The sequence below is a fragment of the Nicotiana tomentosiformis genome, chromosome 12, assembly GCF_000390325.3.
Source record: "Nicotiana tomentosiformis chromosome 12, ASM39032v3, whole genome shotgun sequence".
In the NCBI taxonomy this organism is placed as follows: domain Eukaryota; kingdom Viridiplantae; phylum Streptophyta; class Magnoliopsida; order Solanales; family Solanaceae; genus Nicotiana; species Nicotiana tomentosiformis.
Window position 1 is genome coordinate 81,269,791 of NC_090823.1, and position 72,089 is coordinate 81,341,879.

Genomic DNA, 72,089 nt, shown 5'->3' on the forward strand with positions numbered 1-72,089 from the left:
ATTGTAGATGAAATTTCTCTCTCAAAATCGCCCACTCTCGGACCTAGGTTTCAAAAATATCAAAAAATGAAGCAAAACCCGAATTACACAGCTGAAAACAAGCTGCAGATGTTTCATTTGCTCCCAAAACTCGGTGTCACTAAGTACATGAGCATCTAAATGAATATAAAGTCTGACTAAAGAAAACACTGTCTGAAAATATATAACAGTACAATAACTGAAAGAAAGAGAGTCAAGTTCAGCGAACGCTAGGCAGCTACCTTGATAGTCTCCGATTGATGACACTCTAAAATCTAACAGTCGCCGTGTCCGAAAGCACCTCGATCTGCACATGAGTTGCAAAGTATAGTATGAGTACAACTAACTCAATAAGTAACAAGACTAACCTCTGGACTGAAAGTAGTGACGAGCTCCGTAGGTACAGTCCAGTACATAAATAATGGTACAGAAAGGTAGGCATGATTTCAAGTTTAACAGTTAAACTCGTACAAGAAAAATATACCCATACTGCATGATATGAGGAAAATGACATCTCAGTGGAAAACCTCGTGTACTCACAATCACTAATCACTCGGTCTCTCGGTATTGTTTATGGCCAATCCAGCCTAGGGATATTCCATCCCGTATATATATATATATATATATATATATATATATATATATATATATATATATATATATATATATATATACATATATGGGATGGATGCAACGAGTGACAGTCAGTCACTTAGTACCGTATAAGGCCAATCCAGCCCTGGGATAATTTATCCCCAAATGTAAATGGTTCGGACAAGATCCATGTCCAGGGAAATTCATTACAAATATAAATAAGTAAGGTAAGTCCGTGCCCTAAGAAGTCCATCCTATATATAAATTATCTACGCTCACTGTGGGGGGTGCAGACTCCGGAGGGGCTCATTCAACCCAGACGTGATATAAAACCGATATGGCCTGCTACAACCCCGATACATATAATGATAAAGCTTATAAGGCCTGCTGCAGGCGGGAAACCCCGATCCCATAAATATCCTCACAATAGATGAACATGACTGAGTATGAAGTATATATTTTTAAAATAATTAAATTCAACAGCAACACGACCCTATGGGTCCCAAAATATCGGCACGTAGCCTAATCATGATCTTTAATACAAGTCTCAGCTCAATTTCCTAACACGTGGAGAATATACGAATAATAACATGATGCTTTAGTTTTACAACTTCACAGGATTTATTCAAGTCACAATTTCTTTGGTGCACGTCCACACGCTCGTCACCTATCATGTGCGTCACCTCCAAACAATTTATATAACACCAAATTCGGGGATTCATACCCTCAGAACCAAGTTTAGAAGTGTTAGTTACCTCGAACAAGACGAATCCAATGTCGAGCAAGCTAAACAATGCTCCAGAAATTCCATTCTGCGCGTATCAACTTCTTAAGGGCTCGAATCTAGTCACAATTAATTTGATTCAGTCCACACAAATTATAGGATTTAATTCCATATCAAAATACTAATTTTCTAATAAAATCCGAAATTTTACTCAAAAATTACCTGTGGGGACCACATCTTAGAACCCGACAAAAGTTACAAAATATGAACGCTTCTTCAACCACGAGTCCAACCATATAAATTTTATCAAATTCTGATATCATCTCGACCCTCAAATCTTCAAATTAAACCAAGAGGATTTTCTAAATTTTACAACTTAATTCACCCATTAAATATTAAAAAAACTATGGATTCGGGTAATTTGACTAATATTGAGTTAAGAACAATTACCCTATTTTTTCCTTGAAAATCTCCCAAAAATCGCCTCTTTCTGAGCTCCAATTCGTCAAAAAGAGAATTCGTCCCATTTTCAGAACTTAAAGTTTCTGTCCAGGCGTTTCTTCTCCGCGAACGCGGAAGCTTCCTCGCGTTCGCGTAGCACAAAATTGTGTTGCCCGTATTTCCTCCTTCACAAACGCAAGCCTAATCTTGCGAACGCGAAGACCAATTTCCCCTAGGCCGGCTTTCACTTTCGCGAACGTGAGGCCTCGATCGCGAATGTGTAGCCTTGCCTCTCGACCCTTCGCGAACACGTGCCCTCGGTCACGAAAACGAATCACAAAATAGGCCAGTCCAAATTTCTTCTTCACTAACGTGAGACTCCCCTCGCGAATGCGATGAAGGAAACTAGATACAAGCATCAGAAAATTCCAGCAGCTGTTTAAGTCCAAATTTCGATCCGTTAACCATCCAAAACCTACTCGAGGCCCCCGGGACCTCAACCAAATACACCAACAAGTCCTAAAATATCATACGAACTTAGTCGAAACCTCAAATCACATCAAACAACGCTAAAATCACAAATCACACCCCAATTCATGCTTAACGAAAACTAAGGAATTCCAACTTCTACATTCGATGCTGAAACCTATTAATTCAATTCCGATAGACCTCAAATTTTGCACACAAGTCATAAATGACATAACGGAGCTATAAAAATATTCAGAACTGGATTCTGACTCCGATATCAAAAAGTCAACTTGCCGATCAAACTTCCAAACTTAAATTTTTATTTTAGCCATTTCAAGCCTAATTTAGCTACGGGCTTCCAAATAATTTTTCGGACACGCTCCTAAGTCCAAAATCACCATATGGAGCTATTGGAATCATCAAAATTTTATTCCGGGGTGGTTTACACATAAGTCGATATCCGGTCAACTATTTCAACTTAAGCTTTCATTTTGGAGACTAAGTGTCTCAATTCATTTCAAAACCTCATCGGACCCGAACCAATTACCTCGGCAAGTCAGATTACAGTTGTAAAACACAAATTGAGCAGTAAAAGGGAGAACGAGGTTGTAATACTCAAAACGACCAGCCAGGTCGTTACACACACTTTTTTGGAATGCGGCCGCAAGGCCACACTTCTGCGGTCCGCACAATTAGGACTGCGGCCGCAAGGCACTCTTCTGCGGCCGTACAAATTTTGTGTGGTCCGCAATTCACAGAAGCTCCTAGACTTGGTCTTTTTGCATACTCTCTAATCTTCGACTCTTAGCCTAGCTTTACGGCCGCATAATTCATGTACGGTCCGCACTTTGCGCAAATATCTGCTAGATTTTTGCTCTTTGTTTGCGGCCGCAGATGGAATTCTACTATCCATAATTTCTTCTTCGGCCGCAGAATTCCTTCTGCGGATCGCACATTTATGCTTCTGCGCCATTTATTGCCTTATGCTTCGGACTACTCCTTTTCAAGTCGGACTTCATCTCGCGCGACCAACTTCCAGGAATCCTACAATTTTGCATAATCTCATTAGTTTCAGGAATACAATTCAATGCTTTTAGACTAAAACTAAAGTTAAAAGGTGCTAATAAGCAGTCAAAATCCCCACTTATCAATACGCCCAAGTCCAAAATCACCATCCGGACCTAACAGAATCTTTAAAACTCCGATTCGAGGTCAAATACGCAAAAGTCCAACTCAGTCAACTACTCCAACTTAACCCTTAAATCATGAAACTCATTCTTCCAAACAAATTCCGAAACACCTGAAAACCAAAACCAACGATTCAAACAGTCACAATGCATTATACAAAGTTACTCAACACTTCAAATAATTGTACGGAGCGCAATTGCTCAAAATGACTAGTCGGGTCATTACTTGTTATGAGATGATGTTATTCTAGGACCCTCTGTTAGTTGACCTTCAAGTCCCTCTTATGAGTTTACTGCTTTATCTATATTTCTGCCTTCCTTTATTAATATTCGTACATGTTTATAGTGAGTATCTTGTTATAGCCTCGTCACTACTTCGTCGAGGTTAGGCTCGACACTTACAGAGTACATTGGGTCGGTTATACTCATATTATACTTCTGCACTTCTTTTGCAGATCCCAGTGTTGGTCCCAGCAGCGAGTACTGGAGATTGCTCGGACTCGACTTCACTAGAGACTCGAGGTAGAGCTGCATGACGTTCGCAGTCCTTGAAGTCCCCTTCTATCCTATTTTTACTGTTTATCTAGTTTCAAATAGTTGCACTTCTCTTCAGACCATATTTGTAGTATTCTAGTCGCTCATGTACTTGTGACTCCAGATTTCTGAGAATAGTATAGACTGCGTTGCTTATGTCTTTATCACATATATTTCGGATTATTTCGGTTTTGAATTATTACCGTTCTGCTTTTAAATTATTAAAAATGGTTAATTAAATAGCTAACGTTGGCTTGCCTAGCAAGTGAATGTTAGGCGCCATCACGGCCCCACAGATGAAATTTTGGGTTGTGATATGCCCGCATGCCATAAATTACCAAATATACCTACGAGAAGTCTCAAATAATAAAATAGGATGCTAGAACTCGAAACGACAATCACCAACCTAAAATTTTGCATAAAATAATACAATATTAGATTGGTTCTAAAAGAGAAAAAAAGGATCGTTGTATAAACTAATGCTATCATTTGATTTATGTATTAAGTTATATGTGAATTTATGTATTATTTTATACTTGATAAAATTTTGAATAAGAATAAATATATATTGACAATGGGAGGATTAAACTATTTACAGATGAAATAACATTTTAAAGTAAGTAATTCGTATGTAACAATCTTCTCATTATTAATCATGGCATAATAATTTTTATATTATAATATTTGTACTATAATCCTCGAATAACTAATACGTATATGAACCAATGGCCCTTAGTGTTTTTTCTACTTTCTACTAATTCTTCTCTAATTCCCTCTTTCTTTTGTTAGTCTTGTAAATTTTTCATGATATTTAAGCTTCATCCGGTGCTATATTTTGTCACAGTCAAACCCGTGATTCTTGCTATTGCATTGCTATCATTATAAAATATTTTTAAGGAATTTATATTTTTAAGTAGAATTCCTTCACTAAACCTTGTTAATTTCCTAATTTGTACTATATTAAAAGGTCGAATACCTATGTGAAATATTAATTCTCAATTTTTACCCTTAAATATAAATTTCATATTGCCATTTAACTATTTTTCAATATTTAGAATTTCAATGTAAATGAAAATTTTGTTTACTAGATATTTCCTAAAAAATCCTAAATTTAAGGACTTTGATATTGATAAAACATTATCTTGTATAAAGAGTAAATACCCTAAAATTCGCCTAAACTATCACCTTTTTGCCACTTTCCTACCTAAACTATTGCCGGTCCCCGAAACCCCCCTGAACTATATTCTCCTTCATATTAAAATACCCCCATCGTATTTTTAATGGTGTGTATGATACACTCTCGTAAATTTGTAAGAAATGTGCCATATGGGACTCCACATGGATATTAATTAGCCTAATAAAAAAATAACGTAATTACGTATTTTAAATATCAATCCCAATCTATTAAGTGAGTAAATATTATTCACCTGATTAAAACACATAAGAGGTATAAGGCAAAAAAATATTAAGCACTAAAATTTCCTTCCCTCTCCAATCTTCCGATAATGGCTTCTCTTTCTCTCACTATCAATTTTCTCCATTAAGTTTCGTTCTGACTTTTATTTTTTTTCCTAATAACCCTCGATTTGGGTTATTGTTACGATCCAATTTTCCTTACATTTGGTATCATGATGGCACCTAGTCTTAGGGACTAGGTAAACCTAATATTTACTGAATAACAACAATAATTAAATAATATCTAATAATTTTTGAAATAGAAATCTCTATAAATTTTACAATTCCCAAACCGGTAGTACAAGTCATAAGCTCTACAGAGTTTTGCTAAAAGTTTCTAAATACAACTGTTTGGAAATAAGGTAAACAATATGAATACAAAATAAGAAGGTGACTCTGAAGCCCGCGAATGCAGCAGCAGATTTACCTTGAGTCTCCACATCAACAATCCGCGCAGCTAGCTAATGATCAACTGACTTCGAAATACCTGGATCTGCACAAAAATATACAGAAGTGTAGTATGAGTACACCACAGCGGTACCCAGCAAGTATCAAAAATAATCTCAGCGGAGTAGTGACGAGGAACAGTCAAGAAACCTATTGGACTAAATAACCTGAATAAGTATAAGGGTAGAGACAATAAAGTACGATATCTATGAAATGACTCGCATAATGACAAATAATACGGTAATTGCAGTAAGAAGGGAAAATAATGGCTAACAGCGAAACACCATAATAATGACACAGTAGACGTACGGAAACACAGTCTAAATCCGATGATCACAAATAAATGAAAGGCAAATAACAACTCAACAAAACGACCTCTTTCACACCAGGTTTTAGCCAATAACTTCCACGAGGTACCGAACCTCAGAATATTCACAACTCACGGGTCCCAAATTCCTGAACCCTAACACTTAGCATCCTGTGCTCTCATTACAATTTATAACCGTACTGACGACTCACGTGCCAAATAGAGCCATCTTTCACATAGAAGGAAAATAAACAAGGGTGTACATCTATACTCAACGATATTAAGAAAACCTCTTAACCGATAAGAGTGCTTAACTACATATATGCTTGTGCAAGTGTTCTAAAATAGTTCATACCAGCTAGTAAGTATAGAAAAGAAATGGACAACACGTAGAATATTTTTCCACAACTTTTTTCGAGATAAAGCTCACACAGGTAAGTGTACCACTACACAAATATCAACAACAAGAATGCCCCGAGGCCATCACAAGCCATTACAAATCAATCCCTAATACAGCCCACCTTGTCTCGCCATGTGTGCAATAATAAAGTAAATGCCCGTCTTGTATCACCACACGTGCATATTAATATTTTTACCTTGTCTCGCCACATGCGCAACCCACATATATGTAGCCCATTTTATCACGCCGCATGTGCAAATATCAATATTAACAATAGCACGCAGAAACTTCGTGCAACCCAATAACACTATCATGGCATAAACCTCGTGTATCACAATACTAATAACCGCACGGCAGAAACCTCGTGCATCACAATAACAACAATTGCACGGAAAAAACCTCGTGCATCACAACAACAAGTAGGACATCAACAATGACAATAATACAAGGGTATGACAAATAAGTCAACTCAGAGATTCCAGAACTCAAAGAAACAGAGGAACTAATTTACAAGGAGTAGCCACAATCGGGAATGCTAGTCATAATAAGAACAGCTCACAAGAAAGGAAATACTATATAACAACGGTCCACAATATACAGTTCGACAACGAGGGAGCTAACACAAGTCGAATAATTTCAAATAAGGACAAGTCAACTAAAATATAGGATATCTAACTTCTTTTAAGGTTGGAAAATTAGTAAAGAGATACAACAAATTCAGCTAAGAAGAAGCAGCGAAAAGATAACCATAACCTCAATTAAGGCTAAATAATTACATAAGAGATAATAATAATTTCAAATAAAGATAAGCAGTTAGGGAAAGGATAACATGGCAATAGAAAGGTAACAATTTCAGTTAAGGCACATATGAATCAAATAAGCAGTAAGAGTGAATCATGAAGCAATTAATTCTAATTAAGCAGGTAGAGGTGAAACTAGTAATTACGAAGCGTAATCATAACAAGAACACTTGCATATTCAGTGAATACAAGGGCCTAAGAACCCTAAATGGCCAATTTTTCATAAATAAGTCCGAGCACGTACTCGTCACCTCGCGTACACGGACTACAATTAGCATAGAAGACTAAATCCTAAGGGGTAGTTCTCCCACACGAAGTTAGGCAAGATACTTACCTCAAAGAAGACATACAGATACTCAAAAATAAACTTCTCGGGGTGAAATGGCCTTCGGAAGGCTCAAATCAAACCAAAATAACTTCAAAGCACAAATAAAACTCATAAGAAACTATTCTGGATCATAAAGCCTCAATCTTTATCAAAATCTAAAAATCGACCTAAAAGTCGAACCCAAGACCCGCACCTCGAAACCTGACAAATTTTACAAAACTCGAACACCTATTCCGATACGAGTTCAACCATACTAAAATTATCAATTTTCGATACCAATTCTTCCCTCAAATCATGATTTTTCATTTTGAAAATTTTCTTCAAAAACCTCCATTTTTCCTTAACTCATGTGATGACCCAAAATATTATCTTTAAATTTAATAATTAATTATGTATTTTAAGACCCTGAAAAGTACTATTTATCACTCATCGACTTGCGTACGTAGTCCGTAAAATTTTTCGGAAAGTTTTTATATGAAAAATAGATTTAAAAGGTGAAATAGAGCTTTAAAACTCAACAGAGTTGTCTTTGGTCAATATTTTGAGCAAACTGACTCGGATCAGTATTTTGATAGCTCCAGTAGGTCCGTATAGTGATTTAGGACTTGGGCGTATGCCCGGAATCGAATTTCGAGGTCCCTAACCCGAGATATAGAATTTTGATGAAAAACTAAAAGTTTAAAAGCTTAATGATTTTAAGAATTTACTGATGTTGGATTTATTGACACCGGGTCTGTATTTTAGTTCTAGAGCCCGGTATAGGTCCACTATAATATTTATGACTTGTTTGCCGAATTTGGTGAGAAACGGAGTTAATTTGATGTGATTCGGACGTCCGGTTGTGAAAATATAAGTTTCAAAGTTTTATTGAAAATTTCCTTTGATTAGGGGTTCGATTCGTAGTTCTAGGTGTTATTTTGACGATTTGATCGCGTGAACAAGTTTGTATGATGTTTTAGGACTTGGTTGCATTTTTTGTTAGGAGCCCCGAGGGCTCAGGTGAGTTTCAGATAGGCTACGGTATGATTTCGGACTTAGAAAATATGGTTTTCTGCAGACTTCAGGCTTCTGGTGTGTTCTTCTTCCCGTGGGCGAAGGTACTCTTGCGAACGCGAAGAGTAAATTGGACTGGCACACTTTGTGCTTCGCATTCGCGACAGGGAGAATGCGTTCGTGAAGGGTTGAGGTGCGAAGCTTCGCGTTCGCGATTGAAGACTTGCGTTCGCGAAGGGAAAGAGGCTAACCAGGTAATTTGCCTTCGCGTTCGCGAAGGGAATCTCGCGTTCCTGAAGAACAAGCAAGGCAAGCTTTGCGTTCGCGAGATAGCCCTCGCGTTCGCTAAGGGTAAAATTAGATAGCCCAAATTTGTGCTTCGCGAACGCGAGGCACTGACCGCGTTCGCGAAGGGTAAAAATTCCAGAAACAGAACTTAAGTTCTGAAAAATGGGATTCGTCCCATTTTCAACCATTTTCTATTTTTGAGCTCGGGCAAGGCGATTCTTGGGCGATTTTCACGAAAAAACATTGGGTTAAGTATTACTTATCATATATTGATTATATTTCATGATTCCATACTCATTTACATCATGAATTCGTGAATTTATGGAAGAAAAATCAGATTTTTATAAAATCTTCCAAAAACGAAAATTTAAGATTTGAGGGTCCATTTGACATCGGAATTTGATAATTTTTGTATGGTTGGACTCGTCTCGGAATGGGTGTTCGGATTTCGTATGTTTTTTCGAGATTTGAGATGTGGGCCTCACTGTCAATTTTTAAAGTGAATTTCGGTTTTTTATCCGAAAAATTAGTAAATTCATATGGAATTAATTCATATGATTCGTATTGAGTATATCGAATTGTTTGTGAATAGATTTGAAACTTTTGGAGACAAATTTAAAAGGAAAAGTTATGGTCGAGTAATTGATTGGAATTTGCAAAGCGAGGTAAGTGTCGTGGTTAACCTTGACTTGAGGGAATAGGACCCTTAAACTATTTGTTATGTGAAATATATGTGAACGACGTATAGGCGAGGTGGCGAGTGTCTATACGTCGTCAAATTAATTTTTTTCTTAATTACTTGAAAAATCATAAATTGTTTTAAATCATTAATTAATTGTTATAAAAATTGTTTCTCTCCTATTCTTTGTCAAATATTAATTCTTGAATTCCTGCAATAATTGTTACATGTTATTTAATTTATGTGTCTTAATTGTTATTTGATATTTAGCATACTAAATATTAACTGCCTATTTTCTCCACTATTTTCACAATTAATTGTTAATTGCCATTGTTTGTTCATAAATAAATTATAATTATTGTGTGTCTTGATGCTTAATAGTTTTTCATTGAACGTGGTATTTATTGGAATAATTTTTATTACATTTATGAGTTGTTTAAAGTTATATTGGTGGAACGGGTTGCACGCCGCAACGTAAATGAAAGTATATCTATATATATTGGGGGATCAGATTGCACGCCGCAACAGACTTATTTAAAAGTCTATATTGGGGGATCGGATTACACGCCGCAACAGACTTATTTAAAAGTCTACATATACTTGATTAAAATAAATATATAGGAGGATTGAAAATGAATATGTTGTGTGAGATAGTTGCACGCTGCAACGGAAATTGATTGAAATAATAATTGGTTATGACTGCTGAGTTGGCTTCAACTATTATAAATAAGTTACCTAGTTTATTTTTATTATTTGTTGTTGTTACTAATATTGCATACATGTTAATGTAAGTGACCTACCTTAGCCTCGTCACTACTTCGTCGAGGTTAGGCTCAGCACTTACCAGTACATGGGTCGGTGGTACTGATACTACACTCTCCACTTCTTGTGTAAATTTTGGAGTTGGTCCCAGCGGCGTACCATAGACTTGTTCGGATTTAAGCTACTAGAGGAGACTTGAGGTATAACTATACGGCATCCGCAGTTTTGAAGTCCCCGTCTACTTTACTTTAGCTGTGTGTTTGTTTCCAGATAATTTTATTTTATTCAGACCTTTATTTATATTATTCTAGAAGCTCGTGCACTTGTGACACCAATTCTGGGATGATATTTAGACACCGTTATTTGTATGGGTTAATCACTACATTTCAAACCTTACTTCCGCATTTGTTTCTATTATTATTAATAAATTTAAAAATTATTTTAAAATAAATAATATTATTCTAACGTTGGCTTGCTTTGCAAGTGAAATGTTAGGCGCCACCACGGTCCAGAAGGTGGGAATTTCGGGTCGTGGCAACTCAAAATACAAATTAAATGATAAAAATAAAGACAAAATCATGGAATATAATAAATTCTAGGTGAAGAACACTTAACCAATCGATTTGCTTGAAAAATCCACAAAGAATCGCTCAAAACCGAGCTCCACAAGTCAAGATATGATAAAAATGGCCTAACCCTTGATTTGGAAAATATATTATGCTGCCCAGGTGATTATGCATCGCGAATGCGGAAGAAGAATCACGTTCGCGAAGAAGAAAAATAAGGGCTGCCAAGAAGACCCTTCATGAACGCGAGTGAAAGGACGCGAACACGAAGAACAAGGGACAGGAACCTACGCGAACGCGTAACGGGACACGCGAACGTGAAGTGTAAATGACCACCAGTGCCCAGGGCCTAGTTTTTACTACGCGAATGCGGAAAGGAGGATGCAAACGCAAAGAAGAGGATGTGCAGAGCTACGCGATCGCGAGACATACTACGCGAATGCGAAGAAGGAAAATGTGGCAGGTCAGCAGAAACCTATGCGAACGCAAAAGGCACTTCGCGATCGCGAAGTAGGACACCAGAAACCAGAAACCAGCAATCCAAAACCTAAAGAAATGGACCGTAGCCCAACCAAAACTCACCCGAGGCCCCCAGGACCCCGTCTAAATACACCAACAAGTTCCATAACCTAACATGGACTCGCTCGAGGTCTCAAATCACATCAAACAACGTCGAAACTACAAATCGCATCATGAATCAAACTTATGAACTTTCAAATCTTCCAACTTCTAAAACTCGCGCCGAAACCTAACAAATCAACCCGGAATGACGTCAAATTTTGCAGGCAAGTCCCAAATGACATAACAGAGTTGTTCCAACTCTCAAAATTTTATTTTGACCTCGATATCATCAAAGCCAACTATTGGTCAAACCTATCAACCTTTAAAACTTCAACTTTTTCAACTTTCCCCGAACTGCTCCAAATTACCCTACGGACCTCCAAATCCAAATCCGGACGCACGCCTAAGTACAAAATCACCATTCTAACCTGTTGGAATTATCCAAAACCCATTTCAGAGCCGTTTATATAAAAGTCAAATTGCAGTCAACTCTTACCGCTTAAGCTTCCAAAACTTGAATCCTCCTTCCGATTTGACTCTGAATCGTCCGGTAATTGAATTCAACCACGCACGCAAGTCAATGCACATAATACGAAACTTCTCAAGACCTTATGCCGCCGAACGGGACTTAAATTCTCAAAACGACCGATTGGGTCGTTACGGTTATTGGGTTATTTCCATTAAGACAATGATTATCTTCTTTCTGCAAAGTAATCAATTTGAATTGTTAGTATAAAATCGGTCACTATTGTTTGCCATTCAATCTCTCTTATTGTTAGTATTCCCTGTCAGTTCCATATCTTCCATATCCTACCGAAACTAATTACAGTCACCAACTTCATTCACTCCTTTCCACCCGAGGACAGAAGAAAGAGTTGCACGAAGGAAATAAGCGAGTGTACTTTTTAAATATATAATAGGATTTTTATGTGGGTTATCTTCCTTGCATTCTGAAAACTCCATTATTTTCATATATCTTGTTCTTAACAAGAGAGTGAGAATTTCACATTAAACCAGATGGAGAAATGGAGGAGAAAGGTGAAAAATGGAGAAGAAAGGTGAAAGAATGAAGAAGAAAAGTGAAATATAAAGAAAACGTGAAAAAAAAATACAAAATTTTAGAAAATATAAGGGCTAATTAGTAGTTAGACACTGTCTTGTGAGCCATTTTGATGGATTTTTCTAGCCTTCACGCGCTCTTTCACGAGTTGTTACACACATAAATAGCGAATGAGTTTTAATACGAAGGAGGATATAGTTCGGGGGATTTTTGAGGACAGACGATAGTTTAAGTAATAGGGAACTTACAAAAATATGATAGTTTAGACAGATTTTAGGATATTTACTCTTATATAAATTGTACTAATATTTAGGCATTAGTTTATAGATGCACATTGTGTTTTTTGCGTTCATACATCACACCATTTCTCTTGCATTGGCTCTTGTTTAGGTAGCAATAAAACTTTACCTTTGCGTATAGTTTAATTATTTTGCTAGTGTTATTGTTTCTTGAACGCGCTTTAGATGATTGGGTGATGCCTTTATGTATTTAACGCAATCTGATATTTGTGTTTTCATCGACGAACAAGAATCTGTCGTTGACTTAAGTATACATGTAGGCAATCTTTTTGCTTTTTATTTCATTATGTCAATTTTTATATTTTTGTATGCGCAGTTAAAGTTCTCAATAAATCATTCTCATCTGTGATTTTGTCTGTTATAATTAGAGGTCGTTTTATTAAAACCTCTAGATTGTCATGTTCATATATAATTAAATAGTACTATTACTTACCATGCAATTCCTTTATTTTTTACTTTATAGTGTATTTTCACGTATTAATTGACTTTCTGCTTCTGCTTCTGCTCTCCTTGGTTTTGTTGGTTCAAGTACTCCTTTATGCATCACTCGAAGTTCTAAAATTTATTTGCTTAATTATGCGTTGTTTCTCATTTATATCTATTCTGTTCCTATATTATTTTTTATTTATAAAAGCATGAAATTTAATTAGACACAAAATATTGGTCGACCTTTTTATCATTCATAAGTGTATTATGTGTTGGATAACATGAATTACAACTAATTTTAAAAAACTTCTTACTTTTTGGTATTTATTATTTGACATTTTTTGTTAATAGAACTTAAAAGTCTATTTGTATACGGTCGAAATGGATTTCAGCCTTGGCATGTCCGGTACGGTTCAAAGGGTGATGTATCGAAGTAAGATCCCGAAGGGGGGAACGAACTAACCTAGAGCCCGGGGAAGCCGGTCCGTGTTGAGATCGATATCATAATCAAATTCGAATAAGAATCGAACCATGGCGCGGGTAGATCTATCGTGCTGATAATTCAAAAATCAACCTACATCGACCTGGAATCCATCCGAGGGCTCGAACCAAGATCACGAGTTCGAGCCGAAATCAAGCTCGAACCAAAATTGAAGATTCTAAGCAAGATCGAGCTCGCAGATAAAGGCCGTTGTAATCTCACTAGAGGGAATCTTGGCAGAAATTATGGAAAAGCTGATTTATCATGGGTCTCCCAATGAATGTTTATTTTATTATACTTGGAGCCAAACCCTTTCACTATAAAAGGGCTTGTTTACCATTTCTTGAGGGCATCTTTTTTGAGACTTAAACGATCAAAAACTGTATTATTTCCTTTGTAAGGAAGAGAGATCATTCTAGTTTCTTAGATTGATTCTATTTTGTAAAATCCTAAATTCACTGTTCATAATCGATTCGCCTGGATTACGTTTTCTCCAACCTATATTCATCCTTTTATTTATCCTAGCATTCTATATTAAGTTGTACCACATATCTTCGGAACTGCGTATAAATTCAACTATATCCATTTTTCGGGAAAACAATTTGGCGCCCACCGTGGGGCCGAGGATAACAGTGGTCACTTATTTCCGAAAACACCTTCAATTCAGGTCTTTGAATAACCACCGACCGAATGGCTCCACCGACCGATTACGAAGCTGGCCTTCAAGATGAAACCAACAACTTAGCACTACCCGAGATTCGAGCCGAAATACCACTAGATGTCAATTCACAAATTACTTTGGAAGCAAACCAGCGTTCTGAACCGGAAAGAAGCATTCTGGGCGGTGCTCGATCCGTAGCCCAAGACACCCAAAACCCAGAGGAGATCGGGGCCAGCTTACGCATGATCTTCGAGATGCTGCAAGCCCAGCAATTAGCGATAGCTCGGCTACAGGGCCAAACTCAAGCACAAAGCAGGCCGGTTTCCAATCCACTTCGAGAGGTCCGGCAGGGGTTACTTCGAGAGGTCACCCCCAGAACAGAACTTGCCATAGTAAAATCTAACGAGCAGGAATCGGGGACTACTCCCGGAATTACTAAATTGCTCGAGGAACTCACAAAACGAGTCGAAGCCAACGACAAAAGGGTGGAAACGTATAATGCCAGGGTCGATCAAATTCCGGGGGCTCCACCAATGGTAAAAGGGCTTGATTCAAAAAAATTCATACAAAAGCCTTTTCCATCGAGTGCGGCACCGAAGCCAATCCCCAAAAAGTTCAGTATGCCCGAAATTCCCAAATATAACGGTACTACCGATCCTAACGAACATGTCACCTCTTACACGTGTGCCATAAAAGGCAACGATTTGGAAGATGATGAGATCGAATCTGTGCTATTGAAAAAGTTCGGGGAGACCCTCTCGAAAGGAGCCATGATTTGGTACTACAACTTACCACCAAATTCCATCGATTCTTTTGCCATGTTAGTAGATTCATTCGTAAAAGCGCATGCTGGAGCCATAAAGGTTGCAACGAGAAAATCGGACCTCTTCAAAGTAAAGCAAAGGCAGGGAGAGATGCTGAGGGAATTCGTATCCCGATTTCAAATGGAACGCATGGAATTACCCCTGGTCACCGACGACTGGGCCGTACAAGCTTTCACCCAAGGGTTGAACGAGCTAAGTTCGACAGCATCACATTGGCTGAAGCAAAATTTGATCGAGTATCCGGCGGTAACTTGGGCAGATGTGCACAACCGATATCAATCAAAAATTAGGGTCGAGGATGATCAGTCGGGGACCCCGTACGGACCTGTTCGTCAGAACAGGACAGTTATTAATCAAAAGCAGATCGACAGAGAGCAAAGGTCAAATAGAGACCGATATCGACCGTACGTCACCGATCGAGTAAACAATGGTTCAACACGCAACGCAGTTCCGAACAGTCACAGAATTGATCGGGGACAAAATTCTCGGGGGCTTATGAGTAAGAGCGGCTTCAACAAATATGTTGAGCCTATAGAAGCACCTCGACTATCAGAATATAACTTCAGCGTTGGCGCATCCGCTCTCGTGTCGGCCATCGGACGCATCGAAGACACTAAATGGCCTCGACCAATGCAAACCAATCCTGCCTAGAGAAATCCCAATCAAACGTGTGAATATCATGGTACCCATGGCCACAGAACGGAAGATTGCAAGCAACTAAGAGAGGAAATAGCTCACCTATTTAACAAAGGGCATCTTCGGGAGTTTCTGAGTGATAGGGCAAAGAGCCATTTTAGAAGTAGGGATTTCAGCAAGCAGAACGAGCAAGAAGAACCACAGCACGTTATCTACATGATCATCGGCGGAACCGATACCCTCCCGGGGACAAAACATCGATGGTGAGGGAAAAGCGATCTCGGACTCAAGACTACGCACCCATGGGGACTTTGTCCTTCGGTGATGAAGATGCAGAGGGGGTCATCCAACCTCACAACGACGCACTGGTAATATCCGTACTCGTAAATAAAACTAAAATTAAGCATGTGTTGATCGATCCAGGTAGCTCGGCCAATATCATCCGATTGAAGGTAGTAGAGCAGCTCGGCCTGCAGGATCGGATCGTACCTGCAACTCTGGTCCTAAACGGGTTCAATATGGCATGCGAAACCACCAAAGGGGAGATAGCCTTACCAATAAACGTGGCCGGAACTGTCCAGGAAATAAAGTTTCACGTGATCGAAGGCGATATGAGGTATAACGCCCTTTTCGGAAGGCCATCGATCCACAACATGAGAGCCGTGCCTTCGACCATACACTAGGTCCTCAAATTTCCGGCGTCGGGAGATGTCAAAATGGTATACGGAGAGATATCAGCCGCAAAAGAAATGTTCGCCGTCGACGAAGCCAAACCAATGTCCTCACTTTCGCCGATAAAAGGATCGGGCCCGGAAGGAGAACGGGACACCAAATAGCAATCACAGACAGCGACTTCAACCCAGCCAAACAACCAGAAAGTCAAAGAGGATGGGGACCAAAGGGTCCCTCGATCTTTCGTAATTCCCGATGACTCTGATGCCACAAAATCGACGATCGAGGATCTAGAGCAAGTCGTATTAATCGAGCGCCGGCCCGAGCAAAAGGTATACTTGGGAACGGGGTTGAGCCCCGAACTCAGGAAGAAACTCGTTCAATTTCTTATCAATAACATCAATTGTTTCGCCTGGTCCCATTTAGATATAACAGGGATCCCGCCGGACATAATGACACATCAGCTAAGTTTGGACCATAGGTTCAGACCGGTGAAGCAAAAAAGAAGACCCCAGTCCGATAGAAAGAACGCCTTCATAAAGGACGAGGTAACCAAACTTCTCAAAATAGGGTCCATTCGGGAGGTAAAATATCCCGAATGGCTAGCAACGTAGTTGTAGTCCCTAAAAAAGGGGACAAACTTAGAATGTACGTGGACTATAAGGATTTGAACAAAGCATGCCCCAAAGATTCTTTTCCGTTGTCCAGCATCGATCACATGATTGATGCTACGGCCGGCCACGAGATCCTCACTTTTCTCGATGCCTATTCCGGGTATAATCAAATACAGATGAACCCGGAGGACCAGGAAAAAACCTCATTTGTCACCAAATATGGAACGTATTATTATAATGTGATGCCCTTCGGGCTAAAAAACGCAGGGGCCACTTACCAACGCCTAGTGAATAAAATGTTCGAAGAACAAATAGGAAAATCAATGGAGGTTTATATTGATGACATGTTAGTCAAATCCCTTGCGCGCAGAGGACCATTTAATTCATTTGCAGGAAATGTTCGAGATTCTGAGAAAATACAAAATGAAGCTCAACCCCGAAAAATGTGCCTTGGGGGTCGGTTCGGGCAAGTTCCTCAGTTTTATGGTATCACATCGGGGAATAGAGATTAACCCCGACAAAATCAGGGCCGTCAAAGACATCACCGTCATAGACAGCGTGAAGGCCGTGCAAAGACTAACGGGTCGGATCGCCGCCCTAAGCCGATTCATATCGAGATCATCCGATCGAAGTCATGAATTTTTTTCTCTACTAAAAAAGAAGAACGATTTTTCTTGGACCCCGGAGTGCCAATAAGCATTAGAAGGACTAAAATGATATCTATCAAGCGCACCACTGCTTCACACTCCAAAAACTGATGAGAAACTTTGTTTGTACTTGGTAGTATCGGAAGTCGCCGTAAGCGGTGTCTTAGTTAGAGAACAGCAAGGTACGCAATTCCTAGTTTATTATACAAGTCGAACCTTAGGAGAGGCGGAAACTAGATATCCGCTCCTAGAAAGGTTGGCGCTTGCACTGATAAGCGCCTCAAGGAAGTTAAGGCCATACTTCCAATGTCACCCCATATGCGTATTGTCTACTTACCCACTTCGTAATATTTTGCACAAATCCGAGTTATCAGGCCGACTGGCCAAATGGGTCGTCGAACTCAGTGGGTACAATATAGAATATCGACCCTGCACGGCCATCAAGTCTCAAGTCCTAGCAGACTTCGTGGCCGATTTCACACCAGCCCTCGTACCCGAAGCCGAAAAAGAACTGTTGAAATCAGGTACATCATCAGGGGTATGGATCCTTTTTACGGATGGGGCTTCAAACGTAAAGGGGTCCGGGCTGGGCATAGTTTTGAAACCACCCACGGGTGGCATTATTAGACAATCTATTAAAACTATCAGGTTGACTAACAACGAGGCCGAGTACGAAGCCATGATTGCAGGTCTCGAGCTAGCTAGAAATTTGGGAGCAGAAATCGTTGAAGCTAACTGCAACTCCTTGCTGGTGGTAAGTCAAGTAAACAAAACTTTTGAAGTTCGAGAAGGTAGAATGCAGAGGTATTTAGATAAACTGCTTATTACTTTGCGCCATTTCAAACGATGGACTTTACGACATGTGCCACGGGAACAGAATAATGAGGCCGACGCACTGGCAAATTTGGGGTCATCGGTCGAGGTAGATGATATGGGCTCGGGGAATGTAGTTCAACTTTTGAGATCGGTAATCGAAGAAGGGCACGCCGAAATAAATTCTACAAGCTTAACCTGGGATTGGAGAAACAAGTATATCGAATATTTGAAAAACGGAAAACTCCCATTGGACCCTAAATATTCCAGAACCCTACGGACCAAGGCTGCTCGATTCACTCTGGCTTCAGATGGAACACTGTACCGAAGAACGTTCGACGGACCATTGGCGGTATGCTTGGATCCGGGGAATGTCGATTATGTCCTACGGGAAGTGCATGAGGGTACTTGCGGGAATCACTCTGGAGCCGACACATTAGCCCAAAAAATAATCAGAGCAGGGTATTATTGGATCGATATGGGCAAAGATACGAAGGAATCCGTTCGTAAATATGATAAATGTCAAAGGTTTGCACCAATGATCCACCAGCCCGGAGAACAACTCCACTCGGTCCTATCCCCATGGCCTTTCATGAAATGGGGAATGGATATCGTCGGCCCTCTGCCATCAACCCCAGGTAAAGCCAAATTCATTTTGTTTATGACTGACTATTTTTCTAAATGGGTTGAAGCACAGGTGTTCGAGAAAATAAGAGAGAAAGAAGTTATAGACTTTATATGGGATCATATCATATACCAGGTCGGGATACCCGCCGAAATAGTATGTGACAATGGAAAGCAATTCATTGGCGGCAAAGTAACAGGATTCCTCGAAGACCACAAGATAAGAAGGATACTGTCAACGCCGTACCACCCCAGTAGGAACGGGCAGGCCGAATCAACGAATAAAACTGTCATTCAAAACTTAAAGAAGAGATTGAACGATGCTAAAGGGAGATGGAGAGAAATCCTACCCGAAGTCCTTTGGGCATATCGGACAACATCAAAATCCAGTACGGGGGCGACCCCGTTCTCCTTAGTATATGGATCCGAAGCATTGCTACCAGTCGAGGTTGGTGAACCCAGTGCCAGATTTTGGTTCTCGACGGAAGAATCAAATAACGAGGCTATGAACACAAGCCTCGAACTATCGGACAAAAGGCGAGAAACTGCCCTCGTCCGGATGGCCGCCCAAAAGCAGCGAATCGAAAGGTATTATAATCGAAGAACCAAGCTCTGCCATTTCAAGCCAGGGGACTTAGTGTTGAGAAAAATTACCATCAATACCCGGAATCTGAATGAAGGGAAGCTAGGACCGAATTGGGAAGGACCATATCAGGTACTCGAGGATATCGGAAAGGGGTTGTACAGGATCGACGTTATAAACGGCAAACAGTTATCAAGCAACTGGAATGTATCACATCTAAAATGGTACTACTGTTAAGGTACAACCTTTCCATATTCGTTTATATCTCAAAACTGATCCCTGCAGAAGTCCGAACAAGGGACGGATCTCTCATCAGAAAGCACGCGTTACACTCTTTTTTCCTTATACCGGTTTTATCCCAAATGATTTTTTCGGCAAGGTTTTTAATGAGGCAACCACTGGTCGTGCAGCATTTATAATGATATCCGAGGCCTCGTAAGAGAGTTACTTCACAGCAACAGGGTCCCGACAGGAAAACTGTAAAGAGCCAAATGGTCGAAGCAAGCCATGCTCATATAAATTGGCCCGAACCCGGACGTGTATTAACATGCGAATAATTAAGATATAATGCGACCATTAGGCCTATGGGCTATTTTTCATTTCGAGTTCAAGCAAACACTCACTCGACCAAATAGCCTACGGGCAACATCAGTTCGAGTTCGAATCATTTACTCGACTAGGCCTACGGGCTATTTTTCATTTTGAGTTCGAGTAAACACTCACTCGACCAAATAGCCTACGAGCGGCATCAATTCGAGTTCGAATCATTCGATCGACCAGGCCTACGGGCTATTTTTATTTCGAGTTCGAGCAAACACTTACTCGACCAAATAGCCTACGGGCTGCCTCAATCCAGGTTCGAATCATTCATTCGACCAGGCCTACGGGCTATTTTTCATTTCGAGTTCGAGCAAACACCCACTCGACCAAATAGCCTACGGGCTGCATTAATTCGAGTTCGAATCATTCACTCGATCAAGCCTATGGGCTACATCAATTCAAGCACAAGCAAACACTCGCTCGACCATCAAAAGCCTAAAGGGCTATATTACCCTAAGTTTTAGTAAACGCTCGCTCGGTTGCAGAGACCACGAGGTTCAAGTTTGATTAAGCGGTTTAAATCATAGAGATATGCCTATACACAAAATTTATCTACATAGGTGGCTACAAAAAAAAATTTAAACAGGAGCGGTCTCTTCTTTATCAGGTTCCCCCCGTTCTCGGATCCGCTTTTGCTCCCATCGTCGTTGTCATCATCATCGGAAACCAGAGCTTCAGCATCAGCTTCGAGTTCTTTTGCCCTTTTTATCTCTTCTGTGAGATCGAAGCCGTGAGCATGAATCTCCTCGAGAGTTTCTCTCCTGGATCGGTACTTAGCAAGTTCGGTGACCCAATGCGCCTGACCATTGGCGGATTCGGCTTCCTCTCTTGCCTGAACTTGGGCGGCTTCAGCATCAGCCCGATAGACGGCCACGAGCGCATCCGCATAGGTCTTTGCCTTTTTAGCATCGGATTCGGCCTTGGCGAGTACTGAGGCCAACTGAGCCTCGAGCTCCTCAATTTTTCTTGCTTGAACCAGGCCCTTTTCCTTCATTTTCTGAAGTTGGGTTTCAGACGATGATAACTGGGCTCGAGCAGTCTCTTTTTCTACAGCAAAGCGGTCCATACCTTCTTTGCACCGCAAGGATTCTATCCTTATCACATCGACCTCCTCACGCAGCTTCCCTATCATCTCGATTTTTTGCTGCAGCTGTGAGACCGAAATGTTAGCTACCATTCTGGTATCGAACCCATAGGCTTTCAAAAGCACCATTACCTGCTCAGACAAATCATTCTGGTCTCGATAAGCCTTGGCCAGCTCGGCTCGGAGATCTTTTATTTTCTCCTCTCTCTGTCCTAAGGAAAGTTTGAGAGAGTTCCTCTTATCGGAAGCACGTTTCAGGTCGGCTGCATATCGATGCAGCTCATTCTGGGAATGAGAACATTGTTCTCGATGGACCGCCGCAGCGTACGAAGGAACAAGAAGCGAAGTTAATGAAAGACAAACATAAAGGCAATACCAACAAAAAGATTTTTGAAATACTCACCTGGTTCAAAGCTTGCCGCAAAACCGTGAAAAAGATCTGATTCATCACCAGCACCGGCACCGGCAACATCCTCGATACCAGTAAATAGGTCACGAAACGGATCCTCTTCATCGTGAGGCCTGTCTAGATCGAGGGCCCCCAGAGCTTGAGCTTCCCGAATCACCCCTGCGGAAAAAGCAGGAAAGGTAGGCGAGTCCTCGATCGCTGCTGCCCCAAGTGACTCGCTCGGAGCATTCCCCTCGGCTTGGAGAGGTTCGAAGGGCTCTTCGATTGTAACCCCTGACGTTTGGTTCCGATGAGAGGCGTCTTCAACATCCGATAGTTCGGGGACTCTACCAGAACCTCTCTCCGGTATATGTTCAGATCGAGACGGAGCCCCATAGGGCATCATCGATCCAGCCGGCGTTGAAGCATCGGTGTCTCTCTTCGTCCGGACTGCCAGCATGGACTCATTATCCTCTTCCTCTTCTTCCTCATCCCTTAGGCGCAAAACGGATTCTACGGTCAAAGGAATAACATTCTTGTTCGGCTTATGAGCCGTCCTCTTCTTCGGTTTTGGATATTCAGGCAACGAAGCTCTCTTCCTTTTATTTTCCTTCACCAGCTTTGGAACGAAGGTCGAAACATCCTCCTCATTAGACAGAGGTCTCAAGAATGCGACCTTACCCAAACCTGCATATGGAAAACCTTATAAAAAATATCGAGAAATGCCTCGTTAGAGTCCGAGAAATGAGCTTACCGTAATTTTTGGCCTTCCACCGACCCTTAGACAAATCACGCCATGAGTGTTCGGAGTATGTGAAAGTCGAAACAAGATCCCGTACCCAATTCTTGAGGTCGGGAACCGCTTCGGGCATCCAGGGAACCGCTACATCACGAAAAGAGGAGTGTCGATAAGAGAACAAATGAAAAAACAAAACAGAAGCAATAGAAAAATCACACTTACGTTTCAAATTCCACTCCTCGGGAAAGGGCATCTTTTCAGTCGGGATCAGGTCCGAAGTCCTTACTCGAACGAACCTGCTCATCCAACCCCGGTCCCTGTCCTCGCCAATACTCGAGAACAAAGGCTTGGTAGCCCGACACTGGAGTTTTATTAACCCTCCCCGAAAAAGTCGGGGACGGTATAGTAGGATAAGATGATCGAGGGTGAACGACATCCCATCGATTTTGCTCACGAAATATCGGATCAGAATAACAATCCGCCACAAAGAAGGATGGACCTGGCTTAAGGTTACCTAATATTATCGACAGAAGTCGATATATACAAAGGGTAAGTATATACGTTCAAAAACCCTTCCACGTGAGAAGTGATGTCTTCGTCAGGGGTAGGTATTATCACTTCTTTTTTCCCCCAATTGCAGTCCTTCTTTAACAGATCGAGGTGCTTCTCAGTAATCGAACACATGTACCCCGATACCGGCTCACACCGGCCAAGGACCGATGAACCTTTATCAACTTTAAAATCTGAAGTAAGGACGCACGCCTCGAGGACACACTCCTCTGGCCGTGGCTCCACCGGTGTCTCATCGGCGGCACAATGTGAAGATGAAGCTTTCTCTTTCTGAGGAACGGTTTGCGATGTTTTCGCCATTTTTTGAATTCAAAAATAAGGAGTAGAAGAAAGTGATAGAGATTTGGTAGAATTGAGGGGTCTTTTCGGAAAGAAATCACAGCCTTTTTGGTAGGCTGGAGAGTATAAAGAAGAAATTGAGAAATTTTAGAAGATAGAAGATGCAAAAATAGTAAAAGATAAAGGTGAGAGTTTTTATAGGTTCAAAGCGACGGCGGTTCGTTATCAGCCTTGGCATGTCCGGTACGGTTCAAAGGGTGGTGTATCGAAGTAAGATCCCGAAGGGGGGAATGAACTAACCTAGATCCCGGGGAAGCCGGTCCGTATTGAGATCGATATCATAATCAAATTCGAACAAGAATCGAACCATGGCGCGGGTAGATCTATCATGCTGATAATTCAAAAATCAACTTACATCGACCTGGAATCCATCCGAGGGCTCGAATCAGGATCGGGCTCGAACCAAGATCACGAGTTCGAGCCGAAATCAAGCTCGAACCAAAATCGAGGATTCTAAGCAAGATTGAGCTCGCAGACAAAGGCTGTTGTAATCCCACTAGAGGGAATCTTGGCAGAAATTATAGAAAAGTTGATTTATCATGTGTCTCCCAATGAATGTTTATTTTATTAGACTTGGAGCCAAACCCTTTCACTATAAAAGGGCTTGTTTACCATTTCTTGAAGGCATCTTTTTTGAGACTTAAATAATCAAAAACTGTATTATTTCCTTTGTAAGGAAGAGGGATCATTCTAATTTCTTAGATTGATTCTATTTTGTAAAATCCTAAATTCACTGTTCATAATCGATTCGCCTGGATTACGTTTTCTCCAACCTATATTCATCCTTTTATTTATCCTAGCATTATGTATTAAGTTGTACCACATATCTTCGGAACTGCGTATAAATTCAACTATATCCATTTTTCGGGAAAACACTATTATAAGTACGTATAATACTTTGACTTTTCTAGAACTTTCTTTTACCTTAATAGACAAACTAACACCGCGCCTCCCAAATAGTTTTTGCAATGATCTTCGTGAGTTACATCGGCACTCTATTAAAAGGGAAAAAGTGTAATCAATATTCCAGATTAGAAATTAAACACTATACAAAAAGATATTAATTAGAACTGTCGTTAACCTGAATTCTCCATGATACTTATACAATTTAATCTCCTACTAAAGAGTGCCACTTCATGCAATTTATTTCTTCTTTGATTAATTTTGTTTCAACTTGTCTTTCAGGATAGATTGGCAAACAATAACACTATTGCTTTGATGAATATGAAACTAATTCTAATATTGATGAATAACACCATTGCTTTAATCTAGGCTTTTTCATTCTCATCTATCATGTATTAAGCTAGCTAAATAGAATCGACATTCATCATTTTCAAAAACTTATATATTTTAAATTTTTATTTTAAAACTTAAAGATATTATTTAATAACATTTATTTTTTTTATATAAAATTATATTTTTGAGGTGGGTATACCGTATACGTGTAATGTGTGTACCTGGAGACTAGCAGGATTAAAAATTACAATGTGTCTAGGACATCCATATACACACACATTAAATCGATTTGATTCTCAATAAAGTAAGTGATAGAATTCGAGGGTCCACCAAACTATATAGAGAATGAGGTTCTCTATAAGTTCCCACAGAACACATGCACACTGCAGTAAATAAATGACACAGAGAAATTTTACGTGAAAAATTCTCTGCTCACGGGATTAAAAACCACGACCTACCCTTGTAGGATTTCAACTTCAGAGCAAACTTTAGATTACAACCTATTGTAACCTAGGAATTAACCCCTTAATCCCTCATTAACTAGTAACAACTCTATTACAAGCCACTTTGTAATAACTCTATTACAAAAACTTTACAACTCGACTAATTCTAGCCAAGACACAAACACAAGGGTTTATGATATACAAAGGGTTTCCTACACAATGCTTCTAACTAAGCTAAGTAGGAATTACAAGTAGAGAACTTTGCCAAAGGTGTCATCTGCCAAATGATTCTCAAGTGCATCGAGAACAAAGAACAACATAGGACATGTAATAACTCAATATAGGAAACTGGTCCGTTGCTATGTTGTTCTTTGTTCTTGATCCACTTGAGAATCATTTGGCAGATGACCAATCACTGTGTAGAGTGCTTGAGTAAATTCTCTCAGTGTTCAAGTGATGTTTCGTCTTTAGTTTAATGTTAATATAATATTGATGACATCACTTGAATGATGTAAGCATCTTGGGTACAGGATCATTCCCAATGAAGTTAACTGCTGCACTATGCTTGTACTGTTGCGTGTGCAGGCATCAACTTTACAGCTGTTGGAGAGTTGACTGGTACGATCACCAGGGGAACTGATGTCCATCTGTTCCCCTTGTTGATTCTTTGACTCCTGAAGCGTTGATTTACAATTCCAGCTTAAGTCTTGTTGTTTTCACATACTTAAGAATATGTATCAGGTTCCTTATCTGGTTCTTGTCATTAAGTTTGTTAGACCAGCAAAACATAACAAGGTACATATAGCCTATCAATTTTTTCCTTTTTGATGATGACAAACTTATAATTGAAGTTCCCCCTAAGAACCAGAATGACATACACACATATCCTATATTCTCCCTTAATCTGTTCCCCCTCAATTATTTTTTCCCCTTTTGGCATCATAAAAAGATCAGTAGCAAGCAATAAGCATAAAGAAGTCTAGCTTGGTTAAATCACGCCACATGTGTGCACACAATCATGACTAAAAACAGAGCAAATGAACAAGGCATACACAGCAAAAGGAGGAAGCTTTCATTAATATTTGGATATTAAGCAGGGAGCAGTTTCATTGTTGCCAACACATCCACAAAAGAAAAATAGAAAAAACAAAAGTACGAGTCAGAAACATGATCACAACTGAAAACAAGGAACATACACTAGGACTTCATACTGGAACGGGCACACTGTCTAGGGAGCACTGGAAGGGGAAGGCTTAGAGGTAGAGGCAAGGGTTTTGAGGACGATGTCCATTCGATTGTTTGAGAACATCAGCTCATTAAGTAGTTTCTCCTTCAGATCTCAACCTATTTCTTGAGATCGGCATTCTCCTTGGTCATGGGAAACCTCTGTGCTTTGAGAGCTACTAGAATCAGGTGCCTCCTGAAGCTGACTTAGCTGACCCTCAAGAATGGCATTACTTGCCTTCAGCTTCGTGATCTCATCAGTGGCACTGTTTTGTGTGTTGATCAACTGGGAGATAGTAAAAGTGTTGCCAACCCCTCCAACTTTATCAGTGCACTCACACTCTTCTAGAGTGATCTTGGAAAAGGTTTGCTTACGAGTATCCACCTTAGTTTTTCCCAGAGGGACTTTGAAGAACTCAAACACCTTGGTGAGAAGGAACCCATAAGGCAGACCATGATTACCATCCTTAAACTCTATCACATTTTTCATGTGTTCTATCATAATGCCAGGCAGGTTGATGGTGGTGTAGCCATCCAGTGCTTCCATGAGAACTAGGTCTGCTCGAGATGTAATTGACCTTCTTTCAGTACGAGGGAGAAAAACCTTGTTCACCATTTCAAACAGCAATTGGTACACTGGAAAAAGGGCCTTCTTGTGTACTCGTTCCCCCTGCTGAATTGCCTTATCCTTCACGATAACATTTCTAAAGTTTGAAGGGCAGGAGCCTTGAATCAACGGCAAGCCCTCAGTAGACACACCCAGAATAGATCCCAGCACAACAAAGTCCATCACAAAATCGACCCCATTCACCATCATGAAAATATGATCATCCTCAACTGTAAAGAAGCCATCATAGAAACTGTGCACTTCTTCCTCATACACTTTGGGACTGTCACCTGTGAACAAGTGCGTCCACTGTTGAAATTCATAGATCTCTACCAACTATCGCATTCCAGCCATATCCAGAATATCAGCGGCAAATGTACGGCCCCACAATACCTTTTTATTTTTCAATTTTTCTTTCCCAGAAGCCAGGGTATATCAACCTTTGCCTTCTTGGAAGAACCAGGTTCCTCTTCGGCATCACCCTTCCTTTTCACTGATTTGCGAGCACTCTTTCCTTTCTCAGCTGACTTCTCAGACATTAGCTTCTCAGACACCTTTCCAACTGATTTTTCCATCACTTTTTCTCCAGATTTTTCTACTAACTTTTCACCAGAGTTATCACCTTCACTCTTCTTCCGACTTTTAGCACTCGTAGAGGATCCCATTTTTGACTTGAAGATAGAATTCTTCTGCGAGAACTTGCGAGTCAAGGAACCGGGTTCCCTGTCCGCTTCATCATCAACATTGACAACACGCACTGCTTTCTCATTCACAATCTTCCCATCCTTTACCAATCTTCTCATTTTTCGTTATTCTTGGCTTTTTCTAATAACAGACTCAAGAGCCTCCTTATTTTGTAACCTAGTGGTAGGTCGCTTAGGAGTTGGCACTTGAGTAGTGGCCTGCCCACTTCTAGCCCTGATAAAACTAGCAATAGCCACATTATCATAATTATCTTCACTTTCCTCATTCTCCTCTTTAGATAAAAATCTCATTTTAGGAACAACCATAGATAAAGGTTCAGCGTAGAAGTGAGGAGAGGGAGCAGGATCAGTACTGACCTGGGGTTCGGGAGAGAACCTAAGAGTTGACTCCTCTGTGGAGGGAACAGGTCCCTTAGTAGGTGCCCCGGTAGTATTGACCAGTGCCGATGGTGCAACAGGCACAAGTTCCCTATTCTCCACTAGAGTCCTATTTTCTTCCCCCTGAGACTCAGACACACACTCACCAAACTCAATAATAACACCCTCAACAGCTATCGACAATATATTTTCTATGGCTTCTTTTTCTTGTAACCCTATGGAAAACTCAGTAGAAGAAGGAATCTTACCTATAGACTCAAGACTAGGGGCTGTCATTGTTGATTCAGCATGGACAAGACCAACAACTTGGTCTTTATTAGTGTATTCTTCCATTGGTAGACTGGAGATTTCCTGTTTTTCTTCTTTTTTGACTGTATCCGCTTCAACCAGTTTTTTCGGCGAGGTAGAAGGAGAAGTCGTAGCCACAAACTTCTTAGGAGTCAAAGTTTTGCGACTCTGATGAGAACCAATACTCGATTGGGTAGGAGAGGAGGCCGAGGGTGGTAGTGATTCTGACTTAGGGTTTGGACTGGTTGGTGTGGAGAGTATGGGTACTATGATCGCCGTTTCAACAGGTGAGGGCTCAGTAGAGGTGATACTTGGAACATTTTGAGTTTCCTGGTGTTCATACATGGTGGGAAGCAGTGAGTTGAAGAAGAGATAATTTTGGTTTAAAGAGGGAAAAAAAAGGGAAATTTTGGATTTTTGATGTGAATAGTGGTGGAAGCGATGGTGAAAGCATATATTTAAGAGGGATGAGGGGCCGGTTAAGAAAGGCGGCAGTTTAGGTAGTCGGGTCGACGGGTGAGATGCTTGGGTTCAAAAATCGGGAAAGAAAAGAAACTGACAATGTGATGACGTAGCACCGTTTGAACCGTTTAAAAATTCTGAATGAGAGTACAGAGAAACTACTAACTTGTATCAAAGGAACCAGGTTCCCTGACGGATGTTGCAAATGTAAGCTTCATCATTTGACCAATGTGCAATGCATTAGCTGCTTGTTTGCTCTGTAATCATCATGCGTGTTTACCTGTAACGGTATAGAAATGAGTTAGACTTTGCCAGAAAACACTTTTTAGCTAAACTACATGTACATTTCGTTCATAGCCAAGCATCGAGGGACCAGGTTCTCAGCTTGGTTTTATCAGCCCTAGTGCCTAGCGATTTCCTTCAAAGTGCTCTCTGTTCAGTGCTTTGGTGAATATGTCTGCAATTTGATCTTCTGTGCTGTAAAATTTTATACATATGAGCCCTTTTTCAACATTGTCTCAGAGAAAGTGGTGACGCATATCAATGTGCTGTTCTCTTATGTTGGACTAGATTCTTGTCCATGTTGAGTGCACTGGTATTGTCATACAACAAGGGCATACAATCAGAGAATTCTCCAAAGTCTTCCAGTTGCTGCTTAATCCATAGTAGTTGAGCACAGCAAGATGCAGCTGCCACATATTCTACTTCTGCAGTGGAGAGGGCAACTGAGTGTTGTTTTCTTGTACCGCATGGAATTAGACATGAACCCAAAAAATGTGCCATTCCAGACGTGCTCTTCCTATCCACCAGATACCCTGCATAATCAGCATCAGCATACCCAACTAAGTCAAAGTTATCTCCAGAGGGGTAGTAGAGAACCAGGTCCTGTGTTCCTTTGAGATATCTCAGGATTCTCTTGGCAGCCTTCAAATGAGATTCCTTTGGATTAGATTGAAACCTGGCACAGAGTCCCACACTGAAGGCAATATCTAGTTTGCTTGCTGTAAGATACAGGAGTGACCCTATGATACCTCTATACATGGTCTGATTCACAGGGGAACCAGGTTCATCCATGTCTAGATGAGTGGCTGTAGCAATGGGAGTGTCAATGATTTTTGATGCTTCCATGTCAAATCTCTTCCGCAACTCCTTGATTCACTTCTGTAGACTTATCAAAGTCCCCTTTTGTGATTTCTTCACTTGTAAACCCAAGAAGAAATTCAATTCCCCCATCATGCTCATTCAAAACTCACTTCCCATGAGTTTTGCAAATTCCTCACACAAAGAGTCGGTTGTTGCTCCAAAAATAATGTCATCAACATAAACTTGCACAATGAGTAGGTTTCTCCCGCGTTTCTTCAGAAAAAGGGTGTTGTCAATTTTTCCTCTTGTAAAGTTATTTTCTAGAAGGAATTTTGACAACCTTTCATACCAAGCGCGAGGAGCCTGCTTTAGTCCATATAAAGCCTTGTCAAGTTTAAAGACATGCTCAGAATGCTCATGATTCTCAAATCCAGGTGGTTGCTTGACGAAGACTTCTTCCTTTAGAAAGCCATTTATAAATGTACTTTTGACATCCATTTGGAACAATGTGAATTCCATATGTGAAGCAAAGTCAATGAGAATTCTGATAGCCTCCATTCGAGCGACTGGAGAGAAAGTTTCATCATAATCAATCCCTTCGTCCTGATTATAGCCTTGAACAACTAGCCTTGCTTTGTTTCTTGTGGTGTTTCAAAACTCATCAAGTTTGTTCTTGAATACCCACCTGATTCCAATAACGGTACGATCCACAGGTCGTGGAACCAGGTGCCATACCTTATTTCTCTCAAATTAATGGAGCTCTTCTTACATGGCAGTAATCTAGCCTGCATCTTTTAATACTTCTTTGATATTTTTGGGCTCTATTTGAGAAATAAAGGCTGAGAAGGAAAGTGTGTTTCTAGCCTTTGATCTGGTTTGAATTCTTGAATCAAGAGGAGTGATTATGTTTTTAAGAGAGTGTGAACCTTTGTGCTTCCAGTTTGGTACCTGAATCTCATTTATAGAAGATCTAGGTATATCTGACTCTGGTTCTTGGCCGCTTCTCATCTCACCATGTGGGGTGCCTTGGACAGTATCGGCAACTCTGTTCTCAGCTTCAGTTGTCATGATTGTGGGACCAGGTTCATCTCCATTAGTTGGAAACATAGTCGCACCATCTTCATTGGATTCCTTGACGTGACTCATCATGTCAGCCTTTCCATTTGCCATGTCAATAACTTCACCAGGGACATTTGATAGCTCTCGATCTTGATCAGCCTTATCATGTGCAGCTTTTCCAAGAGGGTGTTGTGCTTTGTTAAAGATCACATGTATGCTTTCCTCAACACATTGAGTTCTTTTGTTGTATACCTTGTAAGCTTTGCTTTGTGATGAATATCCAAGAAATATTCCTTCATCACTCTTGGCATCAAACTTTCCCAGAGCTTCCTTTCCATTGTTGAGAACAAAGTATTTACAACCAAATGTCCTCAAGTGTGTTAGCTTAGGTTTTCTCCCATTCAGCAGTTCATACGAGGTTTTGTTCAGGAGGGACCTGATCATGCACCTGTTCACCAGGTAGAATGCAGTGTTGACTGCCTCGGCCCAGAAACCTTTTGCAACACTACTATCAATCAACATTGTTCTTGCCATGTCTTCAAGAGTCCTATTCTTCCTCACCACAACACCATTTTGTTGTGGTGTTCTTGGAGCTGAAAAATTGTGAGTAATGGTATTTTCAACACAGAATTTGTCGAATTTGGCATTATCAAATTCTGTCCCATGGTCAGACCTGATACATACTACATTATTACCCATCTTCACTTGGATCTTCTTGACAAATGCAATAAATACTTGGAAGATTTCATCCTTGGTTCTGAGAAACAATGTCCAGGTGAATATGGAGTAGTCGTCCACAATGACGAAGATGTACCTTTTTCCTCCTCTGCTTGGAACTCTCATAGGTCCATATAGATCCATATGGAGAAGATCAAGTGGACTTGAGGTACTAACTTCCTTTTTGGACTTGGGTAGACCACGAACCATGTCCTTTTTGACCAGTTTGTTCAGCAGTGAGAAACTTACATGACCAAGTCTTCTATGCCATAACTCAGCATCATCATCAACAAAACTTAGACAACTGAGATCACCACTCTGCAGGGACTCAAAATCAGCAACATAGATGTTTTTATATCTTTTCGCCACTAGCACCACTTCACCAGTCACAAGATTTGTGACTGTGCACATCTTTGACACAAATTTCACTTTGTTTCCTTTGTCACAGATTTGGGAAACACTCAGTAAACTGTACTTCAATCCGTTCACATAGTACACATTTTCAATAGAGTGAGAGAGAGACTTCCCAATCTTTCCAACTCCCAGAATGTATCCCTTCTTGCTATTTTCAAAGGATACACTCCCTCCTTGCAGGGCCTTCAGTGAAAGGAAATTGTTTGTACTTCCAGTCATGTGCTATGAGAAACCGGTATCCATGTACCATTGTTGGCTGCTCCCAACTGTTCCTTCATCATCATCGTCGTCATCTTCATCATCATCGGACTGTGCCATCAAGGCAAAAATGGAGTCGTACTCAGTTGCTTCACTTTCCACTGCCATCATGGAGTTGTCACCTTGATCATCGTCTTCTTTAGATTCGCTGGAAGAGTCTCCCCATGCAGCAAGTTACAACATTGCTAGCGACTTTTTTCCTCTTGAAGCATTTGTTAGGAACCAGGTTCCTCTTAACTGCTTTATCTGCGTTGTGTTTGTATTGATCTTGCTTGAGGAGAGGACAGTCCTTGATGAAATGTCCTGGCTTACCACACTTATGACAAAGTTCATAATTTTTGGGCTTGCTGGAACTGCCCCTTTTAGAAAGCCTCCATCTTGAGGACCATAGACCAGTTTCTAGAATCTTTTTGTCAGGTAAGCCATATCACCATCCTCACCACCTGAATCATTGTTGTCCGTCTTGAGGACCAGGTTCTTCTGCCTTTTGGTCTCTCTTATCTCATTGTCCTTTTTCTTCATTTCATAGGTTTTTAGATTTCCAACAAGTTCATCAATGGTTAGCTTCTGCAGGTCCTTTGCCTCTGTGATAACATTCACTTTGCTTTCTGAGGAACTGGGCAAAACACTGAATATTTTCCTGACGAGTTTGTTTCTTGGAATGATTTCTCCCAGAGAGTGTAGCTTATTGATGATAGAAGTGAACCGAGTATGCATGTCATAGATGGATTCATCATCTTTCATCCTGAAGAGCTCATATTCAGTTGTAAGCATGTCAATCTTTGATTGCTTGACTTGTGTTGTTCCTTCATGAGCTGTTTGGAGGGCTTCCCAGATTTTTTTAGGTGATTGGCATGCCGATATCCTCTTATATTCATCAGGACCAATGCCACAAATAAGAATTTTCTTTGCATGAAAATTCTTTTCTATGGCTTTTTGTTCAGCATCATTGAACTCCTTTCTTGTTTTGGGGATTGTTATAGCTGGGTCGCCACTGGTTTTTGTGGGGACAAAGGGTCTATCGCAGATGACGTCCCAGAGCTCTGAGTCTTCAGCCATGATGAAGTCGTGCATCCTAGTCTTCCACCATCCATAGTATTGGCCATTGAATCTCGGTGGCCTGTAGGTAGATTGACCTTCTTCGAAGTTTGGTAGAGCAGCCATGAGGATCCTTTCTAGGTGTTATCCTGATAGAAAGAACCTGCTCTGATATCAATTGATAGAATTCGAGGGTCCACCAAACTATATAGAGAACCAGGTTCTCTATTAGTTCCCACAGAACACACGCACACTGCAGTAAATAAATGACACCGAGAAATTTTACGTGAAAAATTCCCAGCTCACGGGATTAAAAATCACGACCTACCCTTGTAGGATTTCAACTTCACTACTGAGCAAACTTTAGATTACAACCTATTATAACCTAGGAATTAACCCCTTAATCCCTCACTAACTTGTAACAACTCTATTACAAGCCACTTTGTAATAACTCTATTACAAAGACTTTACAACTCGACTAACTCTAGCTAAGACACAAACACAAGGGTTTATGATTTACAAAGGGTTTCCTACATAATGCTTCTAACTAAGCTAAGTAGGAATTGCAAGTAGAGAACTTTGCCAAAGGTGTCATCTGCCAAATGATTCTCAAGTGCATCAAGAACAAAGAACAACATAGGACACGTAATAACTCAATATAGGGAACTGGTCCGTTGCTATGTTGTTCTTTGTTCTTGATGCACTTGAGAATCATTTGGCAGATGATCAATCACTGTGTGGAGTGCTTGAGTAAATTCTCTCAGTGTTTAAGTGATGTTTTGTCTTTGGTTTAATGTTAATATAACATTGATGAGATCACTTGAATCATGTAAGCATCTTGGGTACAGGATCATTCCCAATGAAGTTGACTGCTGCACTATGCTTGTACTGTTGCGTGTGCAGGCAGCGGCTTTACAACTGTTGGAGAGTTGGCTGGTACGATCACCAGGGGAACTGATGTCCATCTGTTCCCCTTGTTGATTCTTTGACTCCTGAAGCGTTGATTTACAATTTCAGCTTAAGTTTTGTTGTTTTCACATACTTGAGAATGTATATCAGGTTCCTTATCTGATTCTTGTTATTAAGTTTGTTAGATCAGTAAAACATAATAAGGTACATATAGCCTATCAGTAAGAAAAAAGTTCGATTAAATTTTTATTAATCAAATTGAGGGATTTTACCTTAAAAAGTTACAGATCACTTAAGCATGATAAAGGTGTGTAATGTCTTGAAGTTATTTACTTGGTGTAAACGCCACACGCAATTAAGTTTTTTGCAATTAAGTTTCCTATTGTTTTCCAACACCAATTTCATAACAACTTGAAGATGAACAAGAGTTACTTTTCTCATCTTTTCTTCCTGAGAATATTTGTTACAAACTTTCGTTTCTAAGACCTTTATCTAACTTTATTCCATTTTATTGTAAAAGAAAAGGATATGGTGGAGAGAAGGGAATCAAAGAATACGAATTTCTTTTTGTCCTTGTACAATCTCCACTATGTAAAAGAGGGGTCCAAGCATTCCCAGTTTGCTTTTCCCTGTATTTAGGGAATTAAACTTTCTTGCTCGATTGCCAAAAAGTGACTCATTAAAAAAACATTCTGTTACTATATATTTTCTCTTTGCGTATATATCATAATAAATTCAAGAGTCATGATGTGTACGAAAAGTAAATAAAAGTTAGCACTGTCTTTGTCTAATTGTTCACTTGCTTCAATAGAGGGGCCAATATATAAGGCATAGCAGATATTCGCTCCAAAATTAATTTATTTTCACTTTTATTTAATAGAACCACTAAATCTTCTTCTTCTTTTTTTTGGGTGAAGGTTTTGAGTCAAAACACATATTTGTTTGCATTATATTTGGTTCATGAAAGGGGACAACAGAAATGTGCTCGTTGAAAATTGTTTCTGGCGAATTTTCGTCGGAAATCTGGATGATGTTTTGACGATGAGAATGTATGTAAAAGATCCGCAGATTTCTAGTATTATAGATATATTCAATATAACAGCTATAAATCGAAGTAGATAAAGTTTTGGTCTTTATCGCTATAATATAATGTTTCTTGATCATGTTGTTTAAGTCATAGTTGAAGCGTAACGTGAATATTGGTTTCAAAGCACACACAAATATACACGGTTCACAAGTAATAAAGTGATTCAATAGTCGGATATTAAACTCACATAGATTTAAATTAATCGCTACATAAATAAGCAGCTAAAAATTTATTATCCGTTCAAGGTTATCAAATATTGGTGCTTTTGACTAAACTAATAGTGCAGAAATTTAACAATTACTTAGCTAAACTAACAAGAACGCAAGTATTTATAATTTTTACTTTAACCAATTGAGATGAAGATCTCAGGGTTATTGTCGGTTTATTAATCCTATTGTATTTATGATTAAACCCGCTAATCCGAATTATCTATGATTGCTAGTTGACGTCATTGTTTATATGACTAGCATGCTCCTGCAATATATACTACCCGCTTATTCACAATATATTAATCTTATATCCCAATGATATTGAATTTATCATGAGCAAATATGATACAACATTCAACTGAGCGAGACTGTTAGGTAATATCTCTATTCTAATTGCGAAATTTTTTCTCGAGATACGGGTTCAAAACAAGCCCTTTTTAATTTCACTTTATCTAGACACGACTTTCTCAAGCATAGCGTAAATAATACGAAAATTGGTAGCCATACAATTCAGAAGTTAAATCTAAAATTAAAGAAACAATCAATGATGATAATTCCTATTAACAAAGTTGCAATAAAAAAATATCAATAATCATATCAAATACAATCCCAGAACTAGAGTACTTAGTCATTCATAATACGGTGTTCACAACAATAGTTAGAATTCATAAAATAAAATAAAAAACAAGGATAAATAGAAGAAAAATATAAACTCGTTACAGAATCCTTGTTCTTTTCCTCCTTACACATTCCTTGCCTCCAAAAATATATAAAGTTTCATGGGGTATTATATAATCTACGGCGGGTAAAAATTTTGATTGGCTTGGACTCGCTGAGGTCGCGTCTGAGTTCACGCGCTGGCTCCCACCGCCCATTAATTCATTTATTTTTAATCAACTTTCCTTCAAAAACATATAAGAGACACGTAATGAATATAAATTCATTCAATTAACCATGGAAAAACACACGATACATAGGACATAAACACACCCAAAAGCATATACTTTTTGACAAATTACCAGTGAACAACAAAAGTGTAAGTAGATAAAATTTTGCCTCTTTTGACAATATTGGCATGATTACAAGTGAAATAAAAGCCGATTTGTTTATCTCAAATTTATTCGTTCATTAATAACTTAATAAAGATAAAATGTGGTATGTGAATGATTAGATTAATATACATATTGATGTTTCTATTCTGGGTTTTTCCCTAAAATCAGAGGCTTTACAATTTAATAATTGTCAATGGGTCGGACACCGACATTCACTTTTTTATTTTTCCTTCCACTATCTCATCATTTTTTTTACCATTTATTTATTGACTTCATAAAAAATAATACTCAGTAGTATAAGATTCTATAAATCAATGACGGTTAAATGGCGTCACATGTGTCTCATTATTGAAGAGTTTTCTTTTTGGTTTTCGACCGAGAGGTGGATACTAACTAGGTTCCTACCGTAATCTCAAATTAATATGCAATACTAACTAGCTTAATAGTTAGATATTTATAAATATTTAGTAAATTTCTTAATATAAATATATGGTCTATGCAAAAGTTATTGGGTTCCGAAAAACCCATATTCAATACTCTAGGTCCGCTACTATTTCTACCTGGTGCCCGATACTCATATTGAGGCTCGACACCAGTTCGGATTCGCACCAACAACTCCCACATTGAAGGATAAAACGTTTCCTAATAAAGGCGATTTCATACTCAAATCTCGAACCCGATACCTATTAAGGATAAAGAAATAATTACTGTCGGGTTTAAGCTTGGTTAGCTTAAATTAAAGAGTGAATGAGAAATTGAGGGAAAATGAAATATTTGAATTTTCCTCCTTGTCAAAAGGGCATTGTCCCATATTGGAGGAAGAAAAGACTTTTGATGGGTATATAAGCAATTGCTTTTCTTTTAACTCTTAAAGAGTTAAGAAGAAGGCAAACTTCGTGCCGTCGTCGTCGTCGCTTGCTTGGCTTTAGCTTCGGATTTGGTCAAAGATTGATTGATTAATCTTTTTTGGACAAAAGTTCTTTAATTATTTAATAAAAAATATTAATTAAATTAGCTGAATATCGAACCCGAACCAGATCCGTGCGCGACCCGATTCACTTTCTTCCCGGATTTTTATTTGAATTTCTCTCCCGCTTTTAAGTGACTGTTCTGAAGAGTTGTGGACTTTCAGAAACAGTAGTCCCATTGGCTATAAATTCGTTTGATTCCTCAAATTTTTCCTTATGGATTTTCTGAACTTAAAGACTTCTTCTTCTTCTGGATAAATCTATTTCAGTGTGATTTACTACCGTTGAGTGGTTCGCTGACACCGTAGTTTTTGGTACCAATACATCGGTGAATTAAATCATTCTATCCTGGGAGGATAATATTCCAGCACCTCGGGTACTTGAGGGGAATAATTTCCTTAAGGACACACTGTGTATTCAGTGGGCTCGATTTATTCCGGAATTAATTTTTTCAGATATTATTTCGACTTTCAATTGCTGCCAACTTTCTGTTTCTGTTTACTATTTCAGAAAGATTATTGTTTCGTTATTTATTATAGTAATACAGATACCTAACAATCATAAGGAAATTATTTTTTATTTTTTATCTGTATTCTGTTTTTTTGTAGATTAAAATCTGTGTGGTTTTCTACTCCTTCTGAATTTTTCTATTCTGATTTGAAGATATAAAAACTTCATCGAAATATTAAAATTCAGAAACGATTTGAAGAACATAAAAACTTTATCGTTTTCTTTGAAATAGTATATAAAATCTTCGGATTTTATTTATTAAAACGTACTGTTTATCGTTAATTACAGTACTGTTTACTGTTATATTTTTTTTTACATTAATTGAACTCTTTTGTTCTTGACAGTCAAAAATGGCAATTGATAATCCTTCTGCGGCTGTTGCGGCAATGACGATAGTCTCGTTAAGCCGAACTGTTGTTCAACCGGCCGAGAAATCGGGGAAAGTTTCTCGAGCCAACTTCAAAGGATGGCAACAAAGGGTGTTGTTCTGACTTATCACACTTGGTATGCAGAAATTCACCAGTGAAGAACCTCCAGTGCATGTCGCGGACATGCCAGACAACGAGAAATTTATGATTGTTAAGGTGTGGAAACAGGCAGATTTTTTTTGCAAAGGCTATATCCTAAGTGCTTTGGAGGATGACTTGTACAATGTCTACAGTGCTATGAATACTTCGAAATAATTATGGGACGCACTTGAGAAGAAGTACAAGACCGAAGATGCATGCTTGAAGAAGTTTGTGGTTGTAAAGTTTCTAGACTATAAAATGATAGACAACAAAACCGTTGGAACCCAAGTTCAAGAAGTTCAACTTATTTTTCACGGCCTTATTGTTGAAGGTATGGTCGTGAATGAAGCATTTCAAGTGGCTGCAATGATTGAAAAATTGCCTCCTTCGTGGAGAGATTTCAAAATCTATCTTAAGCACAAGCGCAAAGAAATGAAATTGGAAGATCTTGTGATTCGTCTCAGGATTAAGGAAGACAACAAAACAGCCGAGAAGAAGTCTCGTAGAAATTCAACGATTATGGGAGCTAATATCGTTGAGGAGACTACTCCAAAAAGTAAGAAGAGGAAGAGGTCTTCTGGACAGACTAAGGAGCAGAACAAAAAATAATTCAAGGGAAACTGCTACAGTTGTGGAAAAGCTAGTCACAAAGCCCCTGATTGTCGTCTCTCAAAAAAGGATAAGAAAACGGGACATGCCAACATAGTGGAGAAGAATGATGACATTGATGATCTATGTGCAATGCTTTCGGAATGCAACCTAGTTAGAAATTCGAAGGAGCAGAGGATTGACTCTGGAGCAACTCGGCATATTTGTGTTGTCAAAGAAGCATTTGCGACTTACTCTACTGTTGGTCCTGAAGAAAAGCTTTCCATGGGAAATACTACAACAACCAAGATTAAGGGTTATGGGAAGATATTCCTGAATATGACTTCCGACAAGGTGTTAACGCTCAACAACGTTATTCATGTTCCTACTATTAGGAAGAATTTAGTTTCTACTTCTTTACTTGTTAAGAATAGATTCAAATGTGTATTTGTATCTAACAAAGTTGTTGTAAGTAAGAATGAAATATATGTTGGAAAGGGCTAAATATATGTTGGAAAGGGCTACCTCACAAAGGGTCTTTTCAAACTCAATGCAATGGTTATTGACAGTATGAATAAAATTTTATCTTCTTCTTATTTATTGGAGTCAAATGATTAATGGCATATTCCTTTAGGACATGTCAATTACATAACCTTGCGGAAGTTAATTAATTTAGATGTATTGCCTAAATTCGAGTGTAATAAATCAAAATATCAAATATGTGTTGAATTTAAGTTTGTAAAACATCCTTATAAGTCTGTTGAAAGGAATTCAAATTCTTTAGACTTAATTCATACCGATATTTGATATATGAAGTCGACACCATCTCGAGGTGGAAAAAAGTATTTTATAACTTTTATTGACGATTGCACTCGATATTGTTATGTTTATTTGCTTAATAGTAAGGATGAAGCAATTGAAGTATTTAAACAATATAAAAATGAAGTGGAGAATCAATTGAATAAAAAGATCAAAATGATTAGAAGTGATAGAGGAGGAGAATATGAATCTCCGTTTGCAGAAATATGTTCAGAATATAGAATTATCCATCAAACTACTGACCCCTATATACCTCAATCCATCGGAATTGCGGAAAGAAAAAATCGGACATTAAAGGAAATGATGAATTCTTTATTAATAAGTTTCGGATTACCGCAGAGTTTGTGGAGGGAAGCTATCCTTACAGCTAACTGAATACTCAACAGAGTACCCCACAGCAAAACACAATATATTCCATATGAAAAATGGAAAGGAAGAAAATCCAACTTGAAATATTTCAAAGTGTGGAGGTGTTTAGCAAAGGTACAAGTACCTTTACCCAAAAGGGTAAAAATCGGACAAAAGATAGTGGATTGCGTTTTCATTGGATATGCTACAAACAGTAAAGCATGCCGGTTTTTGGTTCATAAATCTGATAATATCAAAATTCATATTAATACGGTAATTGAATCAGATAATATTGAATTCTTTGAAAGCATCTATCCGTATAAAACTGAAGTGGGAATGAAAGTGAAGGCCCATTCTCTAAGAACTCATGAAACCAGGCGGTGTTCATGGTTGAAACGAACACAACCGTGAGAACCATAGACGGTTAAGGGTTAATTGTGTGACTTATGTTGTCTAGGTATACAACAAAGCTCGACGGTTCAAAGATATCAAATCTATCGATTGACCGAGTATATCCGATATAAGTTCACTACGGAAAGTTTAAAAGGAAACCTACTTATCCAGATGCAATTAATCCTTGCATGTAAATCACACACTCATCCGTGCATTTTTTTGTCTTATAGCCATTCCCCATTCATGTGTGGGATTATTGGGTTTAAGCTTAGTTAGCTTAAAATAAAGAGCGAATGGGAAATGGAAGAAAAATAAAATATTTGAATTTCCCTCCTTGTCAAAGGGACATTGTCCCATATTGGAGGAAGAAAAGACTTTTGATGGGTATATAAGCAATTGCTTTTCTTCTAACTCTTAAAGAGTTAAGAAGAAGGCAAGCCTCGCGCCGCCGTCGTCGTCGCTCGCTCGGCTCGGCTTCGGCTTCGGCTTTGGATTTGGTCAAAGATTGATTGATTAATTTTTTTTGGACAAAATTTCTTTATTTATTTAATAAAAAATATTAATTAAATTAGCTGAATATCCAACCCGAACCGGATCCGTGCGTGACCCGATTCACTTTCTTCCCAGATTTTTATTAAATTTTCCTCCCGCTTTTAAGTGACTGTTCTGAAGAGTTGTGGACTTTCAGAAATAGTACTTTCATTGGCTATAAATTCGTTTGATTCCTCAGATTTTTCCTTACGAATTTTCTGAACTTAAAGACTTCTTCTTCTTCTGCACAAATCTATTTCAGTGTGATTTACTACCGTTGAGTAGTTCGCTGGCACCGTGATTTTTGGTACCAATACACGGGTGAGTTAAATTGTTCTATTCTAGGAGGATAATATTCCAGTACCTCGGGTACTTGAGGGGAATAATTTCCTTAAGGACACACTGTGTATTCAGTGGGCTCGATTTATTCTGAAATTAATTTTTTCAGATATTATTTCGACTTCCAATTGCTGCTAAATTTTTGTTTCTGTTTACTGTTTCAGAAAGATTACTGTTTCGTTATATATTATAGTAATACAGATACCTAATAATTAATGCTCTATCACAATCTTTGTTGGTTATTCGAGAGCTTTAGTATCAACATAAAACCAAATTGTAGTTGTCTTTTAATGTATTATTTGCAAAATTCCTTTGTAAAAGGGTTATAAAGGAATTGATTCGATTATTCGAATAAAATCGATGTGAATAGAAGGAATAAATTCTCGAATGCATATAGCTCTTTAAAAGGGTTCACTTTTTGGAGCACCACGGATAGCTACGAACGTCAGCTTATCACCAGAATCACTTTCAAAGCTTTTACTACTATTTTCCATTTTAGTTTCAGAAAAAGATTCAATTCCCTTCAATTTCTTTAACTTTCTATCACAACATATTCACTTATTATTTTCCAAATTTTGTAATATTTATTCTCTACTCTTTATTTGATTCACTTTTAGGCTTTGTGGACATCATCCATAGACCATAGTATAAGAGAAAGAAATAAAAGGTTATAATTGATATTAGAGAATATATCATATCATTTGTCTTTCATTAATCGTGTAAGGGTTTCTAAAGTAATTTATAATAGTTTTAATTCACCCATTATCTTAAAGTTTGGGCTGGACCTTCAAATTCTTTCACACAGTAACATTGTCAAACTTTACTAAATCGGATTTACAATTGTTTCCTCCCTACAAGTTCGATTGTAATTGACCTAAACGATTAATGATTGTCATGATACTAGCTTGACAATTTTCATAAATGGGATTATTTTGTTTTCCTTCTAAAATATATCTCCTCAGATATTTGGTTTTATGCTATAAGAATATTGATTAGAAGATTATGCATATGTGTTAAGAATATTAGAAGATTATGTTTCACGGATGCTAAAGTTCCCAAGAAACTTGATTCGGACTCCCTCTTTAAAGAATGAGAAGGATAAATAAGAAACCTTAAGTTTTCTAGAGAGGTTTTTAGTTTCTTTTTTAATAAATGACTAGACTACAAATTATCAACTTTTTCTTTTCTATTTGCTAACCCATGGATTACATATCGTTGTATGATTGTGTGAATCGAATATTTGTCTACCCGAAAAACGGATAGAGTTGAATTTATACGTAGTTTTAAGGGTATGTGGTATAACTTGACACAAATCGTAAGAATAAATAGAAATATCGAGTGTTGACCGTGGAGAATGAAAAATAAGCAAAGTCGGAAAGAAGATGATTTATGGATTAAGCAAAATGAATCAATCTATTGAGCTAAAAAGGATAACTCTTCAATATAGGAGTTTATGATATCTTAGTTACATTGTATGCCAAAACTTGATGCCTTTACAAGAATATAGCCATCCCCTTTATAGTGGAGGAACCCTACTTTAGATATAGTTAAAATACATAGTGGAGAATCCATGATAAATCAGTTTTTTCCTAATTCCCACCGAGATTCTCTCCCTTAATGCGGCTGCAACGGCTCTTGTCTATGAGCTCGATCTTGATCGGACTCAGTATTGGTCGACTTCCAGTTTTAGAGCTCGATGCGGGTTTGAGCTTGATGCCGACTCGGGGTCCGGTAATGACTCGAGCTTGGTATTGGTTGACCTCTGGCCCTTAAGCTCGATTCCATCATATCTCATCATAGTTCGATTCGGACCCGAGCTTGATAAACACTTCGAGCTCGGTATTTGACCCGTTCCCGAAACTCGAAGCTCATTTTTGCCTTCTTCGGATCCCATCTCGATATTACGAAGACTTTCTTCGATCCATTATATTTCCATCTCGATCAGACGTACGAAAACCGAAATCAATTTCGACCGTATACAATATTCAACAGATTATATAACTGCCTCAAATCCTAATTAATTCATACACAATTTTACCTTAATGTATAAATTTGATGTAAATATTTGATGCGGCTGAATTTTTACCTCGTTGGTTGCATAATTATCAAATAAGTCTACGTATTTTGTTTCCTACCTCATCTAGTTTTACTGAAGTAGATGGTTCATATACTAAAAGAATTTCTCCTCCCTTAAGATGGGCTGTCATGACAAGGCATATTGAGGTGCAAGGAATAAATAGGAAGACATTGTTATATTATTATTCTTTTTTATTTCTCTTCATTAATCGTTTAGGTCTTCTAAATAAATATCTGCTAGCAGTATAATTTATGACAAAAAGTATTATTCTTTATATTAAACATTTCTCTCCATTTCGATTAAACTAATTATACCATAATTGATCAATGCTAAAAGCTTACTCATGTTGGGATTGGAAGTTGGTGAATGGGATATGGAGGGAAGAAATGTGAAGGGAAAGTGAGTTGTTCCCTTATGCTTTGGAAAGAGCAATTGTCCCTCATCGGTAGTAGAAAAAAAAGGGAATGTACTTATATTAAGAGAGCACTTCTCTTGGTGTTAAATGGGTTGGAAAGAAGGTAAGCCTCGCGCCGTCGCTCGCTCGGCTTCGGCTTCCCGCCTGTTCCAACAGCCATGGTTGTTTCTGAAAGGTTGCAATTTTTCAGAAACAGTGCCAGAAAATGGCTATAAATTCGCTTTGATCCTAGAATTTTTACTTATGAAATTTTCTGAACTTCTTCTTTTTCTTCTGCACAAATAAATTTCAGGATGATTTAAAACCATTAAGTGGTTCGCAGTTCACCAGCGTTTTAGGTACCGATACTCTGGTGAGCTAAATCGTTCTATCCTGGGAGGATAATATTCCAACACCTCGGGTACTTAAAGGGAATAATTTTCTTAAGGACACATTGTGCATTCAATGGGCTCGATTTTATTTTGAAATTTATTTTCAGATTATGTTTTGATTATTTTGAGATTCTGCTTTACTTCTGATTTTCTGTTTTTGTTTTCTATTACAGAAAATTTATTGTTTCATAATATTGTAATTAATATAGATTGATAACAATCTTAAGAAAATTAAATTTATACTTTAATATGTATTTTATTTTTCTTGAGATTAAAACCATTGTAGTTTTTTACTCTTTCTGTATTTTTCTATTTATGATTTGAAGATATAAAAACTTCATCAGAGTATTAAAATTCAGAAACGATTTGAAGCACATAAAATTTTCATCGTTTTCTTGTGAAACAGTATATAAAAACTTCGATTTTTGTTTGTTAAACGTACTGTTTATTATTAATTGCAGTATTGTTTACTGTTTTATTTCTTCCATTAATTGAACTGTTATGTTGTTGACAGTAAGAAATGGAAATTGAAAATAGAAATCCTTCTGCAACTGTTGCGACAACAACAATAGCCTCGTCAAGCCGAACTGTTGTGCCATCGGCCGAAAAACCGGGGGAATGTTTTGGAGCCAACTTCAAAGGATGGCAGCAAAGAATGTTCTTTTGGTTTACCATGCTTGGTATATATAAATTCACCAGTGAAGACCCTCCAGTGCATGCCGCCGACATACCAGACAATGAAAAGTTTATGATTGTTGAGACGTGAAAACAAGCAGTTTTTCTTTGCAAATGCTACATCATAAGTGCTTTGGAGGATGATTTGTACAATGTCTACAGTGCTATGAATACTTCGAAAGAATTGTGGGATGCACTTGAGAAGAAGTACAAGACTAAAGATGCGTGCTTGAAAAAGTTGTGGTTGCCAAGTTTCTAGACTATAAAATAATAGATAGCAAAACTGTTGGAACCCAAGTTCAAGAGTTTCAACTTATTTTTCACGACCTTATTACTGAAGGTATGATAGTGAATAAAGCATTTCAAGTGGCTGCAACGATTGAAAAGTTGCCTCCTTCGTGGAGAGATTTCAAAAATTATCTAAAGCACAAGCGCAAAGAAATGAAGTTGGAAGATCTTGTGATTCGTCTCAAGATTGAGGAAGTGTCACGACACAAAATGCATAAAGGTTGTGATGGCGCCGGACTCCACTGTCAGGCAAGCCAACAATAAATACTTAATTAGGTTCTCATTTTGTTACTTTTAAAATCATATTTTCCTTCAATTAAATAGCAAAAGATGGAGTTTACAAAGTAAATAATAATATTTTCAACAATTTCAATACAAGACAACCCATAATCACCCCAAATCCCGGTGTCACAAGTGCATGAGTATTAACTAGGAAGATAAAATAAAATACAACACCTGTCCAGAATACAAATTAGACAGGAAAATACATAAGTAACTCTGAAGGGGACTCTGCTGGCTGCGGATCATAGATGGGAATGTAGCTCACCTAAGTCTCTGCATTTAACCACACCTCTGCGCCTTCCAAGCTGCTAGTCATATATGTACCTGCACAAAAATGTGCAGCAAGTGTAGTATGAGTACGAAAATCAACGTGTACCCACTAAGTATCCTGCCTAACCCCGAAGAAGTAGTGACAAGGGATTGACTTCGACACTTACTAGTGGTGCAATAATATCAGGTACAGTAAAGAAGTGAATGAATATGAGACAGAGTAAATATATGAAACAAACAAGTATAAAATACGTAGTATAATTTTCTTCTTCACAATTTACTCAAGCTCTCAACTAGCAAGTTCCCTTCGTAACCGGAGCATATATATAGATATAACGGATTTCATCAAAGAGGTTGTCATAATCCAAATCAGGGAAAAACCCTCAGATACACTAACTTCTTGCCAAACGTTACGTACGATTCCATGAGGATAATATATATAGGAAATGTCGAGGCATACGGCCCGATCCAACATAAAAGTAAATTGTGCACTGCCGAGGGTCGAATGACACGAACCATAGATGCATCTATTAACCTGCCGAGGCGAACGGCCCGCTCCCATGAGAGTGTGGTACATAAATCCTGTCGAGGCGAACGACCCAATCCCATAAGAGTAGTAGAAGGAAATACCCTGCTCGCGAATCATACGTGCGACGCGTTCAAATATAAATTTAAGGAATCTCCCCGCTCACGGATCATACTTGTGACGCGGTCAAATATAAATTTAACATTAAACCATATCTCTTTCTTGATTCTTTTTAAAATAAGGAAAATTCAGCTTGTAGCTTTTTAAGGAAATTACCCCGCTCGCGAAATATACATGCGACGCGGTTATACATAGATTTCTTAAGCTATTATAGCATTACTCAATCCTTTTCGAAATTACGAAGTTCAAACGAACCCTTTTAAATCTTACGTCCTTCAATTTCAACTCCTTTCAACAACATTTAATAAGCAAACTCAATCTCGCTCCCTCTCAAGGCAGACAATAAACATAAATCAATAACAATATCAACAAGGCATGATATGAGCCTAAAACTACTCGGACATAGGCATAGCTAGTAGCTACGTACGGACTCTCGTCACCTCGTGCGTACGTAGCCCACACAAATAGAAACACACAATAATTTAGTTCGCCTATTGGGTTAATTCCCTCTTACAAGGTTAGAAAGGAGACTTATCTCGCTCCGAAATTTCATAACCAGCTCCAAAGACTTACTAACACTTCAAATCGACGCCCGTCGCTCCGAAACTAGTCAAATAAGTTGCAACCCAATCAAAATATGCTCTAATACTCATAATTAATCGATTTATAACAATTTCTAACTCCGCTCGAAAAATTAATAAAGCAACCCTCGGTCCCACGTACCCGGATTCCAAATTTTTTTGAAGATAAACTTTACCCATAACCTCACGAACTCAAATATATAGTTCATTTCCAATTCCATGCCCAAATTCGTGGTCAAAATCCATAAATACCAAATTCTAGGTTTTCCTCTTAAAATCCCAAATTTCTATAAATTTTCATGTCTAAATCCATATCAAATCCAAGTATTTAACTTGCAATAGGTGGGAATCACTAACCTTGACATAGATGACGAAAATCTCCCTTCCAAGAGCTCCAAAAATCGCCCAACCAAATGAAAAATTGAGGAAATATGGCCAAACCCCGTCTATAAAACAATCTGCCCAGGCCAGGCCCTTCTTCGCGTTTGCGACCTCGGATTCGCGTTCGCGAAGGCCAAAAACCCAGCTGCCTCAAATTTCTCTTCACGTTCGCGGTACCACTCTCGCATTCTCGAAGGCTAAGCACTTCCAGGACCAGCTCCATTCCTTTTTCGCATTCGGGACCACTGCGTCGCGTTCGCGAAAGCTTGACCAGTTCTTGCCTCGCGTTCGCGTTACACACTTCGCATTCGTGAAGGCCAAATCCAGCACCACCAAAATTTCTTCCTCGCAAACGTGGGATTTCCTTCGCGTTCGCGATGAAGGAAAGCAGATACCAGCAACAGCAGTCCAAAACAACCCGAAATAGTTCGAAACCACCCCGAAGCACACCCGAGGCCCCCGGGACCCCGTCCAATCATACCAACCAGTCCCATAATATAACACAAACTTGCTCGAGACCTCAAATCGCATCAAGCAATATCAAAATCATGAATCGTACCCCAATTCAAACTTAATAAACTTTGAAACTTTAACTTATACAATCGATGCCGAAATCTATCAAATCACGTCCGATTGTCCTCAAATTTTGCACACAAGTCACATTTGACATTACGGACCTACTCCAACTTCTAAAATTGGATTCCGACCCCGATATCAAAAAGTCCACTTCCAGTCAAACTTCTCAAAAACCTTCAAATTTCTAACTTTAGCCAAATGACTCCAAAATGACCTACGGACCTCTCCCAATACCAGAATCACCATACAGAACTATTCCCAGACTCGGAATCCCAAACGGACAATGATAACATTGAAATGAACTTCAACCCAAATTTATGAAATTCTTCCAAAATGCCAACTTCCACAATAGGCACCGAAACGCTCCCGGGTCATCCAAAATCCGATTCGGACATACGCCCAAGTCCAAATTCATCATACGAATCTGTTGGAACCTTTAAATCCTGATTCCGAGATCATTTACTCAAAAATCCAACCTTAGGCCATTCTTCCAACTTAAGGCTTCCGAAATGAGAATTTTCTTTTCAAATCAACTCTGAACTTCCGAAATTTCAATTTCGACTACGCGTACCTGTCATAATACCTGAAATGAAGTTGCACATGGCCTCAAACTGTTGAACGACATGCTAGAGCTTAAAATGACCGACCGGGTCGTTACAGAAAGATAACAAAATAGCCGAGAAGAAGTCGCGTGAAAATTCAACGACTATGGGAGCGAATATCATTGAAGAGGCTGCTCCAAAAAGTAAGAAAAGGAAGAGGTCTTCTGGACAGACTAAGGAGCAGAACAAGAAAAAATTCAAGGTCAACTGCTATAATTGTGGAAAAGATGGTCACAAAGCCCTTGACCATCGTCCCCAAAAAAGGACAAGAAAAAGGGAAAGGCCAACATAGTGGAGAAGAATGATAACATTGATGATCTATGTGCAATGCTTTTGGAATGTAACTTATTTATAAATCCGAAGGAGTGGAGGATTGACTTTGGAGCCACTCGACATGTTTGTGCTATCAAAGAAGTATTTGTGACTTACTCTACCGCTAGTCCGGAAGAAGAGCTTTACATGGAAAATACTGCAACAACCAAGATTGAGGGTTAGGAAGATATTCCTGAACATGACTTCCGGCAAGGTATTAACTCTCAACAACGTTCTTTATGTTCCTACTATTAGAAAGAATTTAGTTTCTACTTCTTTACTTGTTAAGAATGGATTCAAATGCGTATTTGTATCTGACAAAGTTGTTGTAATAAAGAAAATATGTATGTTGGAAAGGGCTACGTCATAGAGGGCCTTTTCAAACTCAATGTAATGGTTGTTGACACTATTAATAAAATTTTAGCTTCTTCTTATTTATTGGATTCAAATGATTTATGGCATATTCGTTTAGGACATGTCAATTACAAAACCTTGCAAAAGTTAATTAATTTAGAAGTATTGCCTAAATTCGAGTGTAATGAATTAAAATGTCAAATATGTGTTGAATTTAAGTTTGTCAAACATCCTTATAAGTCTGTTAAAAGGAATTCAAATCCTTTAGACTTAATTCATACTGACATTTGTGATATGAAGTCAATACTATCTCGTGGTGGAAAAAAGTATTTTATAACTTTTATTGACGATTGTACTCGATATTGTTATGTTTATTTGCTTAATATTAAGGATGAAGCAATTGAAGCATTTAAGCAATATAAGAATGAAATGGAGAATCAATTGAATAAAATGATTAGAAGTGATAGGGGTGGAGAATACGAATCTCCTTTTGCAGAGATATGTTCGGAATATGGAATTATCCATCAAACTATTGCCCCCTACACATCTCAATCCACTGGAATTGCGATAAGAAAAAATCGGACATTAAAAAAATGATGAATGCTTTATTAATAAGTTCCGGCTTACCGCAGAGCTTGTGGGGGAAAGCTATTCTTACAGCTAACCGAATACTTAACAAAGTACCCCACAGCAAAAGGCAATCTATTCCATATGAAAAATGGAAATGAAAAAATTCAACTTGAAATATTTCAAAGTGTGGGGGTGTTTAGCAAAGGTACAAGTACATTTACCCAAAAGGGTAAAAATAGGACCAAAAACTGTAGATTGTATTTTCATTGGATATTCTACGAACAGTAAAGCATGTTGGTTTTTGGTTCATAAATCTGATAATCCCGAAATTCATGTTAATACGGTAATTGAATCAGATAATGCTAAATTTTTTGAAAACATTTATCCGTATAAAACTGAATGCGAGTCGTTAAGTGAAAGATATAAACAACCACGGGAAGAACCAAAGGAAAATAATCCAAGTGAAGAGGATCCAAGGCGTAGCAAATGTCAAAGAACATTTACTTCCTTTGGACCAGATTTCGTGACATTCTTGCTTGAAAATGAGCCTCAAACTTTCAAAGTAGCTATGTCATCTTCCGATTCAGCATTTTGGAAAGAGGCGGTCAATAGTGAGATTTAATTAATTTTGGATAACCATACATGGGAATTGGTTGATCTTCCTCCAGAAAATAATCCTTTAGGTTCAAAATGGATCTTTAAAAGGAAAATGAATGTTGATGGTACTATTGACAAATATAGGGCAAAACTTGTTGTCAAAGGTTATAGACAAAAGGAAGGCCTTGATTACTTTGACACTTACTCGCCAGTAATGGGGATAACATCTATTAGGGTGTTAGTAGCACTTGCAGCCGTGTATGGTCTTGAAATCTATCAAATGGATGTTAAAACAGCTTTCTTAAATGGAGAGTTGGAGGAAGAAATTTACATGGAACAACCTGAGGGTTTTGTGGTTCCTGGTAAAGAAAAGAAAGTGTGCAAACTTGCTAAGTCGCTTTATGGACTTAAACAAGCACCAAAATAATAGCAGGCTAAATTTGACAAAACAATGTTGGCAAATGATTTTAAAATCAACGAGTGTGACAAATGTGTTTACATTAAAAACACTCCAGGTCATGAAGTCATTGTTTGTTTATATGTTAATGACATGTTGATAATGAGCAAAGATATGGCAGATATAAATGTTACTAAGCGCATGCTAGCTAGAAAATTCGACATGAAATACTTCGGAGTTGCTGATGTGATCTTAGGAATCAGAATTCACAAAACTCCACAAGGTCTAGCATTATCACAGTCTCACTACATTGAAAAAGTACTTGACAATTTCAAGTATTTGGATTTCAAGATTGACAAGACTCCAAGTGATGTGTGTTATGCACTTCAAAAGAATGAAAGTGAAAGTGACTCACAACTGGACTATGCAAGAGTATTGGAAAGTTTGATATATATCATGAATTGTACACGACCAGATATAGCATGTGCTACTAGCAAACTGAGTCAGTTTACAAGTAATCCCAATCAAATACATTGGATGGAAATGAAACGAGTTTTGGGGTATCTAAAACATACCCAAGACTATACTTTGTATTATAACAAATATACCTCCGTGATTGAGGGATATAGCAATGCAAATTAGATCACCGGATCATCTGAAGTTAAATTCACGAGTGGATATATTTTCAAAATTGGGGGTAGAGTAGTGTCTTGGAAATCATTCAAACAAACGTGCATCGCCCGTTCTACGATGGAATCTGAATTCATAGCTTTAGACAGGGTCGGTGAAGAAGCTGAATGGCTCCGAAATTTCTTGGAAGATATTCCATTTTGGCCCAAACCTTTGGCGCCATATGTATACATTGTGATAGTCAAGCAGCAATAGGTAAGGTAGGGAGCGTTATGTATAACGAAAAATCTCGTCACATACGACGAAGACACAATATCGTTAGACAACTCTCTAGTGGTATTATCACGATTGACTACGTAAAGTCAAGAGATAACTTGTAAGATCCATTTACAAAAGGCTTATCTAGAGAGGCAGTTAAAAGTTCATCGAAGAGAATGGGGTTAAGGCCTAGGACAAGTCATCATAGAGGTAACTCTACCTAGCAAACTGGAGATCCCAAGAGCTAGGTTCAAAGAGATCAAACAAAGTTATGAATGATAGTTCAACATTGTCAAATAACTCAACCCATTCTCGTGATGAAGACAATGTTTAGAAATCAGGGTAGCGCATTAAGGCTTTTTGATGAGTCAATAAACCTTAAAACTTCTTAATGATTTGCTAAGTCTGGAAGGAAATGACTAGATAGTGTGTCTATAGGACTACACGTTTATAAATCACCTATGTGGGTGTGAAGTGTAAGCCGCTTCAAGGGGAATGAAAGTAAAGGCCACTCCCTAAGCACTCATGAAACCAGACAGTGCTCATGGCTGAAACGAACACAACCGTGAGAACCATATATGGTTAAGGGTCGATTGTGTGACTTATGTTTTCTAGGTATACAACAAAGCTCGACGATTCAAAGATATCAAATCTACCGATTGACCGAGTATATCCGATATAAGTTCACTATGGAAAGTTCAAAGGGAAACCTACTTATCCAGATGCAATTAATCCTTGCTTGTAAATCACACACTCGTTTGTGCATTCCTTTGTCTTATAGCCATTCCCCATTCATATGGGGGATTGTTGGGATTGGAAGTTGGTGAATGGGAAATGGAGGGAAGAAATGTGAAGGGAAAGTGAGTTGTTCCCTTATACTTTGGAAAGACCAATTGTCCCTCATTGGTAGTGGAAATAAAAGAGAATGTGCTTATATTAAGAAAGCACTTCTCTTGGTGTTAAATGGGTTGGAAAGAAGGTACGCCTCGCACCGTCGTTGTCGTCACTCGCTCGGCTCGGCTTCGGATTCGGATTTGGTCAAAGATCGATTGATTGATTAATTTTTTGGACAAATTTTCTTTCAATTATTTAATTAATAATTTAATTAATTATTAAAAAGTCAACACAGAATAAACCAGGACCCGCGCGCGACGCGACCTGGTCTTTTTTCTTCCCTGGATAATTTTAAATTCTTTTCCTGAAATATTTTAAACGTTCCTACCTGTTCCAACAGCCATGGTTATTTCTGAAATATTATAATTTTTTAGAAACAGTGTCAGAAAATGGCTAAAAATTCGCTTTGATCCCAAAAATTTTCCTTACGAAATTTTTTGAACTTCTGCTTCTTCTTCTTCTTCTGAACAAATAAATTTCAGTGTAATTTACAGCCATTAAGTGGTTCGCAATTTATCAGTATTTTAGGTACCGATACTTTGGTCAGTTAAATCATTCTATCTTGGGAGGATAATATTCCAAAACCTCGGGTACTTGAGGGGAATAATTTTCTTAAGGATACATTGTGCATTCAATAGACTCGATTTCATTCCGAAATTTATTTTCAAATTCTGTTTTGATTATTTCGAGATTCTGCTTTACTTCTGATTTTATGTTTTTGTTTTCTGTTATAGAAAATTTGTTATTTCATAATATTATAGTTAATACAGATTGATAACAACTCACACTTGTTATTTATATCAAACCAATAAATTTAAAACATGTACTTTGCATGCATACATTTATTTTGTTTAACCATGACTAAGTGATATACATTACAAAATGAAAGTCTAACTACTAAAGTTAAATTGCTTAGTATAGTATAAAAAAACACTCTGACCTAGATAAGCATGTGCCAACAATCATCACACATAATTCAATCCCAAACTAGTTAAGTTTTCATTATGTGAATCATTTGTATTCATTTTGCTTTATCTGAATTTGAGACCTACAGTGTACGTGAGGACAAGGGGCTCTACAAAATATCCTTGGTCTTATATCCTAATTGATCAAAAACGAATTATTTTGTCAATAGGCACTGTAGAAAGGATAGAATATGAACCTAATCGTTCTTCTCAAATTTCTCAAGTACAATGGACCGGGGAAGGGAGGGTCCGCCTATAAAAAGCTTATCGAAAGAGAAAGAAAGAGCGTAAACTCGACTTTAAAAGTTTCAGTTGCCTTCCTCTCGCCGCTCTATAACTGAAAAAAGGAGCACCGCGACAAGCCAAAATTGCGGAACTAACATAGCTGAGTTCGATTAACAAATCATTTTTCCAGAATTAAGTGAAGACATTCCACGGAAACATAATATTTGTTACAAAGAGTTTGGCAAGTTTTTTAATAGAATTGCAATTGCAAATTCTCCTAGATCATGCGATAAACTTTTCTGTTCGACAATTTGAACTTTTACCTATGATTTTATGTCATAGTAAGTATATTAACTTGACACCTCCGCGATAAGGTTTTCAAGAATAAAGGGCCACTTTTTTAGAAAAAGAGATACTCTTAACTAGAATAATCTGCTTAAATATATAAGTAGCTTACTTCTCAATCGTCGACCTTTTATACACTTCATTATAACCTTGAATATCTGGAGGTTGATGTATGTGCTAGTTACGAGTTAATCTGAACTTAATTAGTAACTTCGGCTCATACCTTATATGTGTTAAATATTTTACTAAGTAAATATTGTTGGTATTATTTATACTTGGTAATGCAAAGTCAAAGATTTTTTTGTGGTCCCTTTTCCTTCTTTACTTCTTTGTCTTTTGTGAAAGACAAAGTGTCCCTCATTGGTTGTGGAAAGTCTTTTTCTTCTCTTTATATTGAATTGCTCTTTGTTGGGCTTGTAAAGAGCTAGTAAAAGGGAGTGGTCTTGCGCCCATGAGAAATTGGTCCTAAATGCAAAACGGGTCAATTCACCCCCCCCCCACCCCCATCCCCACCCCACCTGCGCGTGAGATATACGTGAGGTCTAATCCAAGTTTTGTTTTGCTAAAATTATTTCTTCATTTTTTGAGCTTATGTCCAAATTCATTCTCTTTGAATTGAACTGCTACTTGAATTCTTGTAACTCATACTTGGATTCTGTAACAACTCTTTTATTTTTATAACCTCCAATTTAGTTCTCCTTCTTGTAACAGCTCTAACATCTTATCTATATTAGAAGCTCTTTTGTGAAGTTTTCAAACACAAAAAAAGACCTTCATCTTCTCTTCTTCTTCAACCGATTTCTGGGCAATTATTTTGTGCAAACTTTCAACCACGAGTACACGTGTTTGGAGGTGCTGTGGAACCTTGGGGAGCGACCGGTCTTAACGATTTGCACCCAGTCGGGCCGAAATCACTTTCAAGGCAGTGGCTTGCCATGACACAGTATTTTTGATAAGTTATTTTTGTTTCCTTCTTGTTCTACTTATTTTTCTTACAAATATAAATAATAGACTTTTAACCCAATAAATAAAATAAATTATGGTAGAATTTTGAACTCGAACCTATAATGTTCACCTGGATCCGCTGACAAAATATCTTAAGATAAGCTGCTATTTATTGGGTATTGAAGTTTTAATGATTAACAAAGTATGTCTAAATGAAATGATTCAAAGAACCAGGTCCTCAACGTAGTTGCTTAATTGTTCTAAGAACCATCTCCTCAGGATAAAGGACCAGCTCCTCAGGTTGATGATTGTACGTCTGTACAAGACAGTAACTTTATCTCAAAGTTACCCAGGTCCGAGTTTGGTGGAAGAAGGCTTCTACATGAGATAAGGGTTGTTGCTCAAGAAGATACAGATAATTTAGTTAGAGACAAGAGTCCCAAAGCTTGTGGAATCCTTGAAACAGTAGAAGTCCTATCAAAGGAGAATCTGACTATGTATAGGACTCCTAGAAGATCTCAAGCTCATGCGTTTAAATACTATCTACTTTGGACTTCTGATTTTATCCTTTTACACATCAACTGAAGAGTCATATGTTGTTCACTCTAGTCGAGTACTTGTATTGTATTCTTCTTGAGTCAGTCTAACAAAGGTATTTTAGGAAATCAGGTTGTAATCAAGTGTCACAAATAATTACTGAGTTGGAGTGAGTGTTTGCTTTACAAGTTAGAGTAACTTGTAAATCAAATAGTCGTAGTAGGAGTACTGGAGAGTATTGAATTGCAGTCTTGTAATTGATACATTTTTGGCTCATTATTCTAGAGGAGTTGAAGTTGAAAATCCTACGTAGTGGGTCATGATTTTTGTACCTTTTGAGCCGGGTGATTTTCCACGTAAAAGCTGATGTGTTTACTTTACTGTTTGCCTTACTTCAAGTTTAAGGAACACGGTAAAGAACCAAATTCTATAGTGAATCATACGGGCACTCAAACTAACAATTGATATCAGAGCGGGTTCTCTCACACATATGGTTAACACCTAGAGAGATCCTAGAAGCAAGATGAGTGCTCCACCCGGAATTAATGAAGGACAATCAACTGCCAGACCACCCCTGTTCAATGAAAAATATTACAGTTGGTGGAAAGCAAGAATGGAATACTTCCTGACAGCTAAAGATTATGAACTATGGACCATAGTGAATCAAGGTCCATTAACTCCCACTAAACAAAATACACAAAATGAAACAGTTCCTAAGGACCCCTCTGAATTTGTGGCAGTAGATTTCAGAATGATGGAGAAGAATGTAAAGGCTAAGAAAATCGTTATCTGTGGACATGGTCCTGATGTGTACAATAGAATTTTTGCGTGCTTTAATACAAACCAGATATGGGATGCACTCCAAACTGCTCATGAAGGAACAAACCAAGTAAAAAGATCAAGAACAGAGCTACTTATGAGAAACTATGAGCTCTTCTCCATGAAGGAGTCTGAGCCCATCCAGGATATGATGACTAGGTTTACTATAATAACCAATGACATCATTTGGAAAGGTGTTTACCTCATAAGAGTTGGTCAGCAAAGTTCTAAGGATCCTTCCAGCTTCATGGGAATCAAAAGTCACAGCAATCCAGGAAGCCAAGGAGTTGGACAAAATCTCACTTGATGAGTTGGTTGAAAACTTAAACACTCAAGAAATGAGAAAGATAGAATTGCGCAAGGAAGAACCAAATTCTTAAAGCGTCTGAGGAAGATGAATCTGACAATGATGACCCTGATTTAGCAATGTTTGCCAAGTTCCAGAGGTTACATGAAGAACTCCAAAAGTGCATCCAAGAGAGAGACCAGCAATAAGCCTAAGCAGATCAACAAAGCTAATTATGATGGGTGCTACAAGTGTAGCAAGCTAGATCACATGGTCAAGGATTGCCCAATGTGAAAAATTGAGTGGAGGAAAGAAAGAGCTGAAAAGGAGAAACGGGAGAAGATGAGAGAAAAGAGTTCCAACAAAGAAAAATTCCTAAGTAAAGGATTCATTGAAGCAATGAAACATGCTTTCTTGGAAGCATATGAGGATGGTAGAAGTGATAAAAAGGAAGAAAAGGAGGATGAGGCTATAAGTCTCTATGTTGTAATTGATGAACACCAGGCTGTGAAGACATAGCCCCCACTACAGCTTGGAATGCACATTGGAAGACCTCCTTTGTTTGATGAACACCACTATAATGAATGGAAGCTATGAATGGAAATATTTCTTCAGGCCACTAACTTTGACCTATAGGTAATTGTCAGTAATGGACTAATTCTCCCTACCAAAATAGATAGTGAAGGTAACAAGTGCAACAAGAGAGAAGAGGAATACGATGAGGAAGATCATAAGCTAGTTTAGAAAAATGCTAAAGCAAAGGACCTGCTCTACAGAAGCTTGTCCATAAACACTCTCTTCAGGGTGTCCTCTTGCATCTCTGCTCATGATATATAGAGGACCTTGGAAGCTGACTTTGGAGATGAAAACATCGAAGTGGCATTGATGGTGATTGAAGAATCCCAAACAGAGGAAGAAGTGATAAGAATGATGGCCATGAATGATTCAGAAACTGAAGATGAAACAAACCAGGTAAGTATCTCTAACTTGAAAGAAAACATTCATGCTATGTCTAAAAAACAACTGATGGTCATAATTGTGACCTTGATGAATGAAATGGATAAAATGAGTACTATAAATGATCAGCTAATAAGAAATCTTTCATGTCTCAAACATGATCTCAAAGAGCTTGAATCTGACAGAGCTAATCTAGAGAAACAGGTCAAAGACCTTAAGAACCAGGTTCTTGAGCTTACTTCTGAAAATGAGAAGTTTTCTGATATACATGGTAAGGGAAAAATGAGTGATTTGCAGGATAAGCTTGAAAATGAATTAAAAAGGCTAAAGATAATCTTTGTGATGCTGAATGTAGGAATACAATCCTGCAGGAAAATCTAGAAAAGGCTAATTATGAACTCTCCAGATTAAGAAAATGGCATAGATCTTTTGATGCATTGAATTGGCTGAATGAAAATTGTAGCTCTAACAAATCCAGAATTGGCTACATAAAACCTGTCCCTAAGTTTGACCCAAATTATGTAGGAATTTCTGATAATAACATGTGCACTCGTTGTGGAAAGGTGGGACACTTTAGAGACACTTGTCCTGCCTTAATTCATGTTCAGTTTAGAAATACCTTTGGTATTGCTAAAATGTGAAGAAGGAAAAGGAGCCAAAAGTCAAGCCTCGTATCTATACTAAGTGGGTTAAGGTTAATAAGAAAATAGCTTCTAATCCTCTCCCATTCTGGTCAAGAAGAGATTCAATTCATCCTTTTTCCAACAAAAAGGGACCCAAGCTTGTCTCAGTTCCCAAAACTAACTTGTGAATTCTGGTGCAGGCTAAAGTTAAAGGGATCAATCAAGACTGGTATCTAGACAGTGGATGCTCAAGATATATGACTAGAGAAAAGAAAAACTTCCTCTCACTGACAGCCTTCCAATGAGGGAGTGTGCCATTTGGAAATGGGAAAAAGGGCCAGATAACAGGTATTGGCAAGGTTGGTAAGTCACTCTCTCATACTATAGAAGATGTGTATTATGTGGTAATCCTTAAACACAATCTTCTTAGTATCTCTCAAATGTACGACAAAGGAAATGAGGTAAAATTCAATTCCAAAATTTGCATTGTCACTAAGCTTGATACTAATAAAATTGTGTTAAAGGGTAAGAGACACAAAAATTTCTACAAGATATCGATTATGTCACTTCCCCAGAGTGAGCACATATGCTTGAGTGTAGTGGAAGATGATCTACTGTTATGGTATAGAAGCCTAGGACATGCTAGTCGCTCCCAACTCAACAAGTTGGCAGCAAAGGACTTAGTCCTTGGTCTACCAAAAGCTGAGTTCTCCTCTGACAAGGTGTGTGATGCCTGTGTTAGAGGGAAACATGTGAGGTCATCCTTTAAATCTAAACAGGTTGTCAGTACCTCTAAACCTCTGGAACTCCTTCACATGGACCTATGTGGACCAATGAGAGTAAGGAGCGGAGGAGGTAAGAGGTATATTTTTGTGATTGTTGATGACTTCTCAAGGTATACATGAACTCTTTGTTTGGGATCTAAAGATGAAACCTTTGATATTTTCTATGTATTTGTTAGAATGATTCAACAAAAACTGGGGTACAATGTATTAAGTATAAGAACTGACCATGGAACTGAGTTTGAAAATTCCAAGTTCCTTGAGTTCTTTAGCTCACATGGTATTGACCATAATTTATCTGCACCTAGAATTCCACAACAAAATGGGGTTGTAAAAGAAATAATAGATCCCTAGAAGACATGGGGAGGACCATGTTGATTGCTAGTGGACTGCCTAAGAGTTTCTAGACTGAGGCAGTATTGACTGCCTGTTACCTGCTAAATAGATGCATGATCATACCTATTCTTGAGAAAACTCCCTATGAGTTACTTCGAGGAAGAAAACCCAACTTCACTCACCTGAGAGCCTTTGGGTCCAAATATTTTGTGCATAATAATGGAAAAGAAGCTCCAGGTAAGTTTGATGACAAAAGTGGTGAGGGAATTTTCCTGGGTTACTTTTCACATAGTAAGGCCCATAAAGTTTTTAATAAAATAACTATGTGTATAGAAGAAAATATTCATGTTATCTTTGATGAATCTAACAATTTGGCTGAGAAAGGTCTGCAGGATGAAGATTATGACATAGGACTCACTGGTGATGGAGTTACAAAGGAATCTGAACCTCAGTATGAAGATGGATCTGAAGACCACAAGGAAATTGATAGTGATCATGAGGAATGAGAAGAATAAAGAACTACTCTAACTGCCAACCAGACTGATGAAGCCACCACTACTAAACCTGTTCCTTTGGGTTACTCCCTGGGTGAATCTTCTCTGGGTATACAGATCAGACCATGGAAGCATCAAAGTTTACATCCTCTTAAAAATATCATCTTTGATCCAAATACAGGAGTGCAAACCAGATCTTCTCTAAGAAATCTATGTGCAATCACAGCATTTCTCTCACATGTTGAACCTAAGACCATCAAAGAATCCCTAAAAGATCCAGACTGGATTATGGCCATACAAGAGGAGCTAAATCAGTTTGAGATAAGCAAGGTCTGGCACTTGGTACAAAGACCAAAGAACAAAACTTTCATAGGTACCAGATGGGTGTTCAGAAACAAGCTGGATGAATAAGGAAATATCACAAGGAACAAGGCCAGACTGGTGGTTCAGGTATACAATCAGGAGGAGGGCATTGACTATGATGAGACATTTGCACCTGTAGCTAGAATGCAAGCTATAAGAATGTTGTTAGCCTTTGCTGCTCACATGGAGTTCACCTTGTATCAGATGGATGTAAAGAGTGCCTTCTTGAATGGTTATCTGAAAGAGGAAGTGTTTGTCAAACAACCTCCAGGATTTGAAAGTGAAGAATTTCCTGACTATGTGTTCAAGTTGGATAAAGATCTTTATGGACGGAAATAGGCTCCAAGAGCTTGGTATGAAAGACTCTCAAAGTTCCTCTTAGCCAACATCTTTGTAAGAGGAAAGGTGGACAACACTCTATTTCTAAGAAGTAGAGGGAAGAATATTCTGATTGTGCAAGTGTATATGAATGACATTATCTTTGGGGCTACCAATAAAGAAATGTCCAAGGAATTTGCTGAGATGATGGGAAATGAGTTTGAAATGAGCTTGATGGGTGAATTGAACTTCTTTCTGGGGTTGCAAATCAAGAAAACACCTACTGGAACCATGATACATCAACAGAAATACATCAAGGAACTACAAAAGAAGTTCAACATGGACTTCTCTAAGTCCATTGACACTCCCATTGCAACTGCAACAAAACTGGACCTTGATGAAGAAGGGAAAAGTGTTGAACATAAACTATATAGAGGAATGATTGGGTCACTATTGTATCTCACAACAAGCAGGCATGATATTTTATTTAGTGTGGGATTGTGTGCAAGATTTTAGGCAAATCCCAAGGAATCTCACCTAAAGGCTGTCAAAAGGATACTAAGATATCTCAAGGGGATCCCTGACCTCTGCCTATGGTATCCAAGAGGATATAACTTTGATCTAGTTGGTCATGCTGATGCTGACTTTGCAAGTTTACATGTTGACATGAAAAGTACTTTAGGAACAACTCATTTTCTAGGTTCTTGTTTGGTGTCTTGGGGAACCAAGAAGCAAAACTCAGTGGTTTATCTACAGTAGAGGCTGAATATGTGGCAACAACATCCTGATGGGCTCCGTTTCTATGGATAAGCCAACAGCTAAGGGACTATGGTATATTTGTTGATTGTGTTCCCATTTTCTGTGATAACACCAGTGCCATAAACATTGCTAAACATAAATGTCAGCCCAAGAGAACCAAGTACATTGACATTAGACAGCACTTTCTCAAAAGACAATATTAAAAAGGGAAATATCTATATTAACTTTTGTAAAATTAAAGATCAAATTGCTAGTATTTTTACTAAAGGTCTGAGTAGGGATCACTTTGAAAGGAACAGACTAGAACTAGGTTTAATCAATTTTTCCAACTAAGTTGAACCATAGTGATTGGCTAGAAAAGGTATAATTAGATTTAGATAATTAAGTACAATACATTTGATTCAACTTCGTGCTTGTATTAAACACACACACTTGCTTGGAAAATTTGGCAGATAACTGTGTTGTATGATACTAATGTGAAGTGCTGAAGCTTTTGTGATGACCCAAAATATTATCTTTAAATTTAATAATTAATTTTGTATTATAAGACCTCAAAAAGTACTATTTGTCATTTCTCGACTTGCGTGCGCAGTTCGTAAAATTTTCCAGAAAGTTTTGAGGTGAAAAATGGATTAAATGTGAATTAGAGCTTTAAAACTCAATTGAGTTGACTTTGGTCAACATTTTGAGCAAACAGACTCGGATCAGTATTTTGACAGTTCCGGTAGGTCCGTATCGTGATTTGGGACTTAGGCGTATGCCCGGAATCAAATTTCGAGGTCCCTAGCCCGAGATATGGAATTTTGATAAAAAATTAAAAGTTTAAGTTCAAATAGTGACCGGATGTCAAATTATGTGCAAACGACCCCCATAATAGAATTTTGATGATTCCAACAGCTCCATATGGTACTTTTGGACTTAGGAGCATGATTGGAATTTTATTTGGAAATCCGTAGTGGAATTAGGCTTGAAATGCCAAAAGTTAACTTTTTGAGAAGTTTGACCGGGGGGTTGACTTTTTGATATCGAGGTCGGAATCTGATTCTAGAAATTGGAATAGGTCTATTATGTCATTTATGACTTGTGTGCAAAATTTGAAGTCATTCCGAATTAATTTGATGTGTTTCGGCACAAGATATAGAATTTGAAAGTTCAAAGTTCATAGATTTTGATTTGAGGTGCGATTCATCTTTTTGATATTGTTTAATGTGGTTTGAAGCCTCTATTAAGTTCGTATTGTATTTTGGGACATGTTGGAATAATTGGTTAAGGTCCCGAGGGTCTCAGGTGGATTTCGGAAGGTAAAGGGAATGGATTTCAGACAAAGAGGGTTGTTGGAAATTTGCAGAAATTTCGCCAGAAATTTCTGGTGCGTGAAGCCAACTTTGGAAGCTTATATCTCATAATTCATAAGGAATCGGAAATTCTTCAAAACATGAAAGTTTCAGTAGTTTTTATTGTAGTTTCCAGAAAGTTAAACCATTCATCATTTGCATATTTGTACAGAAAGTTATGACGGATTGAATGAAGGGTGGTAGAGCCGTTTCGCCAGAAATTTCTGATGCGTGGAGCCGATTTTGGAAGCTTATATCTCGCAATTCATAAGGATTTGGAAACTTTTCAAAACATGAAAGTTGTAGTCGTTTGATTCTGGTTTTCACAAAAGTTAAACCATTCATCATTTGGATATTTGTACATAAAGTTATGATCGATTGAAGGAACGCCAGTAGAGTAGTTTCTGGTGGACTTTTAGTGACGGAAAATGGACTTTTAGTGATGGATGAACAGAAACTTAAGGACCAAAAATGGTCATTTCCTTCATTTCATTTTGAATTTTTGGAGCACGGTTCTTGGGCGATTTTTAGGCGATTTTCACGGAAAAACATTGGGGTAAATGTTCATTATCCTATATTGTTTATATTTCATGATTCCATACTCATTTACATCATGAATCCGTGAATTTATGGAAGAAAAATCAAGATTTTTGCAAAATCTTCCAAAAATGAAAATTTAAGATTTGGAGGTCAGGTTGTTATCGGAATTTGATAAAATTGGTATGGGTGGAGTCGTAATTGAATAGATTATCGGATTTTGTAAGTTTCGCCGGATTCCGATATGTGGGCCCCACGGGCAAATTTTGAACTAATTTCGAATTTTATTAAAAAATATAATATTTTCTTATGAAATGGATAACTATAATTTTTGTTGATTGTATCGAATTAATTATGACTAGATACGAGTCAATCGAAGTCGGAAAAATCGAGAAAAAGGCATAATACTTGGTTAAATTGGAGCAAGTCGAGGTAAGTGACTTGTCTAACCTTGTGTTGGGAAAATTTCCCTAGGGTTGATAATTGTAATGTGTGAAAAGTCGTGTACACGAGGTGACGAGTGTGTACACGAGCTAAATGTGAAAGATTATGTTTTAAATTGTGTAGATCATTGTTGCGCATTAATTAACTTATTTCATTTTGTTATATTCTTCATTATTGATTTAATGTTTATATTTTTAAATTTGCTTGACTTTTTCCTGCTAATTATTTTATCTGTTTAGTTGAAACTTGGTTTTTTTATTCTGTGCATTATTTGAAGGTTGATTTTCTTTAAATTAAATATTATTAATATGAAGTATTTGACATTTTTAAACTTGATTTTGAAACAACGTATTAAAGATTTTGAAATATTATTTTCATGAATTATTTACTCCTAAATATTTTTGTAAGATTTTCGTACTCATTGTGATGGAGCAGTGAGCTCTTTATTGTGGAAAACAGTTATTGTTGAATTATTTTGACATGAGCCGTGAGCTCTTTATTGTGAAAAAATATTATTGTTGAATTATTTTTACATGAGCCGTGAGCTCTTTATTGTGGAAAAATATTATTGATGATTTATTTTGGCATGAGACATGAGATCTATATTATGGAAAAATATTGTTGTTGAATTATTTTGGCAAGTTAAATTATTTGAGCACTTGAGGTGCAAATTGTGATATATTGTGATACTGATACGTATGCGGTGGTATAAGGTCTGGGTATTGAAATGCACGCTGTGAGATAAGGGTGGCTTGATACGCGTGGATAGTAGGGGGGAACTACTACAAGTCATGCGGTATGATAAGGATGGCTAAAATGCGGGATGCTATTTCGGAAAAAATATTTTCTTTCAAATAAATTGTGAAGGCTCCCGCGGTGAGATAAGGAAATGAGATATTATGAATTTGTTTATGATTTGGGACTACGAGGAGGTACCTCGGGAGTGCCCTTGTTGATATTGATTTATGGCCGCAGTTGCCTTTGATTATTGTTGTGATTTTCTTAAAGTTGAAAAGAATTTTGTTTTGTTTCCACGAGGTATTTATTTGCCATTATTTGATGTAATTAAATGTGACATACTACTTGATTCATTTCCATTGTCATTTTATCTTATAATATTGTTTAAACATTTTACCATGCCATTATTTATTCTCCAGTAGGGCCTGACCTGACCTCGTCACTACTCTACCGAGGTTAGGCTTGGCACTTACTGGGTACCGCTATGGTGTACACATACTATGCTTCTGCACATCTTTTTGTGCAGATCCAGGTACATCTTATTAGATCATGCATCAGTAAACTAGCTGTACGAGAAGACTTCGAGGTATATCTGCCAGCGTCCGCAGACTCCAGAGTCCCCTTCTATCTTACTATGTTGTCTTCCTTATTTACTTTAGACTCTGATGTATAGAGACATAGAGAATAAATTCTTAGAAGCTTGTGACTTATTTCTACCAGGTTTTGGGAGTTGAAATTGTTTGAATTGTAGTTTTATTTATTTCAGATATTTATTATTATTCTGCATTGATAGGCTTACCTAGGCTTAGAGACTAGGTGCCATCACGACATCCTACGGAGAGAATTTGGGGTCGTGACAACTTTATTGTAGAAACAAGTAAGGAGCTACTAACGAGTTGGTTCTTCGACTCTAGTACATGTCATACTGTCTTAATTCACTGGGACTTAATATTCTAAAATTATTGTTAAGCTCAAACTTCTAATTCCGTTGGCATCACTTCCAGTCGTCTTCTAGTCAAAGTGTAAGGGGGAATCCTAGTGCAATTAGAGTTCAATTACTCCTGAAATCCTAGCAGTCAAAGTAACTGTATTAAGAGTCCCGTTAGAACTCAAATTCAGACATCTTCTCTCTTCCAGTCAAATAAGGAATAACGTCTTTAAAAGGCTCTTATGATCAGCTTCTCAGACCTCACTGTTTCTCTCAAACCCTAAGCAAGAATCAAGACCAAATATCAAGAACCAATTCTCCCTTTCTTTTCATCAAGTCTCTTATCTGATCACCATGCCTAAATCTAGGAAAACCCTCTCTAAAGCCAAATTATCATCCAAGGCTGAAGCAAAATCCAAAATCATGAAACCCAAATCAAAGAAAAGTATCAAGCCATCAAGTGAACCCACACCAACACCTGCTCTTTCTCCTTTGATATCCTCCACTATACCTACATCATTATCCCTTGTTCCTGCTGCTCTCACCATCCCCACCTCCACTGCACCCCCACAACAAAAACCAACCACCCATGTACCTAAGCCTACTACAAAAAATACCTCTAAGTCAACCAAGGTCAAGGCTACTCCAAGAAATTTTGTCCAAAAAGTGCCTGATGCTTCTACTAAGGTAGACACAATGGTCAGGAAATCTGTGGTTCAGGGGGAATCAGTGCTAGCCGTTGCTAATCAGGTACAAAATCCTCCTTCAAAATTAAATGTTTTGGTATCCGCTGTAGATGTTTCACCCTTAGACACTCTCCCACCCACGAGTGAGAAACCAAGAGTGGAGGAATCCACTGTAGAACAGGGTGTAGGTGATCTGGAGAAATAGGTAGATACTACTATTGTGTGGCTTTTGGTTGAGGGGGAATGAAGTAAAGAACCAGTGCAAAATGAGCAATCTGATGGTCTTTCATTTAGTTGGACGGAGGATGAGGATGATGATGGGGGTGAAAAGAAGAAGAAGATGTGGACAGACATGAAGAGCAAAATGCTTAAGACATAGCTAATGAAGAAGACAAAAGTGAGATTGAGGGAGCATCTAGAGATGAGAAGGAGAGTGATACAGATGATAAGATAGGTGAACAAGTAAATGATTCTGCAGTAGAAGAAAATCATAGTGAAGAAGAGGACAATTCTAAGAATGAGGGTGAGGACCAAGAAAAAGTAAGTGAGAATGAAGGAATGGATGAAGAGAGTGAGGAAGAGAAGGAGAATTTGAGTGAGGAATATGAAGGCTCTATGACTAATGGGAACACTGTCATAGCCCCTTCAAAAGAAACTGGTAAAGAAAAAAAAACTCAAGAACCTAGGTCTCTATTAAATCCTTTCACTAGAGATGAAGAGGTTAGCACTGATGAAGATGACTTGCCATTGTCTGAGGTAGGGAAGAAACACAGGTAGACTCCTATGAAAGCAACAAAGTTAGTAGTCCCAACAAGGAAATGAGCGGGCCCTTATGCTAGGACTCCTCTTACAAGGAGTAAAAGAAAGGTCGTTGATTAACAAGTCATTAAGGATTCTAGAAGTGCCAAGAAGCCAAGGAAGAAGGTCTCAATTATGGAACGTGTGGTTAAGCTAGATGGAGAAGATGAGTCTGAGTCTGCTTTGCCAGCTAAGTCCTCTACACCAAAGAGAAAGGTTGCCAATGTTAAAAAAACTGCTACCCCTTCTTCAAGGGCCAGTAGGGGAAAGACAAGAAAGAATGTGTCAGCTGCAGTTGATCGACTCACAAAGTTCAGGAACAGAAAAGTGCTTAATGGAAAGATTCTTGCAAACATTGATGAGAAGGGGAGGGCTCAACTGGTGGAAAAACTTGAGCTACAGGGGTGGAAGCACATGTTTGTCAAAGCTTTCCCTCCTGTATGTGTTCATACTGTGGTGGAGTTCTATGCAAATTTCAAATTTGATGGGAAGGTAGTCAAAAGTAATGTAGGGGGGTTTGAAATGGAGTTTGATGTTGAGAAGCTGGGGATGCTTTTGAATATCTCCTCTTTGGGATTTGATAATTACTTGAAGAAGAAGTGGCCAACCATAGACAATGATGTTGACATTGGCATTGTGGTCACAAGAAAGTTTTCTCAAAAGTTTGAACCGGATGCTCCCAGAAGGTGTACAAGACTGATATGACTCCCTTCCACAAGTTGTTGTTTAATTCCTGCATTCTTCAAAGGTCTGAGAAGGCATGAAGCTACCCTACTGGACATGGTTGTAATAGAACTGCTTGACACTGGTAGACCTATCACTCTCCCTAACCTGATGATTCAGCATATGGCAAGAGCTGCAAACACTTCCAAGCCTAAGCATGCTATGCCTACCGAGTTGTTTGACAAGCTCAACATTGCATTGCCTGAGCTTAAGTATGGAAGACATAATGATATTTTGAATGATGTTATCCTCAAGCAGTGTGGCTATGAGGAGATCAAGGCTATATGACCCACATGATCTGCGGAGGTTGTGGGTCGTGAACATACATGTCTATCAATAGTACTTGTTATGATTATTTAGTTCTTTATTGTGATTACCAGGTTCTACTGTTTACAAAGTTTGTCATCATCAAAAAGGGGGAATTTATTGAGTATTGAGGTTTTGATGATTAACAAAGTATGTCTAAATGCAATTATTCAAAGAACCAGGTCCTCAATGTAGCTGCTTAATTGTTCTAAGAACCAACTCCTCATGGTAAAGGATGTCACGCCCCAAATCCACATGACCGGCACCCGGCACACTATCCGACCCGAGCGAACTAACCCGTATGATGCACCCAAACCATATGCATGAAAATCAATTTAATTGCGGAAGCTCTTTGAAAATTTTATATATTTTCAAGTTAAACCATGGAATAATTTTCCAATTCAAAATCATACATGAAGCCTCTCATAATCATAACAATGAAACTAAGTAAAATAATTATCTTTTCATGTATATCGCGTACAACCCCATTACTACAACTTTTCACAACTATCTACAGAGCCTCTATACCAAGGAATAGAACTACACTTCAGCTCCTTAGGCCTAAACATAAGAAAGTTCTCTTTTACCTTTCACCGGGAGTACTATACCGACACCGACATAATGAACAACTACTAGGTGATCATCCTAGCAACAAGTATTTGACCCTGCTTGTCAGGGTGGCTTCCTGTAGTGCCGTACGAGTCGACTTAACCTTATTACTTAAAGTAATGATCATCTGCCCTCTCAATGGGGGACTTTATCCCACAAACCTCGGCTTTGCCTTGGAATGTGTCCCAACACTGGCACGTATAGTTTTATGGTAACGAACTCAACATTTGAACCAATCTCGGTGGTCTCAACTAGTAGCTCCCAAAATATTTGACATATCAAAAATAGATTCATAGCATAATTGCCTCAAAGGCTCTATTTTTATCAAATCATGATTTTCATAGCCAATCCAAACTATTTGAACAAATTCAAATGAATAACCTTTTTCATGTTAAAGCCTTTAGCAATTAACATCAATCTAAAGATACAACAAGTGATTCCTTTGTTGAAATTTTAAAAGATAAACTTTTTCATGAAAACATATATTTAGCACTCAAGCATTTTGTACTCTTATCAACAAATAAGTTTTAATAAAACTTATAAGAATTTCTTTAAGTGTCATTTTGCCAACAAGTTTTGAAAATAAGATTTTTATAAAATTACATGACACTTCATAAGCAACAATTTAGAAATACGTGGTGACATCTTTCCCGCTTGTCCCCACAAGTACGTATGAACATTTACAAATAATACAATGTATCAACTTAAGTCATGCTTTTAAAGAGAATCCCTCAAGAAGAGTAAGTCCTAATCAACTTACCTCAAACTTCAAGCTCCAAAAAATACTACAATGCTCTAATTGATTAAAATATCCAAATATCACCCACAATTCAATATCTACCATTAGATATCACACCTACATCAAAACAAATACGAAAAGGTTCATAAATATCCATTTGGACTTCACAATTTGACAACAAACCTCCAACCATCCCAAATTATCCAATAGGTTCAACCATTAGCCTATCCAATTCCATTCTTATCATTTAATATTCATTTGGAGTCATTATTGACACTACGTTAATTACCCAACATCATCAAGTCACTATTCATTGCCTTCTCCAACAAAACCCTAGGTTCAAGAACACCCATTTCAAGAACTAGTGTTGTATCTTATCTAAAGGGAGATTCCCAATTCAATTCATTCATCAATTAAGTTATCAAGTCTATTGAAATCATTAGAAACTCAAAATAATTCCATTTATATCAATTCATCACTATACATCTTATTCTTTACCCAAAATGGCATTCTCAAGACCCACCCTTAGAGTTCATACAATATCCCATTACAAATTCAATAAAACTCATAAACATGCTACCCATACTCCAATATGACATATATATGAAGCTCAAGTGAAGGGATTACCTCTTGGTGGAAGAATCTCACTTTTCCTCTTATTGGTGTTCTTGAATATTCTACCCATTTCCTATGGATTTGATCCATAATAATGTTACTGTTATCACTAAATAATGTTATACAATCATCCTTGTACCAAAATAACTTACCTTGAAGTGTATCCATGGTGGAAGAGCTCCTCCTTCTCTCTAGAAATCCATTCAAAGTTGAAAAACTAACTATTTCTCTCTCTAAACCCCTTATTTCTACACTTTAAAAAATGGGTCTGATGGGTGCGTAGCCCCCTGCATAGGCTATGCACAAAGGCTACGCAGGGTGGCCTTCCATTCCTCTTCAATTGGCAGCTGCTGGATTTTCCTATGCACGGTGCGTAGGCTACGCAAGACTCGCGTACCTGTTCTGCTACCCTTTAGTGAAAAGGTCATAACTTCTTGTAAAAATCTCTAAATTCCAAACTGTTTAAAGCTATAGAAACTAGACACATATACCTTTCATTTGATAGGTCATACATTATATAACACTTCATATCTTAAGAGTTATGCTTGTGTGAAGTTAGGTCTTGTGCGAACTTATTTGAAACTTAACCCCATCATATAATTTCCAACTTGACTTAGCCTTAGGGATCTTCTTAGACCATGAACCATACTTAATGCACCTCATACATATATTATCATGATCAATTGGTATCCTTCATATTATCAGTCCTGTTCATACCCGAATTATGATAATTAGCACCCGTTAATCTTCTTAATGGTCTTAAAACACTTCAAAATTTTTCGGGGAGTTACATTCTCCCCCACTTAAGAACACTCACCCTCGAATGTTTTGCAAGCCATTACTAGGAACAGTATTATCCCCCTTACACATTAATCATCATTCTTAATTATTCCTGACTTCATATGAATCTTAGATGTTATTCCTTTCAAATTAACTGTAGTTCCTCATACGCGAACGCGGACAGTTTTCAACACAAAGCTACGCGATCGCTTCTGGCCAATCGCGACCGCGAATAAGAAACAGCCCAGCTCCATTTCCCCTTAACGCGATCGCATCAACTGATCCGCGATCGCGAAGAACAATCCACGCACCAGAAAACCAGAACACACCAGCAAGGCCAAAATGGAGTAAAATAGTCCGAACACAAATCGAAACAAGCCCGAGCCCCTCGGGACCCCGTCCGAATATACCAACAAGTCCAACAACATAACACGGACCTACTCGAGGCCTCAAAGCACAAAAAATAATATCGGAACAACGAATCACACCTCAATTCGGATTCAATGAACTTTGAAACTTCAACTTCCACAACCGATGCCGAAACCTATCAAATCACGTCCGATTGACCTCAAATTTTGCACACAAGTCACATTCGACATTACATACCTGCTCCAACTTCCAGAATCGGAATCCTACCCCGATATCAAAAAGTCCACTCCCGTTTAAACTTTTCAAAATTTCAACTTTCGCCATTTCGAGCGAAATTCAACCACGGACCTCCAAATCACAATCCGGACACACTCCTAAGTTCAAAATCACCCAACGGGGCTAACGGAACCATCAAAATTCCAATCCGAGGTCAAATGCTCAAAAGTTAAACTTGTTCAACTCTCCCAATTTAAAGCTTCAACAATGAAATCCATTCTTCCAATTCGATTCTGAAATACCTGAAAACCAAAACAGACGATTCACACAAGTCAAAATACATCATACAGAGCTACTCATGCATGTAAACTACCGAGCGAAGTGCAAATGTTCAAAACGACCGGTCGGGTCGTTACATCCTCCCCCACTTAAACATACATTCGTCCTCGAAAGTGTCCAGAGTTGTTCTCAAAGCCATCAAACCGCCGTATAACCTTGCCATGCACATACCCAGGGGTAATCTCACGTCACCCTATCCCATATAGGCCCGAC

At 38.2% G+C, this 72,089-nt stretch overlaps 5 protein-coding genes across 5 annotated transcripts; 3 read left to right on the forward strand and 2 right to left on the reverse strand.

Moving 5' to 3' along the window:
* Nucleotides 1–29,494: 29,494 nt before the first annotated feature.
* Nucleotides 29,495–30,082, reverse strand: LOC138902936 (secreted RxLR effector protein 161-like). The gene has a single exon (XM_070190839.1). The coding sequence runs from the start codon at nt 30,080–30,082 to the stop codon at nt 29,495–29,497; it is 588 nt and encodes a 195-aa protein (XP_070046940.1).
* A 2,367-nt stretch (nt 30,083–32,449) lies between these two features.
* On the reverse strand, nt 32,450–33,649 carry LOC138902937 (uncharacterized). Its single transcript, XM_070190840.1, has 2 exons — nt 32,917–33,649; nt 32,450–32,643 (listed from the first exon to the last, which is right to left on the reverse strand). Exons 1-2 carry the CDS (start codon nt 33,647–33,649, stop codon nt 32,450–32,452), a joined length of 927 nt encoding a protein of 308 aa, XP_070046941.1.
* Nucleotides 33,650–34,202: 553 nt separating this feature from the next.
* Nucleotides 34,203–39,859, forward strand: LOC138902938 (uncharacterized). Its single transcript, XM_070190841.1, has 6 exons — nt 34,203–34,273; nt 34,372–34,459; nt 34,541–34,636; nt 38,603–38,671; nt 38,771–38,904; nt 39,397–39,859. The coding sequence occupies exons 1-6, from the start codon at nt 34,203–34,205 to the stop codon at nt 39,857–39,859; spliced, it is 921 nt and encodes a 306-aa protein (XP_070046942.1).
* Nucleotides 39,860–56,501: 16,642 nt separating this feature from the next.
* On the forward strand, nt 56,502–57,104 carry LOC138902939 (uncharacterized). Its single transcript, XM_070190842.1, has one exon. It carries the CDS (start codon nt 56,502–56,504, stop codon nt 57,102–57,104), a length of 603 nt encoding a protein of 200 aa, XP_070046943.1.
* An 8,946-nt stretch (nt 57,105–66,050) lies between these two features.
* Nucleotides 66,051–67,159, forward strand: LOC104110689 (uncharacterized). The gene is made up of 2 exons (XM_009620228.1): nt 66,051–66,570; nt 66,762–67,159. Exons 1-2 carry the CDS (start codon nt 66,051–66,053, stop codon nt 67,157–67,159), a joined length of 918 nt encoding a protein of 305 aa, XP_009618523.1.
* The last annotated feature ends 4,930 nt before the right edge of the window (nt 67,160–72,089 follow it).

What these genes read in the sequence shown, in the direction of transcription:
- LOC138902936 (XM_070190839.1), bottom strand. Translation starts at nt 30,082, where the DNA reads ATGGAAGCATCAAAAATCATTGACACTCCCATTGCTACAGCCACTCAT.
- LOC138902937 (XM_070190840.1), bottom strand. Translation starts at nt 33,649, where the DNA reads ATGGCTGCTCTACCAAACTTCGAAGAAGGTCAATCTACCTACAGGCCA. An exon ending in TGATTCAGGTGGTGAGGATG is followed by an intron (nt 32,644 to 32,916) that starts GTGATATGGCTT and finishes CTGCATGGGGAG; the next exon opens with ACTCTTCCAGCGAATCTAAA.
- LOC138902938 (XM_070190841.1), top strand. Translation starts at nt 34,203, where the DNA reads ATGTTGTTCTTTGTTCTTGATGCACTTGAGAATCATTTGGCAGATGAT. An exon ending in TCACTGTGTGGAGTGCTTGA is followed by an intron (nt 34,274 to 34,371) that starts GTAAATTCTCTC and finishes TCTTGGGTACAG; the next exon opens with GATCATTCCCAATGAAGTTG. An exon ending in AACTGTTGGAGAGTTGGCTG is followed by an intron (nt 34,460 to 34,540) that starts GTACGATCACCA and finishes TTACAATTTCAG; the next exon opens with CTTAAGTTTTGTTGTTTTCA.
- LOC138902939 (XM_070190842.1), top strand. Translation starts at nt 56,502, where the DNA reads ATGAGTGCTCCACCCGGAATTAATGAAGGACAATCAACTGCCAGACCA.
- LOC104110689 (XM_009620228.1), top strand. Translation starts at nt 66,051, where the DNA reads ATGCCTAAATCTAGGAAAACCCTCTCTAAAGCCAAATTATCATCCAAG. An exon ending in CACTGTAGAACAGGGTGTAG is followed by an intron (nt 66,571 to 66,761) that starts GTGATCTGGAGA and finishes CTTAAGACATAG; the next exon opens with CTAATGAAGAAGACAAAAGT.